The sequence below is a fragment of the Leiobunum rupestre genome, chromosome 11, assembly GCF_980474605.1.
Source record: "Leiobunum rupestre chromosome 11, qqLeiRupe1.1.hap1, whole genome shotgun sequence".
In the NCBI taxonomy this organism is placed as follows: Eukaryota; Metazoa; Arthropoda; class Arachnida; order Opiliones; family Sclerosomatidae; genus Leiobunum; species Leiobunum rupestre.
Window position 1 is genome coordinate 44,959,859 of NC_143394.1, and position 72,089 is coordinate 45,031,947.

Below are 72,089 nucleotides of genomic sequence, written 5' to 3' on the forward strand. Positions count from 1 at the left end.
TGGTTGTTCCTTAGTCAAATACCTATAAAACGATATATTTTAAATTATTGTACATTGCTCCTATCAAACGCTACGGAGACGTTTAGGTTAGAGGGGGTAAAAATTCAAATTTCGACCCCCCTTGAAAACTCCACTGGTTTAAAATAAAATAGAAACCTCTGAAAAATAATACTAGGACACATAGAATATATTTCCGTGGGTGGAGTTTCTACTTTTTGAATTAAATGTGACCACACGAAGATATTATTTTAGAGCTACGAAAAAAATATAGCTTATTGGGACACCATATTTCACCTCTGGATGTAATTGGTCAAGGATTTCACGTGATCACCATCCCCACACATTTTGGGGGTAAGTGTGATCAGTAACAGAGTTAAATTAAATAATTAATATTTAAATAACTATTTACTCGATATTAATTTTTTTGCGTAGTTGTGTAGGATAAAGTGCCCATATTAATGGTGCCAATTCTTAAGAGTATGCTATTTTGTGTTTAGGAATAATTTCAAGTAAACTCCCAAAAAAAATATTTTGATCACACATACCTCCATTGACCCTATCTCAAAATATTTCAGATAAAAAAATAAAAATATTTCAATAGGGGTAAAACAACAATTACTTTCTAATTATATCTGGAGCCATTTTAAATATGTTTTAGTATAAATAAAGGTTAATGTATTCCGAGGGGCAGATCACTTTTTTACCAGGTGTCCTAATAATCATGATTAAAAATTTAATCATGGAAATTAAATTTAAAAAAAGTTTGATTGCCGATACCCAAAATACCTTATTTTTTAAAAAAAAATTTTTGGTCTCAAAAGACTGTACTTGATGTGGGCTTTTATTGTATTAAAATTTGTTCTTGTGTATTTTGGTTTTAAAGAAGTGACATCTACCCACTTTTTAAGCGTTAAAAACGAGTCTCTAAAAATTATTTTTCTATAATAATGGTCGTGAGTGAGTCCCTTTAAAAATATTACCTTGTGTTTTTCATTTGTAATAATTTTATAATCTCAAAAATATGATTATTTTGTTCGCAATATTTTTGTTTTATTATTTCTAGCTAATATTAGTTAACTTTTGGTCAATTGTTCCCTCAAAATTGACAGGAGGTAATATTCCCATGAAATTTGATTTTGAACTTTTTTTTATTAGCGAAAGGCCCTTACCACATTTAGTGCTTCGTACGATCCCCATCAGCTTTTAAAGATCATTCACGAATTAAGTAGGCCTACAAGTTTTTCCGTACTTTTAGTATTTTTATGGTTTCATAATGATTTTTATTGAAAGTTTGAAATATATCTTAATTATCAGACACTGTTTTTTAAGTTAAATGAAAAATAAGCGACATCTTTTATATAACTATCTAAACAACTACTAAAGAGAATCTTTATTTTCGCGCTTTATTTTTCGAATCTCTAAAATAAATTCCACATTTTACTACGTGCCGGAAGCGACTTTCTTGCGCACCGGAAGAGTTTCTTGCGCGCCGGAAGCGATTTTCGTGCGCGCCGGAAGGGAGTTTCTTGCACGCCGGAAGCGAGTTTTGACGCGCGGCTTCTGGAATTGGCGCGTTGTTTTTTTTTCAGCGCGTCGAAATATTTTGATGACCGCGATTTTTTTGCGCGTCGAAACGAAATATAACGCGTTAAATTTTGCTTTTGTCGCGTTATGAAATGCAAAATGTAAGATTTTGCACTCGCCAAAAATATTATTAACGGGTGAAAATTTAGCGCGTTAAAATCTTGCGCACCTGCCAAAATTTTAATTTCAAAAATTGGGCGTGTCCTAAATAAGCCAATAGCGTGCTCGTTTACAAATATCAACCAATGGGAAAGTGCAAATGACATTGAAGAAATTAACCCGCAAGAAACCAATTTTGCGCGCTAAAAGTTTTGGCGTGCTGAAATGTTTTCTACTATCGCTAAACTCCGCCTTTACGTTCAATTCAAACCTAATTGGTTGAATTTAAAATTGATATGTAAAGTTAAAATTCATTGGCTTACAGGCCTTGCGCGTTAAAAAGACTCGGTATTTTTAAATAACCCTCCGAAATATTTTGACACGCATCGAAATAATTTTGCACGCAAAAATTTTACGCATTTGATTGGTTAAAAACTTGTTTTCTGTGCCCGGATTGGAGAACGCGATTTTGCGCGCCGAATTTTCCAACGCACATAATTTGGGAAAATTGTGACACATTTGGCGTTCCATACGCGGTGTCGTTACGAAATTGGCAACGCCTCTGTCGAAATTTCATCTTCGTAAACGCAATGACATTAAATGTAATTCTTATATGATGACTCTTTATCGAATTCGGACTCGATGGAAACCTTATTGTCAGACTAAACGGTGGGTACGGAATGGACTGGTTCATCCATCGACACTGACGTCGATGATTTCGGCTCCGTAACCGACAACGAAGACGAGAGCGACTCGTCCAATAACACTCTGGCTTGCGGGGATGGCGAAGACCCGTTTTTCCGTTCATCTTCGGGGGTACAAGGACTACAAGCGAACTGGAGGTGGCTGGAGACGGTTCAAGCGAACGAGGAAGAAACTGAATCCATTTAAATAAAGGGTTTCGTCGAAAACGACTTTGCTATTCGCTTAAAGACGCTCAAAATTTTGTTACCAAATAAACCCAAAATTAAATATTAGTCAGAAAGTACACGGTTATCCGATTGAGTTATTCAAGTAAAGTTTTGTTAGTAAAGAGGTTAAGAGTGTAGGGGGGGGGGGGGGTTACTTGCCGACGTTCCTTAGCGCGAACAGGTTGCACATTCTACACGTTTTCTGACGGTTTTCCGGTGCTGGCTTCATCTGTTTACTAATAGGGACTTTGCATGACGTCACGCTGTAACGTACCTTTGGTTATGGCCGCCATGCTGGTATGCTTTTTTTTCAATTAGTAAAAGCGTGGATGACGTATTATCCGTATTATCTACGTTACGCTGCTAAGTTCCTATTGTCAAAATACTATTTCTATGAATACTTCTAGTTTTGAATCGTAACAATTCTAAGACGGCTAATTTAAATTTGATTCAACAGTTGATCGTGAAAAGGATAGCTTTTTACTTGGTTGCATTGTTGATCTACGGTTGGACAGAAGTGGCAAATACATTTATATAGTTTCGTTGTAATCTTCTCGCGGAGAATCTGACCAAAGATAATTTAAACTCTTATCCTCGATTCGAAATCACTCTCTAATAAGTTAATAATCACGTGATTCCGAAAAGCCAATCAAAGCGGGAAGTTCCCAATTTGCCATACCTTTTAGGCTAGGTTTTGATACTTACTCAAGTTGTTTTGATTTATACGCTAACAAGATCTAGAGCGAGCGAATGCACCTAGACAGGAGCCGGCACTTGCTTTAAAAAGATATTTTTCTAAAGCCGCCACCTTTAACAGGGTTGCCATATACATTTTCTATGTCAAATGAATAATTTTGATAAAATAGCGTCTCCAATTCCGTTCACAAGCTTCAAAAATCTCGTCCTATTCCAAAACAGGTTGCTTGGTGTCAATGGGAACAAATGGCCACTTCTAGTTTATTTTAATTCGTTTTTAATTAAAATTTATATTTCAAGCACTCTAAATAACAATATCCTAACATTTTTTGGATGCAGAGTTATTTTTTATTTCTAAATAAACAATTCAGTGGAAGTTGTAAAGGAATTAATTCCGGCAGTATAGTTCATCAAATATATCCGAATCTGGAAATTTAGTAAGTGTAATATTTCACTCTGCTAGATTCCCACAAACTAATGAAAATAATTAAAATTTCGACGACTTTTATTCAGAATAGGCGCTTCAATAAAACCGCTTTAAGGATTTCGCCAAGTAATATAAGAGAAATAGGCCTGGCCATAGATAAGCAAGATTATAGAGCGATTTTATAGATAAGCAGAATTATAGATAAGGTCCTTTATCCATAATACCATTTTTTATAGATACCAAAATTATGGAGCGATTTTTATAGAGCCACTGTACTTAACCTCGCCTTTTTTTTGCCTCCGGCGTTTTTACAGAGCCTCGTTCACCACCCGTCCTTTTATGGATACTTACAATGGGTCCCCCTCTTTTTTTCCGACAATAGCAAGCCAAGAATGCCACTCGCTCTTTTTTTTGTAGGAATAAGTCGACGCGCCAGAGCCTCGTTCACCACCCGTCCTTTTATGGATACTTACAATGACCGTTAAAGCCGCTGACTTCTACGCGCCAGGGGTCCCCCTTTTTTTCCGACAATAGCAAGCCAAGAATGTTGCTCTTTTTTGTAGGAATAAGTCGACGCGCATTCAATTGCCTAATATTAGTTGAATAACAAGACATATATTTTTTTCATTTTTTTATTTTTAATTTTGATAATACACCAGGCTAGGTAACTGAGTAAAACACAAGAAGAACAAGTTATACGCTTGAAGAGCAGATGTCAGGTTACGCCTCTCAATTAGATTAGTATAATCGCTTATAATATTGAAGGGACTCGAATAACAACCAAATTTACGCATTACGTCCTGAAATATATCAGAATCTCCTTGGCCGAAATGGATCTCTTCAAAATCTTCGCTGTCAGGGTAGCCGGCAACGCGTTGAACGTGAAGTTTGAGAACTTCGAACATCGCTTCAATACAGGGCCTCTCCTTCTCAATTTCAGTCAAATGTTTGTCGACGGCGTGGATACATAAATTTAAAGCTAGGATACCCGCTTCCCCAAGTTGGAATTCCTCTTTTTTCCCGAAACTTTTATAAGCCAAAAGAGTAACGTTTCCTTTACTAGCTAAAAGTTCAAAAGTACGACCCCCAATTTTGGCAAGCTCGAGACTAAATTTATTTTTCTCAACTTCTCTAGTATGCGATTCAATGAGATACCAATTTTGATACATCTTATTAAAAGCTACAGGCGGGAGGCATATCGAGGATTGGAAAGTAACGTCGTTGAAAAAGAATATTTCCAGGTCCTCACCTTTTAAACCAATTGATAGACACGAATTTTTTCCTAAACGCCAGCGAAAATTGATTTTCCGCTGAAAGTTAGCATCTTGTTTCCTGCTACCCAAATCGTAAGACATCTTAACGCTTCGAAACCCGAATACGAAATGACGCAAACCCGGGAGCTCCCCCCGGTATTAATATCTCTCGGATGACTCATGCACCCCGGGGAAAAAAATATATCGCGCCCGGGCAAGATTTTTTATTAAGTAAATTCCGAAATATACTGCTGAAATTTCAAAAAAAAGAAGTTAGTATAAGTACTAAAGGGGTTTCTAACTATACTAGGGGGCTTCTTTTTTACCCTTCCATCACCGATTGTATCAAAATAATTATAGGTGGAATAAGAACGAGTATTTGATTTTTTAAAAAATTTACCTGGAAAAAAGAAATAGGTTTTAATAAAATTTCCGGAGCACCGATTAAAAAGTAAGACATACTCAAGACATTAATCGGCCCCATCGACCAGCGCCGCGGCTAGAATGGCCTGGACGGCGTCCACGACCACGTCTGGTAACCCCGCGGTAGGCTAAAGAAATATTATTTTCATTATTATTAATATTAATATTTTAGATTAGTTAAATTTCTTCTTACGCAACGACGACGTCGTAATATCCCCCGCCCACCGGGGAGTTGACAGCCGCTAACGATAAAAATATATTTAAAAAAATAACCGAAATTTTATAGGATAATAACTTACGGGTCGGGTATGACGGGGCGGCCACGCCCGTACCCCGGGACGGGACGGCCACGCCCGTACCCCGGAATTCGCGGGGGTGGTACCGCGTCCAGGACCACATCGGGTAACGCGGCGGTAGGCTAAAGAAATATTATTAATATTATTATTTTAGATTAGTTAAATTTCTTCTTACGCAACGAGGATGTTGTAAGATTCCCCGCCCGTACCCCGGAATTTGCGGGGGTGGTCTTGGACTAATGAAAATCATATTTTTTAAGAAATGTAGAAAAATTAGACCAAATGCGACTCACGCTTCTCCGATGGGGGCATTAAATTGGCCACGCGCCAGCCAACTTTGCATAATCTCGAGGCGTCCTCGACCTCCAGCGGGGCTATGATATTTCATATTTTTTAAAGAATTGTAAAAGAAATTTGACCAATTTCAACTTACACTACTGGCGGAATGTGGGGAGGGGGGGGTGACATTTCCCGCGGAATGCGCTCGGTCTTCTTCGGGACTAACGAAAATCATTTTTTAAGAAATGTAAAATAAAAAATAGGCCAAATTTTAGCTTACATTGACTCTAGCTCCTCGTCTTGAGATGACATTTTTGGAAATGAAGCCAGAGAATTCTAGCACTCGCGGTCAAAAAAGATGACAATGAGCAAGTCGAGAGAAGGGGGGTGCCCGCAGGGGTTGAATCACCCACACCTGCAAGTAGAAACTGCCGCGGGCCAAACGGCGAGGGGACAATACCCGACTTTTTTTCCATAGAAAGGAGTAAAACGGTGAAAATTATGGCACGCCATCCAGGACAAAATTCGCAGAAAATATAGGGCTACCTTTTAGAAATATAGGCCTACCCTCAGAAATATAGGCCTACCCTCAGAAATATAGCGCTACCTTTTAGAAATATAGGGCTACCTTTTAGAAATATAGGGCTACCTTTTAGAAATATAGGCCTACCTTTAGAAATATACGGCCACCTTTTAGAAATATAGGTCTACCTTCTTTTAAAATATAGACCTACCTTCAGAAATATAGGGCTACCTTGTTTAAAAATATAGGGCTACCTTGTATAAAAATATAGGCCTACCTTGTTAAAAAATATAGGGCTACTTTGTTTAAAAATATAGGCCTACTTTGTTTAAAAATATAGGCCTACCTTCGTTAAAAATATAGGCCTAACTTGAATAAAAATATAGGCCTACTTTGTTTAAAAATATAGGCCTAACTTGTATAAAAATATAGGACTACCTTCGTTAAAAATATAGGCCTACCTTCGTTAAAAATATAGGACTACCTTCGTTAAAAATATAGGACTACCTTCGTTAAAAATATAGGGCTACCTTCTTTAAAAATATGGAGTTGTCTTTTCGGTCGCTCAAAGCGGCACATCGCAAAATCTCAGAATATAATAAACTATAGTAGGATTCTACTATAGTGTCACTATTTAAGGATAAATTGTTGCAGAAGTATATAATATTACCAAAAGTCTTCATCTCCGAGGCTGCACTCGAAAAAAACGGAGGTGTACAATATTACCAGGAAACTTCCTGTAAAATTACAGGTATTTTTTTCCTGTAAACGTAGCAAGGCTGCAATTAAAAATCTGTTCTAGACACGAGAAATATGAAGTACAAATAACAGTGAATTTACAATTGTTCCAACATTAAATTTCCCGTTGCGTTTACGGTAATTTTTACAATAGTACCTTATTATCCTGTTGTGAAAATTACTGTTGTTCCAACATGTCATTCATTTCCTATTGTTTTTACTGTAATTTAACAATAGGCTATTGCTATAGGCCTACCCAAACTTAATTCTAAATATCAGTTACTACATAATAGTGGTACATAAGTGATCTAAACAAATGTTACTTGAAAAGCAATTTTAAATTTAAATAGATAAAACTATTTTATTGATGAATAATTTATATGAAAAACGTGATACAGCAAGAGTTAAATCAGGTTAAGTGAACAAAACATATTACTACATCAACAAAAACACCAACAAGATTCTTTTTACAGGTAATATAAAATTATACTAAAAAATCCTCTTAAAATTTATACCGTTATTAAAGTTCATAATTTCAAATTTATTAATAAAATTAAAAAATTCTGCCAACGTTCGTCAACACTTGTATTTCTGTGAAATTAAAAAATTTAATTATAAACGTGACTTTTCTGCTCTTTAATACTTCATTTAATTTAGCAGTTGATGTTATTTGAAATTATCAGCTTCAGCTATCTTGTCTGTTTGCCATTGATGGAGATACTCGAGATGAAACTTACTCAAATCCAGCTGTTTCTTGTTCCTCAATCTTGATTTTAATAAATTCAGACAAAATATTTTTCAATATGAAACTCTTCAGCAGCTAAACTGCTTTGAGCTAAACAATATAATAATTTTAATAAATGCTAGTTCTTCGTACGAAATCACAATTATTGAACCAAAAACATATATGTGCACCTTAAGCAGAGTCATAAAGGTTTTATGCAGGTTCTTACAACAGTAGTGATCAAAATACAATTGCCATTTGTTTTAGCAAAAACGTTTCAATGGATAATTAAATTTCAAACTAAAAGTTTTGAAAAAAAATTGAAATTTTAAACCCACTACCTTACTCAATGGGTGACCACAGACTAATTAATATAAATTTCGAAGGTATTTAAATGAAACGTCTCATACATTTCACCCAGAATCACATTTATTGAATCCAAAAATGTTTACAATTCTTCAGACTTGGGCAAGGTTGTTTTAAGTGGTGTTTAAAAAAAATGAACTTCAACTTTTAAAATAAGTGAAATATGGGTATACACCCTATATAACTTATTTAAAAGATGGGTACCATGTAGCCCCCTTGAAATTGGATAGGGGCGCCAAACTGGTTTGAAAAGGGTGCCAAATGGTTTTAGAAGGGGTGCAAACAGCCTGTCGATGAGGGGGGCGAAAAAATGAGCATTCAAGCTGTACTCCCTTAATCCAAAACGTTCCTACGCGCCTGGTCGTTAATTTTTATACAAAAAGACAGAATATATTATAAAGAATGAGAAAAAAATAATATTCTTTAAGAATATTTTTGCAAGTTTCATTTATTTAAAGATAAGTTTGCAAAATGGCGTCTTTTAGCAAATGATACATTTTACACAGTTGTTTGTGGGTACTACAACCAAAAAATTATGTGATCACAAAAAAATAAGAAATTTATAATTTATGAAGTGCTTCTTGTCTTCTTGAAATGGGTTTCAGATATTATGAAACAATGGGGAAAACATTTTTGAAAATTATGTATTTTTCTAAAATGGTTTTACAATGTTAGAATTAAATTAGTCTATTTTTAAACGCGAATAATTTTCATTTATTTTTTTTATTTAATATATTTTTTACAGGGCAAATGTATAAAGTAATTTTGAAAAGGGGTATTACTAAAATTAATTTGTTCATAAAAAAAATTAGAAAATTATTATTTATGAAGTACTATTTGTCTTCTTGAAATTAAGTATTCTAAAATATTTTTAAGGCGACTTATATAGTTAAAAAAAATTCAAGTTAAATTTTAACACGGAAAATTTATAATGTAATATTAGAAAAAGGAGTATTGGACAATATTGAAACAATAGCAGCAATATGGAAATGTTTTAAATGAATTTAAACAATTGAAATTTTTTTGTATCACTTATACAAAAAACTATTACCCAAAAACTACATAGTTAAATAAAGCTCATTTAAGCATATCCAAAACCATATGCATTTAAAATTCCAAAATCCATATTCTGGGAAAATTCTTTATAATTTTCATGGAGATGGGTAGGTAAGAATAATTTTAACGCACACGTATTGGCTTTTGGGTAGAGCACGTATTCTGAATTTCCTTCTTCCATATGCAAGAAACCAATTGAAGGTTCCACATCAAATCCCAAAGGAGGAATATTTTCAGATCCTGTGGCAAAAATCATTAGTTGTTGTACACTAACTGCGGTCTCACCAAGTTCACAGTCCAAAACATAGTCGGAAAAGAAACCCATAATTTCCAGTTCTATTTTGTATTTATTGCCTTGAGAATATTCTACTTTTTTTTTGAATAATTTCAAAAAGGAGTCGGAATCTATTTTTCTTTCCTGGTAGCAAAATTCTGATTCGAAGACTTTTGGATAAGCTTGCATTTCACGAAAAACACCAAGTTTCTGAAGACCACCAATGAATTGTATTATACCTTCGCTAACACGGTTTAAAACCCAAAAACGAATGATGTGGTTAACAAACTGTTGTCTTTCTTCCAAGTTCGGAACCAATTTTGATATTCCAGCTGCAATTGCAATGGTTGATATTTCTTCACTCAGACTTTGTAAATTTTCTTGACTTGTGCAGTCTAGAATTTCTTGTAGTGTGGTTTTCAAATCTACGTCATGTACCTCATCCAAAGTAACTTCAATCTTTCTTAAGTCTAAGGTTACAAGGCTTTCAAATGTCACTTTTGAAAGACATCTGGGACCACTACCACCATGAACTAATGACATAGCGAAAGCTTGTCCAGCATTGAAATACCAATTATCAGTCAGTGCTTTAGCATTGAGTGTTAGACTTCGTGCTTCATCGGGTCCAGAAAATAGATGGCTTTTGATAACTTCGTTTATCAACAGTCTTAAAAACTCTCGTAGTGGGCCTCCTTCATCAATAGCACCTTCAGGTATGTCAAATGCGTCCATGAAAATCACGTCTATTTTGTTTTCAGGTTTAAAATTTTTTCTATTAAAGGCACGAAGAGTAGACTTCAATACTGTATCACGATTGATATTGAACTTTGAGGTTATTTCAACTTTAATTTGTTTGGTTAGTCTTTCCAAAATTTCAGATAGTGTTACAGTTTTAGAGCAATCATTCTCGACTTGAGCAAGATTTTCTTCACATTTTGTGATATCACATGATTTTTCATCATCTGAAATTGTCAGGTAGTTTTCATATTTCGATCCAAAAGTCTCACTTTCCGACAAGCATGTTTCGTAAAATGATAGACTGTCACTATTACCTAAATAGTCTGTACTGGCAGCACTGGCATAAGAATGATTAATGATTCCTGACTCCGCTGGTTTACTAACTGCACGAGCTTCACACTTTTCTTTATCAGAAAACATTTTGGAATCATAATAGAAATCAAAAACATCGTTGGTTGAATTAGGCACTTTAACTTCCAAATTTGTTGATTCTGGCCGTGTTTTCAGGCTTTCTTTGATGTCAGGCAGTTCAAAGTCGCCAGATTCGTCTTCTGATGACGAAACTAAGTTGCAGAGTTTTAAATCTGATTTATATTTGACATACAAAATCTTTTGTTTCCATATATAACTTATGTAATTTGCATCAAGGGATTCTCCTTTGCAGATTTTTATTTTATCCAGTTGTTTATCAGTAGCCATCACTAGATCAAAACTAGGGCTGTGCGAGTACTCGAAAATCGCGAGTACTCGGTTTCGAGTCCGAGTCGGGTACTCGGACTCGGGATTCGAAAATCATATTTCCAGTACTCGATCGGGTACCCGAGTCCTTCGCCAAGGCTCAAAAATTACTCGAGTGGACTCGAGAATATTAATAAATACCCGGCGAGTCCTCTATTTCCCGTCGAGTCTTTTTCTATGAAGGCGAGCCTCATTTCTAGTAGCTTGCTTTGCTTCCAAATATTACGCAAACGGCGTGGCAATAGTTTTCTTCCATACAGCCAACTTCGATGCGCAATCAAAGTTACGCACGATCGTAGTTGGCCGTGGTTTCCCTTAATATTCTTGACTCATTGTTTGGTTGTCAAATCCCACCCGATTAGTTTTACTTTTACTTTCAAAGTTTTTAGTATTTTCTAGAGTAGAGTTGAGGCGGGGTGGCCATTGGTTAATTTTAGATTTAAGTTACTTTAAAGTTTTAACTTTAGTCATTAGTTTTTTCGGTTATTTAATAAAAATAATTTCCAAAAAATGAGTAAAATTAAAAAACAAAAGCCATTTCAAGAGGAAATTTTACCACCAGAAGGAGAAGGACATAAACAATAATCATTTAAAAAATATTTTTTTCTGATTTCAAATGGTTAGTATAAATTTTAGGGCTCGAATTGGACTCGCTCAGAAAATTTGGACTCGCATTGGACTCGAAAGAATTAAAATCAACTTCTTATGGACTCGAAGGCTCGAACGAGTATTGAAAAATTGGACTCGAAGACTCGCAAGTCCAATTTTACAAGACTCGGGACTCGACTCGAAACCCAAAAAACAGGACTCGCACACCCTAAATCAAAACTATTCGAAAATAATAGTTTAAATGAATGATATAGTATAAAATTTAATTAGTTATGTTACTTACTTCCCATTTTCAAGTTTTGGGAATTGTTCTTTAATTGCTTCTTGAACTTCAATTTCTGTCCAAGATTTATTGAATTTCATTGCATCGATCACGAACCCTTTTTTGCGCAATCGAAGCTTTTCCTGTTTCTCTGGGATTTTGGTTATGTACTCAGGAAGTAGGACGACTTGTTTAAAAAAAAAACTGGGTTTACTGTCCTTACCATTAAGTTTCCGTTTCCTTAAAATATATTAAATTTATATTTAGATTAAGAAATATTAAAAATTTGAGTTATAAATACGAACCTATTATTTGGCTTAAGCTTCATGTTATCAGATTTACGGAACAGAGATTTCATTTCCGACTCCCGGGTAGATTCCCTATGTGGTCGATTACTTATGATGTCTCTTGGTCCTCGTGGATGTAATTGCGGATTAGGACTTGAAACTGATGATTGACTATCATTAGTCATTTTTGTGCTCACTAGAACGGCTCGAAACGCATTGAGAACATCCGTTTCATTAAAAGGTTTAAGATAATTTTTTTCACGAGAATCCATGTTCAGGCACGACTGTTTTCGCTCAAAAAATGATCGGTGAAAATTGCCGGCTTATTAGACGAAAAATCCAGAACTAACTCGAAAATCGTTTCTGCGCATGACAACAGTAGCTATAGCGAAAGTGAAAGTGGTACCTCTGAACTTTGCACTCTACTACTACCGCGTGAGAAAGTGAAATTTTGTGTGTCTCACGAAGACTGATTTTAATATTTCGACAATAGTTCTTTTTGGGCGAGTCTTTAGGCAGTCAGTTTCGGGGGGTGGGGGAGAAATTCGTGATTTTTCCAACTCAGCTTATGTGTTTCCAAAAGAAAATAAATAGGATGAATTGCAAGTGGATCTCGGGATTCGTTAGGCCTATTTAATTCCGGTGGGTTGGATTCAAAGTATTTCCAAAAAATTTAATTACAAGTATTTTAACATAAACACCGGGAAAACGTCGATTCATAAACATTTCTTCAAACGTTTTTTTTTAAGATCCGCCGATAGAATGAGCAAGCACTAGAAAACATGTCAGAATTATCATGAGCATGTTCACTTTAATTAGAATTTTCCCTTATATACGTATCGGCAGAAGTAAATGAACCGAAGTTATCAGACTGCTATACTCGCCATGTTGGAAGCGTTTTCCTTATGAAGTTACATTTTACCTCGAATTTTAAATTTTGCGCGAAAAACCGTTTTTATTTTTAAGAAACAATTTTTTACACATAGAAATAGCTATACCAACAATTCCCAGGTGCAATTTATCACGTCAAAAGACGGGGATGGAAATTAGCTTTTATTTGACTCGATTTTCTCATCATATTCATAAGGAAAACGCCTTCCGATTCTGAACGCTATTGCAATAACTTCGGATCATTTACTTCTGGTATCGGGCAATGCTGCTGGCATAACTTGATAAATCCATATCGAATGACCCATAGGTATTTAATTATTTAATTTGGTCGTATACCCTACTGGAAATTGAAACTGTACTTATTACTCCTGACGTCAATGTTTCGAGAGAAATAGTTAGTGGTGTAAATAGGGCAGGGCGATGCAATCAATGCAGAAAATAATTACAAGTTTTAGGGGCTGATTTTTCAAACTTGCATTTTGGTCCCCAAAAATTATATTGTACTAAGCAAATTTTCGTATCTCTCATTGGGTCCAATTTTCCTCATTACGCCACTCGAAATTATATATACAGTTTCCGTTAATCTATACTTTCAGGTTTGATCTGCGGGAAGGGCTAAGCGCTATCGGGTAAATCTTCGACGGAATGGGACGAATGATCTACCTTACGATTTATATTTTGTTTGTAGTCCCCGGGCTCAGGAAGCCAAAATTTGTATTGGGATAAAACTGACTCAGATGTATTTATATTATGTTTTATTATTAATGAATGTATGTTCTTCTTTCATTTATTTTGTTATTTTTTTATTATATCAAATGCATTTTTGACCGCGAAGGGGCTCTTTGATTGAACGGGGCCCTGGGTAGCCTGTAGCCCCAAAAGATCATGCCTAAATCCACCCCCTCCCCGGGGGGTTCAAATCGAAAGAGAGTTACGAAGTACAAACATGTAATAACATGAAAAAAAATGTTAGAAATAAAACATAATACAAAAATATTACAGTGGATAGAAACATAGGATTGACTAAGAAAATTATTGAATGCATTAATAATATAAACTGTTATGTTACTTATGATAACAGAGGTAAATTATAATGATTTAGGAACTTGTGGAAGTTTTGGTATGATAATTTTGAGCCCCTGGTACGATAAACACTTCTTCCACGGTTGGCAACGCTGCTCTCGGGGCTCGGGCCTAATTCGGAAAAAAAAATGTACGGGGATCGTCTCACTTTCACCTTTTATCTCTGTCTGGCAGATGAAGTTACTTGTTTCGTAGGACTGTGGTTACGACGGTCGGGGTACGACGATAAAAAGCAATTTTGCACAATATAGTTTTATAGAAAATTATCATTTAAAAATGATGAATTTGCCAGGACATACATTATTTTTCATTTTGTTATTATTTACTTTGAACGTTTTATATTTTCCTTGTAAAAGTGACGATGTAGAAGATTACCTTCGCGAATTATACCGTGATTTTGAGCAAAGTTCGAGAAATAGGTATTCTGGAGACATAAATACAATCGAAAGAAACCAAAGACGACTTCAAGGTCATTGTCAAGTATTAGAGGCAGTTGTAACTTCACTTCAAATTAATTACGAGTCATCAAACGACAATGAAATAGGACGTCTTTATAACATAATTTTAAATTTGTACACCACCATATCGTCCCTTTCCAATGAACTGGAAGATGTCCTGTTAAGAGAAGAAGATACTAATGATCCATATATTTGCCCTATTTTGAATACTGGAGGAATAGGAAGGCCAAGATATGATATTTCCTCTGAGCAAATTAGATTTTGTAGAGGAGGACTAGGTTTGTCTTGGACACAAACGGCATCGTTTTTGCGTGTATCAGTACGTACATTATCACGGCACAGGCAATACTTTAATTTTACTGAAAATGATATCCCAATATCGGATGAAGTTTTGGATACTTTCATTTTAAATATTTTGGGTAGACATCCTAACATAGGTGAAACCTGCGTCATTGGTGGAATTAGAAGTTCGGGGATTCGTGTACAAAGATGGAGAATCAGACAAAGGTTAAATATTCTGGATCCAGTTGGAAGAGCCTTAAGGAGACGTAATTCTATAAGAAGGAGGATATATAGAGTTCGTGGAGCAAATGCATTATGGTACGATATAATTGTGATTGTTCTTAATATACAGGATGTCTCAAAACGGATGGTACAAACGAGTTTCATCTGTTCCTGACGTCATTTGGAGAAAAAAGTTCATTGAATTTCTTCTTTTTGAAACACCCTGTATATGTAAATTTCCATTGCTACCACCATATGTAACATAATCACTCATAAGTTAATAATTTATCTTCGATAAGTATGGCACTTCTATTATTTTACATACAAATTTTCTAATGAGATGGACAAAATTAGATGGACTAGCCACTAGTGCCTAAACCCATTCATAAATACTATATTCTATATGTTTACTTTTTATTGGTTGTGCTAAGTTCACGCGTTTTTATTGGATACTACATATGTATCCTCGCACTTTTTCGTCTCATTTTGCTGTCGCGCACGGTTAGAAAAAATGGTTTCCTTGGGATTTATTATGGTTTGCTTTGGGTTTAAAAATGTTTTTGGCTAGAAATTTAAACCTTTAAGGTTGGTTTTGGCAGATTTCCTGGTTTTAAAAGGGTTTAAATGTTTAAAGGAAACCCCTTAGGTCACTTGAAAATCCTTAGGTTTCCAATTAAAGAACCAATAGAAAAAACGTAATAATTTATAACTTTTTAAAACTCATTTCATTAAACTATCTCACGCCATCTACTTAAAATTTTTTATATAAATTGTATTTTAAATTAAATCAATTAATTTTAATTTAATCTATAAATAATAAAAATCTTACTGAATAAGTTGACTTTTAAAATCTTATTAACGTAATGTTTTTATAGAATAAATTGACGTTAATAAGTTCATACAAACTTAGAGGAAGCCGGACTTTCCCCATCGCTAAATGATATTAAGATGTATACCGTAAACATTCGGTGGAAACCCTGCCATTTGGATGCTAAGACGTTTAAGGTTAACCAGTGGCGTAGCCAGAAATTCGTCAAGGGGGGGGGGGTCGAATTATGTGAATGTTAAGAGGGGGTCGAGAAGGGGGTGGAAATTTAGTACAGTCAAAGGTAGGCCCAAGGGGGTGGGGTTGGATCCGGAAACCCCCATTGTCTACGCCACTGAGGTTAGCCTTTACGCCCGGTCCTTCCCCTCCCCCCGGAGAGGTAAAAATTAAACCTAGTGGTGATTGATGAATTCCAATACGCCAGTGGCGTCGGCTGGGTTGCCAAACACTAGGAAGATTTTAAAGGGTTTGAAAAAGTTTTAAATATAAACCCTGCATCTACAGGGTTTTGTTTTAATACCTACGAAGTTTTTATGGGTTTCTATTGGTTTATATTTATCTTTAAGCTAGTGGGTTTCAAAATTTCCGTTATAGGGTTTTTGGGGGTTTTGGAATTTTTTTAAATCCCTTGGGGGTTTATAATCAAATCATTTTTTTTTCTAACCGTGCGCGCTTTGTCTCACTGAATTGTTTCTTATTAGGTGGGTTTTTTTCGCCTGTTCTGGGTTTTTTGAGCAGGTTAAAAAGTGTAGCCATATGACGTCATTTTACTTCGATTCTGTCTTGACGAAAAAAAAACGAGTTGGAGAAAGAAGGGAGTAGTCAAAGGTTAAAGGTTATTTACAAAAAGCTTGCCTCGTGTGAAGAGGTCTAAACGAGTCATGTTTTCGTTTAAGCAGACGACAAAGCTTGATTACTCCCTCTACACCTCCTTTCGAGGAGGAGTAAAAAGTGTAACCTTAGAGCTCTGGAACAAGCGAACAAAATTCGGGACAGGGTAAATCTTACCCCGAGAACAGGCGAATAAAACGTCTTAGGGTAAAAAGTTTACACTTTTTGTCCTCGGACAAGCGAAAAAAAACCACCTACTGTGGTCACTTGGGGCACTATTTCTTGTGCCTATGACGTCACAGTGTCGTCTGCTTGATAAGAAGCTCATTAGAAACAGTTAGAAAAACCCTATGTGGCACGCGCTTTGAAATGAAAAGGTCGAGCGGTTTGATTCTCGCTCGTGAAATAACTACGAGCAGTGCGCGAAATTATATTTCATTTCAAAGCGCGTGCGCTCAGCCTTCGAGAAGTGCTATGGAAAATACAATTTCTAATTGACGGATTTAGAAATTACGTTTTAGCGCGCGACACTACAGGTACATGTCTTGGGCACACAGCCTTTTTTGCGTGCTTTTTTGACCATAACATGTAGAGGTATTTTCCCGCGCAAAATGAATTTTAAAAGCCGTCAATTGGATTGATTCTCATCTCCATGTCAAAACCGCCGTCGTCTGCTAAACCCAGTTTTGCGCAAAGTTTTAAATTAATTAAAATTTGAGTTTAATCGGGAAAAATCTTATACTTATTTTTCACGTAGAAATCGATAGAAAGCAAGTTATTTACCGATGTCAGTATAGTGATCTCATATTGTTGTAATTTGGCAGGCACATGGATAGCAACCACAAAATGATTTCGTGGAATTTCGTGGTACACGGTTGCATAGACGGTTATACTAGGTGTATAGTCTACCTTCATTGCTTGAACAACAACCGAGCCGACAGCGTTTTGCTTCTGTTTCAAAACGGCGTTGAGGAATATGGTGTCCCATCGAGAGTTCGTGGTGACATGGGCACAGAAAATGTAGAAGTAGCAAGGTTTATGCTGGACAACAGAGGACTCGACCGTGGGAGCTTTATAACAGGATTGTCGGTTCACAACCAAAGGATCGAGAGGTTATGGAGGGAGGTAAATAGGCTAGTCTCGTCCTATTTCCGCGGAATATTTTTCTTTTTGGAAGAAAGTAATATGTTGGATAGAGACAACGAAATGCACATGTTCTGTTTGCATTTTATATTCCTTCCAAGAATAACGGCATCTCTCGAATCTTTAAGACAATCGTGGAATCATCATTCGCTTCGAACTGAACATTCGAGTACCCCCTTACAATTATGGACTATCTCAAGAATGTCCAGAATACATGAAGACGCGGAAAATGACGAATATGAAAATAATCCTATTTTGTACGGAGTGGAAGAAGTCGAAAATTTTCCAATAGAAACTGACAATAATATAGTTATACCGGAGTGCATTTTTCATCCTGTAAATGAGGTGTACCAAGAACTGTTAAATTTAATAACACCAACTATGGATGACGGAAATCATGGTATTGAACATTATTGTAGAGCTGTAAATTTTTTCCTGAACCGAGGTTTTGGTAATGAACAACTTTAAATGAGAAGACAGCGTAAAAAGATTTAATACCATTGTAGCTAACGCCACATTCAACACTTTGGTCAAGTTACCTTCCTAAATCTCACCCATTACACCTATCGATCATTACGTTTTTTACTAAATATAGTAATTCCATGCTATATTCAGTCTTTAATTTAAATAAAATAAACTTATTTCAAAACCGTCTTTAAACAAATAAACTAGAACTCTCAAACTTATGGCGAAAGTCAGATGATTCAAATCCTATCTTTCAGCAGTGCTTTGCGTCTTTGGACGAAGCTTTTCATTTAAATTTTGTTTCGGTAAAAGTCTACGTCCGCCAAATTAAATCACTACATACCAAAAAAGTGTTTAAATTCATTTAAAACATTTCCATATTACTGCTATTGTTTCAATATTGTCCAATACTCCTTTTTCTAATATTACATTATAAATTTTCCGTGTTAAAATTTAACTTGAATTTTTTTTAACTATATAAGTCGCCTTAAAAATATTTTAGAATGCTTAATTTCAAGAAGACAAGTAGTACTTCATAAATAATAATTTTCTAATTTTTTTATGAACAAAATTAATTTTAGTAATACCCCTTTTCAAAATTACTTTATACATTTGCCCTGTAAAAAATATATTAAATAAAAAAAAATAAATGAAAATTATTCGCGTTTAAAAATAGACTAATTTAATTCTAACATTGTAAAACCATTTTAGAAAAATACATAATTTTCAAAAATGTTTTCCCCATTGTTTCATAATATCTGAAACCCATTTCAAGAAGACAAGAAGCACTTCATAAATTATAAATTTCTTATTTTTTTGTGATCACATAATTTTTTGGTTGTAGTACCCACAAACAACTGTGTAAAATGTATCATTTGCTAAAAGACGCCATTTTGCAAACTTATCTTTAAATAAATGAAACTTGCAAAAATATTCTTAAAGAATATTATTTTTTTCTCATTCTTTATAATATATTCTGTCTTTTTGTATAAAAATTAACGACCAGGCGCGTAGGAACGTTTTGGATTAAGGGAGTACAGCTTGAATGCTCATTTTTTCGCCCCCTCATCGACAGGCTGTTTGCACCCCTTCTAAAACCATTTGGCACCCTTTTCAAACCAGTTTGGCGCCCCTATCCAATTTCAAGGGGGCTACATGGTACCCATCTTTTAAATAAGTTATATAGGGTGTATACCCATATTTCACTTATTTTAAAAGTTGAAGTTCATTTTTTTTAAACACCACTTAAAACAACCTTGCCCAAGTCTGAAGAATTGGAAACATTTTTGGATTCAATAAATGTGATTCTGGGTGAAATGTAAGAGACGTTTCATTTAAATACCTTCGAAATTTATATTAATTAGTCTGTGGTCACCCATTGAGTAAGGTAGTGGGTTTAAAATTTCAATTTTTTTTCAAAACTTTTAGTTTGAAATTTAATTATCCATTGAAACGTTTTTGCTAAAACAAATGGCAATTGTATTTTGATCACTACTGTTGTAAGAACCTGCATAAAACCTTTATGACTCTGCTTAAGGTGCACATATATGTTTTTGGTTCAATAATTGTGATTTCGTACGAAGAACTAGCATTTATTAAAATTATTATATTGTTTAGCTCAAAGCAGTTTAGCTGCTGAAGAGTTTCATATTGAAAAATATTTTGTCTGAATTTATTAAAATCAAGATTGAGGAACAAGAAACAGCTGGATTTGAGTAAGTTTCATCTCGAGTATCTCCATCAATGGCAAACAGACAAGATAGCTGAAGCTGATAATTTCAAATAACATCAACTGCTAAATTAAATGAAGTATTAAAGAGCAGAAAAGTCACGTTTATAATTAAATTTTTTAATTTCACAGAAATACAAGTGTTGACGAACGTTGAATCCTACTATAGTTTATTATATTCTGAGATTTTGCGATGTGCCGCTTTGAGCGACCGAAAAGACAACTCCATATTTTTAAAGAAGGTAGCCCTATATTTTTAACGAAGGTAGTCCTATATTTTTAACGAAGGTAGTCCTATATTTTTAACGAAGGTAGGCCTATATTTTTAACGAAGGTAGGCCTATATTTTTATACAAGTTAGGCCTATATTTTTAAACAAAGTAGGCCTATATTTTTATTCAAGTTAGGCCTATATTTTTAACGAAGGTAGGCCTATATTTTTAAACAAAGTAGGCCTATATTTTTAAACAAAGTAGCCCTATATTTTTTAACAAGGTAGGCCTATATTTTTATACAAGGTAGCCCTATATTTTTAAACAAGGTAGCCCTATATTTCTGAAGGTAGGTCTATATTTTAAAAGAAGGTAGACCTATATTTCTAAAAGGTGGCCGTATATTTCTAAAGGTAGGCCTATATTTCTAAAAGGTAGCCCTATATTTCTAAAAGGTAGCGCTATATTTCTGAGGGTAGGCCTATATTTCTGAGGGTAGGCCTATATTTCTAAAAGGTAGCCCTATATTTTCTGCGAATTTTGTCCTGGATGGCGTGCCATACGCCTCCCTGGATTTAAAAAAACTTTATTATATATTTTCTTGTATATTTTTATATTTTTCCCGAATAAAAAATGTTTTTTCGAAAAGTGTCTTTTAAATAATTCCCAGTAAGCTTATTTTTTGTCATCTATTTTCACCGTTTTACTCCTTTCTATGGAAAAGAAGTCGGGTATTGTCCCCTCGCCGTTTGGCCCGCGGCAGTTTCTACTTGCAGGTGCGGGTGATTCAACCCCTGCGGGCACCCCCCTTCTCTCGACTTGCTCATTGTCATCTTTTTTGACCGCGAGTGCTAGAATTCTCTGGCTTCATTTCCAAAAATGTCATCTCAAGACGAGGAGCTAGAGTCAATGTAAGCTAAAATTTGGCCTATTTTTTATTTTACATTTCTTAAAAAATGATTTTCGTTAGTCCCGAAGAAGACCGAGCGCATTCCGCGGGAAATGTCACCCCCCCTCCCCCCATTCCGCCAGTAGTGTAAGTTGAAATTAGTCAATTTTTTTTACAATTCTTTTAAAAATATGAAATATCATAGCCCCGCTGGAGGTCGAAGAGGAATGGGTATAATGCGGTACTGGCTGGCGCGTAGCCTAACTAATGCCCCCATCGGAGAAGCGTTAGTCGCATTTGGTCTAATTTTTTTACATTTCTTAAAAAATATGATTTTCATTAGTCATACCCGATCCGTAAGTTATTATCCTATAAAATTTCGGTTATTTTTTTAAATATATTTTTATCGTTAGCGGCTGTCAACTCCCCGCTGGGCGGGGGATATTCCGCAATCGTCGTTGCGTAAGAAGAAATTTAACTAATCTAAAATAATAATATTAATAATAATGAAAATAATATTTCTTTAGCCTACCGCGGGGTTACCAGACGTGGTCGTGGACGCGGTCCAGGCCGTATTAGCCGCGGCGCTGGTCGATGGGGCCGATTAATGTCTTGAGTATGTCTTACTTTTTAATCGGTGCTCCGGAAATTTTATTAAAACCTATTTCTTTTTTCCAGGTAAAATTTAAAAAAAAACAAATACTCGTTCTTATTCCACCTATAATTTTTTTTGATACAATCAGTGATGGAAGGGTAAAAAAGAAGCCCCCTAGTATAGTTAGAAACCCCTTTAGTACTTATACTAACTTCTTTTTTTTGAAATTTCAGCAGTATATTTCGGAATTTACTTAATAAAAAATCTTGCCCAGACGCGATAATTTTTTTCCCCGGGGTGTATGAGTCATCCGAGGGATATTAATACCGGGGGAGCTCTCGGGTTTGCGTCATTTCGTATTCGGGTTTCGAAGCGTTAAGATGTCTTACGATTTGGGTAGCAGGAAACAAGATGCTAACTTTCAGCGGAAAATCAATTTTCGCTGGCGTTTAGGAAAAAATTCGTGTCTATCAATTGGTTTAAAAGGTGAGGACCTGGAAATATTCTTTTTCAACGACGTTACTTTCCAATCCTCGATATGCCTCCCGCCTGTAGCTTTTAATAAGATGTATCAAAATTGGTATCTCATTGAATCACATACTAGAGAAGTTGAGAAAAATAAATTTAGTCTCGAGCTTGCCAAAATTGGGGGTCGTACTTTTGAACTTTTAGCTAGTAAAGGGAACGTTACTCTTTTGGCGTATAAAAGTTTCGGGAAAAAAGAGGAATTCCAACTTGGCGAAGTGGGTATCCTAGCTTTAAATTTATGTATCCACGCCGTCGTCAAACATTTGACTGAAATTGAGAAGGAGAGGCCCTGTATTGAAGCGATGTTCGAAGTTCTCAAACTTCACGTTCAACGCGTTGCCGGCTACCCTGACAGTGAAGATTTTGAAGAGATCCATTTCGGTCAAGGAGATTCTGATATATTTCCAGACGTAATGCGTAAATTTGGTTGTTATTCGAGTCCATTTACCATTATAAGTGACTATACTAATCTAATTGAGAGGCGTAACCTGACATCTGCTCTTCAAGCGTATAACTTGTTCTTCTTGTGTTTTACTCAGTTACCTAGTCTGGTGTATTATCAAAATTAAAAATAAAAAAATGAAAAAATATATGTCTTGTTATTCAACTAATATTAGGCAATTGAACGGGGGTCGTGAAAGAGACTTATTCCTACGAAAAAAGAGCGAGCAACATTCTTGGCTTGCTATTGTCGGAAAAAAAGGGGGACCCCTGGGGCGTAGAAGTCAGCGGCTTGAACGGTCATTGTAAGTATCCATAAAAGGACGGGTGGTGAATGAGGCTCTGAAAAAACGCTGGAGGCAAGGAAAAAAGGCGAGGTTAAGTATCTATAAAAATCGCTCCATAATTTTGGATCTATAAATTCGGTGGCTCTATAAAAATCGCTCCATAATTTTGCTTATCTATAAAAAATGCGAGACCTTATCTATAATTCTGGTTATCTATAAAATCGCTCTATAATCTTGCTTATCCTTGGCCAGGCCTATTTCTCTAATATATCCGAGAGCCAGGACCGGTAAGTTAGAAAAATATAGGAAATTTTTAAGTGCCGTTGAGGAGAGATTGCCGTTTCATTAAATGAGTGATCTTCGTGAATATTCGTTAAACGCGTGACCATGCGCGTTTTGTAGGGCTGCGCGAGTAGTGGTTTTAGGCAATCGAGTCGGGTACCGAATATTTGAAATTTTTTCGTCGCGTATAGTATTTTTGGCCAATCCAAAAATCGAGTACTTGATTATGCCAGAAAATTCCTTATTCGAGTAGTCGAGTAGTTAAGAATAATGTTCTGGTACTCGGTCGAGATTTTTTCGCGTAACTTTCTTCGCGCAGCCGCACTACGGAACGATTGTCGAATGTGGAATGTTCTTTCTATCAAGGCCATGGAAAAGGGTTCTTAAATAGTTTTTACCGTTCAATCATTGTTTCGTTCCCTCCCTTTTCTCCCTCTTTCTTTTACAAACCTATTCTAATATCACAGAGCATCTCGTTGAAATTATGGCGGCAGAAACACAGAATAGTTAAATTCTAGTCGAATACCCGAACATGATGGGAAAAATAATAACAGGACGAATTCAGCAAGGCGGCTTGTGCGAATATTCGAGTACCCGAGTTTGTAAATTTTCGATACTCTCTCATCGACGAGTATTGCATTTTTCTAGCGTGGTGCCGTTGGGCAGAAATCGCCAATTCGCGGGAACCTAGAAATACCTTTTGCATTTGGGGGACGAAAAATCCCCCTTTGATTAAAAGCAACGGCGCTGCTTTGGCATGGTTAGATAGAGGGAATAAATTCCAATCAAACGACGTATCAATGAAATTTTGATTGAGTGCCGTTCATGAGCAATCAGTTTTCGCGGAGTCCCTTACGGAGCTAGCGCGGTGGTGTATTCACCAACACCAATAACGTCAAGAGTGAAAATGACAGCCTCAACCCCTCTAAAACTAGAGAGGCGAGGCTCAAAAGGCGGCGAAATAACAACAAACGTTTAAGGGGGAACTAAACTTTATTGAGAAAACAAACACGGTACAAAGGCAAATAGTTAATAATTTGAGAAACATTTAACAAAGGACGTAAAGCGATAAAAAGGACTGTTATAAATGGAGGAAAGGTTCAGGGAAATACAATACAATATAATATTTTTTACTGTTTTGTGTTTAGAAAAAGCAATTTTGATATTCCTTCCTAAAGTGGTATTCTGAGATAATAATGTTTATCAAAATGCACTCTATATAAAAATACATTAGAATTAAAACAAATATTAATAATAAACTACTAAATATTAAGTCAACTAAATGTACAAGTTAAACATTTATAACAGTTAATTATATTATCTTGAAGAAAATCAATTTTGATATTCGTAGTGTTCATTGAATGCACTCTATTAATTAACACATGAATGAAAGCCTATATTAATACCAAGTAAAAAGAGAAAAATAACAAGACAAGAATATATATTTATGGTTAAGTTTCAATACAGTTCGATTAATTTTAAGAAAAACCATTTTGATATACGTTCCAAAGGGTTTAAAAGGTTTTTAAATTTTCAACTTGTGTAACAATCTACAATTTTGTGACCATTTCATTTCGAGGTCTGACGTATTTCTGAATTTGCTCAGCCCTCTTTGTTTGGCGTCTGTTGGCTGTACTTCTTCGCGTGAACGATGTATGCTCATCTTTAGGATAGTCCATTTATGTTCTTGACCGAAAATAAAACGAGATAAGCTAATGGTACGAGGCATTTAAAACAGAAACTTTGGTTATTACGTCCTCTGCATTTGGTCGTCCTGTATAATAAACGAAACGGTCAAAACTATTGATAAAGATCTCGCGTGGCACTTAAGATAATAGTAGTGGTTATTACGTCCTCTGCGTTTGGTCGTCCTCGGGCCTGTGCAACCAGATTATTTCAAAGTCGCTTCTGTCCACGGTGCCAGGGATCGATGTGCTGTTGAGGCGCTGGTGAGCTTCGCTCTCATCTTGAATCTTGTTTCCTTTCTCTCCCTTGCGAAAGATTCCTGTAAATCTGGATAGACTGAACTTAGACTTACCTTGTCTTGATCTTCTCTGTTTTTCCCTTCGGCTGTCCTCTTTTATCGATTGGTTCATTGATGTCCTGCATAATAAACGAATCGGTTAAAACTATTGAGAAAGATTTCGCGTGGCACGATTGCTGTTTTTGCGTTCTGAATAATAAATGAAATGTGTTGAACAATCTTCCACCATGAAGAAAATGTAGTAGTAACTCGGATTAATAAGTTTAATTACTGCAGTTAAATCAAAGAACTATCATTAAGTAAACCAAAATGTCAGTAGAAGCTATATTTCGTTCGTGGCTCTTCGAACGATTTGATCTGTTCTATGTTAGGCCTAGTAGGAGGGAATTTAAATTCTAAGGACGTTTTGTAGAACTTACGTGTTAACGAAAACTGAAGATCCTTTATCCGACATTGTCCAGTCGGTGTTCATTTTCTTAATTATTCAGTAAAGTGTGGTCCAAGCACAATTAAAATAGCCAGGACACAAAACAATGTCTTCCAATAAAGTCGATTCTGGTTTTAACGTTTATTTTTTTTACTTTTACAAGTCTAGGAGCGCGTGATTAAGTCGCGAGGAATATTATAATAATAAAGCTATGTCTTGTGACGTAAGAGAAATTCAGATGACGCGTGTTAAAAGCGCGTGCACACGCGCTAAGATTATTTACGTCATGTCTAAATTTTGTTCGAATTTTTTATAAAAATATATTCTTTGGTTTATCTATTCAGATGAAGTTATCTTTTTAACGAAATCGAAAGTATTATTAATGGCGACTTTCACAAATACCAATTGTTTCCCATTTCTAACTACTTCATAATTACCCTTTGAAAAATGCAGTAACGATAATGTTCAATCTTAAATATGTCCTTTTAATAATACTAATTAGTAATCAGTAAAATGACATTACATCTAATAAACAACAAAATTGATCGATTACAAAATTACGTTTTTGCACGTGACAGTACCTTTACATTGTGAGGTATAGCAGGCATATTTACCTGCTTTTATACCCTAACAAGACGGCGTAATTTCACGCGCTAAATGAATTTTAAGATCCATTAATTATACGAATGAAATTTAATTTATACGCGAGATATTTATGTAAAATGTAACGTTTTTATAAAAACTAATTTTTTAAAGATGAAAAATGTTACGTATTCCGTTCCAGAGACATGAAATCAAGAAATGGGACGAGGCGTCGCTAAAACAGCGTAAAACCGGAGCCATAAGCTGCAGTGCCAGGTTCATCCTGGCGTATATCGGTTTTTGTCTATTTTACGAAATAAATGGTTTTCGCGGGCATCCCGTTTTTCAACAACAGTGCCAGGGTTTTTTTGCAAGCTGGAAACTGAGCTTCGGCTCAGGCTAACGGAGAGGGTCCGGGCAAAGTGGCCACCTCGGCGAATTGGGTAGCCTGCCGTGGGGCGGCGGACCTCCGTATGAGGGCTCGGTGGTCTTGTTGACCCATTGCTGCGCCTTTTGCTGGGTTGAGCGGCTGGCGTTGAAGGTGCGACCGTCAATAGTAGAGTTTTCTCGCTACCTTGGCTGTTTTTGTCACCTGTCCGAGCTTGGGGATGCTGGCGTAAGGCGTAACGATGAAGACCTCTAGTTATAAGGATTTAATTTCCAGGTACACCGGGCTATCTAGAGCAATACTCTCAAAACGACTGCTCATTTGGCCGACTGCTCATTTGGCCGACTGCTCATTTGGCCGACTACTCATTTGGCCGACTACTCATTTGGCTGACTGCTAATTTGGCGGTTGAACGATACTAGGTGCGTTTGGTTAGGTACTGTCCTCTAGGTCGCGTTTTAGAAGGCCCAGCGGTGTTATAAAGAACGGGGCTAGGGGGGGGGGGGTGATGGTCCGGCACCCAGCGCTCGAGTGAAATGAGTGCGTGGCGCCGTCAGGCACCAATACTTAGAATACATTGCCCGTTCTAAAAGTCAACCTAACACTAAAGTCTTAGTATAGGACAGGCTACAGTATAACAGTCGGTCAAATAAGCCGTTCATCTCATACACAACAAACTCAACACCCACAGCCGTCATAACACAAACTCAACATTCACACCCTACATATAAACATTACAATAACGAAATATCCAACCAAACTTTGTTAAAACAGTCGCGACGGTGAACGTTAACGAAAAAAAAAAACCATTAAAACCAAACCCAACCGCAAATTAAACCGTTAAAGGGGCTGGAAAGTGGGGTTTTGAAAAACGTCATCCGTGACGTCGACTCGTAATCCGTGACGTCATTAACGAAATTTTGCGCGTAGAACTTTTTTTTCCAAGTTCGCGAAGACGTAAATAGGCACCGCTGTGTTGGGATTTTTGTATAACGAAATCCAGCATGCGGTCTTGGACTCTTAGGGTACGTTCAGTAAAGCTCAGCGGAAGAAAACTCGATATCTTACCGATTTTTAACCACCACGTTCTGTCGTCATATTGACGTCAAAACTTATTGAACGTTTTTTCGTTCAGTCATCGGTGTTTTTCAAAATGGCGGTAAATTATTTATCTGGACCAGAAAATCGGAAAAAGAGAAAACTTTTGTATCTGATAATAAATGAAATTGCCAGCGATGAAATTGTTGACGAAGCTGCTTTAGACTTTAGTGCTTTTCCTTCTTTTTCAAAGAAAATGAAACAAAGCGCGCTAATTGCAAAAATGTTATTAAATAACACTAAGCCTCGGTCCACTCCCTTGAGAATTGCAGATTATGTGGAAAGAACAGTGCCTTATTACACAGACCAGGATTTTAAATCTCACTTTAGAATGAGCAGGACTGCTCTTGAAGTACGTTTAATATTTTTTCACTATATTTTGTTCACCTCTGTAAAGGCTATGCTGAGTAAAAGTCAGCGTTCAGTTGGCATAAGCTTGCTCAATGCCTTTAGGGAATATTGTAGCCTCTACGAACATGAAAAAATTGCGTAAACAAATACTAATTTTAACTTATTTCCATTAGAAATTAATCAATATCTACGGAGTGGCTATAACAACTGAAAAAATGTATGTCACTGTCGCTATAGATAAAAGGATATTAGTTTCATTGTGGCTCTTGGCAACACCCGAATCTTTCAGAAGTATTGGAGATCGTTTCGATCTCTCAAAGGGAAATGCGCATTATGTATTTATTGAATTTGTCAGAATTATATCAAAAATGAGACAAAAATACATTACGTGGCCTACAGACGAAACGATGGATACATCAATGGTATTTTGTGAATCAAAGTACAATTTTCCGGGAACCGTTGGTGCCGTAGACGGTTGCCATATTGATATTAAGGAGCCAATTGAAGAGAAACACTCTTACTACAATCGTAAGAAGAGAACTTCGATATTATTACAAGGTAATTGAATCTCCGCTTGCACCGTTGTTAAAAATTAAATAGCGTGTGTTCATATAGGTATTTGTAACGAAACTCTGATGTTCATCGATTGCTGCGCCGGATGGCCCGGATCTGTTCATGATGCCAGAATGTGGCGTTCCAGTTCCATCTACAAGTGTCTAAAAAATGGGTCAAGGAGTGTTGGCAATGGCCATTTGCAGGGTGACAGTGCCTACCCACTTGATTTATTCATTATGACTCCTTTTAAAGATAATGGCCATTTAACTGAAAAAGAAAAAAATTACAATACATGTCAAAGTTCCGCTCGTCAAATGATAGAACGTTGTTTTGCTCTTTTGAAAGGTAGATTCCGAAGATTAAAATATTTGGACATGTCATTAATAGCTCCAGTTTCTGAAGTCATCATGAGTGCTTGTGTATTACACAATTTTATTTTAATTAATGATGGTGACTGTGACATAGAAGATTTTATAGGAGACATTAATCTTGCCCCACCAACAGCTGATATTGCCGAAGAAGCGGAGAATGCAGCACCTGAAATTGTTAAAAATAAACGAAGGGCTATTTCTGATGCATTAAGGGTACGAAGGCACAGAGATACACTGTAAGTTTGTAAAATACTACTAGTAATAAAAAAAGTTTATACCAAAATCAGTTTTTTTTAATCAACAAATCACATGTTCATAAACGAATTAACCATTTTTGTTAGAACATCATTTCTCGTATCAAGCCTTTTTAAGATTTCAGCTTGAAACTCTCTGTTTTGATTTAAAGTCTTATTTTGGAACTCTTTATTTTGTTCTAAAGCATTTTTCTCATTTTCATCATTTTTCTTGGTCCATTCAACAAACCAATTAGGAACTTCTTCATTCCTTTTCGTTTTTCTTTTCTTTCTTTCTTGAATGGGAATGGTTTTTTCAACCACTTCAATTATATCTATCCTTTCGGATGATGTAGAAGGAGAACTAAGTAATGGTGATGAGATTGACGATGATGATCCTGAATGAGATATTGATGGTGATCTGACACTTGACGACTCTAAAATTAAGGTGTCCAAATTAATAACCATGAAGTTTAGTGACCAGGGTCGGTTGGAGGACCAAGCAAAAATGAGTTCCGATTATATTCCATTTTCGATCAGACTAAGATTACAACACTGAAAAAAATCACTTAGTCTCTCGTGACCATACAACTCTGAGGAATCCGGGAGAGATCAGCAATGGAAGATGTGAATCAGTCTCAAAATTGCTCTTTCTCTCAATCGAAGACCGTTTAAATATTTGGAGCAATTCAATGGAAAACAGTATAAAAAACTAAGGCTGGGCGAATAACGAAATAATTCGATATATTATGCAACGAATATTCGATAAGGTAATATTGCATTAAGCCTAACTATTCGGTATTAGATTCTAAAACTACTATTCATCTCGATAGGCTAAGAGTGCTATTCGCCCAGCCTTAAAAAAGTTATTTAAATGCATTTATAAAAAGTTGTAATTACTTGAAGATGATTCGCCAATTGAATTTAACAAGTTAACTGGTGAAATAGCATGGTCTGTATTGAAAATTTCATCCATTTCATCAAAATACATCCATGTTTGTTTTCCTCTTCCAGTTTTACTGGCCTTGTCTTTCACTTTCTTGTAGCTATAAGGAACAGTATATTATTAGACCCCATTTTTGCTATGAAATGCTAAACAACAACTCGGATAATAATGCTCAGCGATGATATTGAAATCGCCTTCAACGTTTCTGAGTTGTTCAACGCAAAATGTGTAAATGCTCACAGAATCTTAGTTTTAACTTACGTTCCTTTTAAGTTTCTAAATTTTGTATCACAATCATCTGGTGACCAAACATAACCTTTTTCTCTCATTGCTGAGGCAATTTTTTGCCACACTTTCTTTTTTTTTCTTGAATTTTCTAATTCATCTTTGTGGGTGCCAAATAAACTTATTAAAAGTAAAGTAGATTTGTGGTCCCATCTTATAGATGAAACTGTAATTGGAAAAACATTACTTAATAATTTTTAAAACTAAAGTTACATTAAAATAATTTTACCATCCGAATCTTTATCGATTTCACTTCCTTCATCTGAATTCAAAATATTTGTTTTATTCTTTACAAAAGAACTTGTACAACTTTCATTTCCAATTGAAACGTTGCTATCTTTCCCAATTGAAACGTAACTTTCTTTTCCAAATAGAACTTCGCTTTCTGTATCAAATGGAACTTCGCTTTCTGTATCAAATGGAACTTCGCTTTCTTTATCAAATGGAACTTCGCTTTCTTTATCAAATGGAACTTCGCTTTCTTTATCAAATGGAACTTCGCTCTCCATTTCCATTGTGCCTTTTCTTAGCGGCTTAATCCCAATTGTTTTTGCCTGCTCAAGGCAAAAATTTGCAAAGGCCGCATCTGTATCATAAATCATTCGATTAATAGACAATTAATATTGGTTTAAAAAAAGCACATTGCTTGATGCACACAATGAAAATGTAAACAATTGGTACCAAGGCTTAGTGTTTCACAAGTGAATACATCTTCATGGGAATAAATTAAAAATAAACTCATAACTGAAAGTTTAAACAATATCATACCATTTAAAATTCTTTGATGGTCAGCTGGTCTAACTGCAATTAAATAGCTTTCTCCATTATTGTTATCTACAAGTAGCACTTCGACCATTTCGTTCGCCGCCATTTCTCCTTTACGCTCCAGCTACGCGTATTACGTTACGCTATCAAAAAAACCGACCAGATCTTTCGGTGACTTCGCTGACTCACCGATTACTATCGTGACGTCAATACGAGAATCTAAAATTGTCGTTCAGTAAAACACCGCTGACATCGGTTACTCAGCGGACTCAGCGCTGAGCGTTATTGAACGTAGCCTTAGTCAGTGTTAGCTGAACTCGTAGGATATTTTAAAATTTTATTAATTTTTATTGAGATTTAGTATAAAATTAAGATGGATAATATCGAAAACTTATGCTGTGAATGTAAGGGTAGTGTTCTTTCTGGTTCAGGAAAAGGAAATAAAAAAAAACGAGTTGTAGTTGTAGAGAAAATGGACAAACATGTGGATCTTTGCGTAGTCGTGGTAAACGTAGATACAAATGCACTAATGGAAAACCACCTAAATGTAAAGAGGTTGTAATTCAATCTAAGAAAAATAAAGTGTCGAAAACCAAAAGTAACCAAAACCTTGAGGTATGTCTCTTTTATATTTATAAAAGATAATAAATAAAAAAGTTGTAATGGTTTAATTTCGTTTCAGGCGCTAATGAAACTGTCCCATAAACAGTTGGCGTTGGCATGGATTAAACACTAAATCCATGGCGTTGGTTTTAGAGGATATTCTTCAGAAGAATCCCAAAATTATACTTGAAAAACACATGCCAGAGCAGGAAACCCCAGATTCTCAAGGACAAGATCCTGTTGAAGAACCCGAAAGCACGAGGGATCACCCTTGTCCCGATCCTGAACCACAACCAGGTAATGCACCAGACTGGTGTCTTTGCAAGAAATGTGGTGAGATGCCTACACCGACAGAGTTTGTTGTTCCAATGCTAGGTTCGTACATTGACAATTGTATTGACATTTTATTTGCTTCCCTAATTGTTATTTGAAAAATTCAAATTTATTTATACAAATTTTAGGGATACTGGCTGTATTACTGAACATATTGATTTACGACGACTAATTTTGGATAGAGAAGTTTTGAGACTTCAGATGAACATTCGTAGGGATGCTATAAACGTTAAGAGCTCTTGTGACCAACAGATTCTACCGGCACCCTGGCTATAAACAATATATTACTTGGCAAATTGGCCCAATGGGTAGGCGCAATCGAAGGATAATTCCTTCTTGTGCTGTTCTAAATATAAGACAGATCTACCCAAACCCACCTGGAAGAGCATACAAGGGATTCATTGCTATTGTTCTACCAAACCACAACGTAGCGCAGCCACATTGAAGGTTTTTTTTCAATACTTTTTTGTGCTTGGAAATTTAATAAAATTTTATTGAAAAATCAATTAATCATTCATTCATTTCCAATATTTAGCTCACTACAAAGAACCTGATTCGGCACAAATCTTGCTTTCTTTTCTCTCAAAAGAATAAGTTCATCTTTTGGTGGGCATGTTGTTTTGCGTGGTTTTGATTTTGGAAAAATATTATTAATATTTCTAACCACTTCCTTCGATAGAGTCAACTCCAATAGTTCTTGAAACGCATTCATACATTTGTCTATTTTAACAGGTACAGCAGAATACTTGGAAGATAACTTCAAACACCTTTTTTTATACCTGTAAAAATATGATTTAATTTCAGATTTAACAATAATTATTTAACGAGGTTTACCTTAATACACCACTTTTGGTTGTTGCTTGGGGCCTATGTACGTTAGTGTTGAAATCTATTACCGCCAAAAGATTTCTTGCAACATAACCCTTGAAGCTAAAAAAAGGGAAAACAATCAAATAGGCTACCTTTATTTTTTTAAAAACAAAATTAACATTACTTGAAAGGTAGTTTTTTCAATGCATAACTTAAAATAAGAGAATGAAAGGACTCCAGAGATCCAGTATGCCTAAATAAAATTAATATTACATGAAATTTAAATTAAGCAACAGTACACTCAGTTATTTTATAAAATAACAAACCTAAAATTTTCATAGAAATGAAAATCTCTAAGGAAGTTTTTATCCAAAATTAGAGACTGTAATTTTTCATACGCCACACTCTCATAATCTAAGTAGTTCTTATCCCTTTCTTCCTCTGTTAGCTCTTCGTGGTAACATGCACCCATAATCCAGTCATGCTCGTTAGTTACATGATGCAACAACGTACACCAGATTTCCTAAAAAAAACCATTAAGAATTATTTCATTAAATAATTAGTATACCATTATAATTACCTTCATTTGATCACTATCTTGTTGACATTTTTGTGCCGACCACCAAAAATGATTAATCACTGAATCAATCCATTTGCAAAGAGCAGCACATCCTCGTTCTTTGCTAACCTAGAAATGATTATTGATTAATTAGTTAATAATTATTATCGGATACCAATTATTTAAGAATACCTTAATCAATCTTTTCCTCAGATTCTTTGCAGCGTGCCAGATATCATGGGAATGTTTGATTTCTGGAAACTCTTTCCCTAATACAAATAAGAAAAATTAATAATTGAATGAAAATTATCAAACCGTGGCGTAGCCAGAAATTTGTCAAGGGAGGGGGGAGAGAAGGAGGTGAAAATATAGTACAGTCAAAGTTAGGGCCAAGGGGGGTTTTGACACTAAACCCCCTCTCCCCTTGTCTACGCCACTGTTACCAAAAGATAAGCTAAAATTTCCAAAATAAAAATTTACTCATTATAGATTTAACTTGCACATGCGCATCAGTCACAACTTCAGAAATTGTACAATGTTCTTGTAGTTTAGCCATTATCTTCCGAAAGCAAAGAGGTTCCATATTTACACTTTTATTGTCAGTCTCGCTTTTTTCACAAAACTCGATAGCGATAATTTTATTTGTCGACACATCAATGGCAGTGTAAGTGCAAAATTTTGCGCAGTACCCGGGGCTAGATCCGAGAACTGGTTATTAAAATTAATTTTCAAGACAAACTAAGATAAATACCATACCTGTCATTTCTAGCGTCCAAAGCAATTATTATGGGTTCCTTGCATTGAGATAGTAAAGCAATTTGCATGGAATCCCAGAATTGAACGATAGCTGGATAGCAATATTTATCATGCAGCTTGTACGTGGTTGAATGGCTAATTCCTTTTAGATCCATTAATGAGAAAAATGTTTCCAACTTCATTTTAAAAAAAATTTTAATGATGTTATTATTTATTCATTACGTGAATTTGTATTAGGTGTACCTTAGTAAAAGAACTTCCTGAATATAGAATACATGATGACAACTTTAGTGTAAAATCGTTATCAACCGTACTCCAAACACCTTGGTGTGATTCAATACTTCTACATTTCCATGAAACGTAGAATGCTGCCCCTTTATAGTAACGGCTATAATACAATTTTGAACCGCAGTTTTCAGTTGGGCAAATACTGCCATAACATTGCTGCACTAAAGAATAAATTCTTTCCATTTGGACCATACAATAAGATTTAATTTTGGTATCTCCTCCCTTATCAGACTCCGGAAGAGAAAAATCCAGAAATTCATTCTCCGTTGTACGAGGATTTTTCCCTGGGCTTCCATAACATACACTAAATGAAAAGAAAAAACATTTAGTATAATTATAAAGCCCCTTTGTTAATATTTCTCTATGAATATTTACATCAAGCTACCATCGAGTTGAAATGAAGAACCAAAGGGTGTATTAGGCTCTTGAGGTGTATCAGAAGAATTCAGAGACATATTACCATCCATATATGTGACCAGTGCTTTCGTACTCTCATTTGTTATATATTCTCTGTAATTAATAATATAATTTAATATAAATTTTATAATATTTCAATTTTCAAAAATTCATACGTACATTTCTCCCTCTGGTGAAAGCAATTTACTATTGCAAGAAAGCTCCGTTGATTCAGAAATGTTTAGTAGTTCCCGAGGCCTGTATAATGCTTTAATTAACTTGGCCCGACAACTATTTATTTTTGGCGTACTCGTCTGAATCTTGGTTATTTTAGGTAGTGGTGAACTTGGATTTTCTTCAATGTTACAATCAAAATGTTCGTCAAATGATAAATTACTAATACCATTATCGAGCGTATCAAGGGCACAATACTTATTGGTTCCCTACCTTTAGTCTGGGATTCTATAATAGTTTCTTCACAATCTAAGTTACACTGCGTACTCACTTCATTTGTATCTATCGAGAATTGAGGGTATTTATCCAGTTTGGGAGGTTCATTTTCAAGAAAGCATTGTTTACAGTGTAAGTCATGAGTGAACAACAAATGTTTGACGAAAAATTCATTTGAGCGATAAGGTCTTTTGATAGAAGTGTGTTCGTAATTTTTTAAATTAATATTTGCGAGCTTCATGGAATTTTGTAAAAAAACGCTGGATGAATCGAAGCCAATTTCTAAGGGCCTTGGTTTCAAGGAAGCATTTTTATAAACCTTGGTACTCAACCACAGTTCTTTTGCCTTTTCCCACTTATCAAATTCACCAACAAGATATATTTTCGTATCATCACGTTTCCGTTTTTTATTTGAATTAAACTCGTTCATTTTAATTAAATAATACTAAAATACTAGAACCAAAACCACGTGCACGAAGACCCCAATATCTTAACTCTCTTACAAGTTCGTTCGCGTATGAATACCTCCCACTAATCTCTCTCTCGGTTCCGCTTCTCACTATTTTCAAAACCCAGCGTTGCCAGAAGCCTTAAACAGAATTATCGTACGAACTTTGTAAAAAATATCGTACATAATTAAAAATTATCGTACACTAGGTATATCGTGTAACTCGCAACCGAGACGGTTATAGGCGTCGCTGAAGGTTTCATATAACTTCTTGGGTGTGTAGCGTCTGCTAGAGTGGAAAATTCATATATCGGATAGTCAATGCTTTTCTTTATTATATTGTAATAATAAAGTAAGTAATTTCAACGGATAAAAATATATTTTCATATATTTCCGCGAAAGTTTAAAACTTTGATTGTCAGTAACGTCTGCTTATACGCTACCTCTTACTGTAGCTAAAAGAGGGCGTATGCGTAGTAAAATCTTGCAGGCCAGGGTGAGAAATAAGGATTTTTTTTTTAAAACTGGACCTGTGGCCAGTTACCCTAGGTAGTTTAATTAAAAAACTGTCCACTGGCCACTTACCACTTCTAACCCTCAAAATCAGGCTTTCATAATTTATGGTCAAATTTCCTATTCTTGACAATATGTGCTATAGACCCGAACCGAACAAGCCTACTGAGAGAGAGACTGTTTATATTTCTTTTTTCTAACTGCTAAATTCGCTTCTTCTATAATGTAGAGTAGACAGACTCCCCTAGTCACCCACCCATACACACAATTGACACAAGGCCAAGCACATAGCATAGAAGCAAAGACCAAACAATTTTAGGGATTAATTTAGAACTTTTTTAATGAACTAAAATCTTGAAGGGAAATTTTTTTGAATTAATTAAATTGTCACCAGGGCCATTAACACCCCAAGCATTTAATTTTTTAAATGGCCAGGTATTTTTTAAACTGTCCCAGGTAATTTTTAAACTGGTGATTGGCCTGTGATAGTGCCTTATTTCTCACACTGGTGCAGGCACCCACCAGTGTTTGAAAAATTCATCCAGAAAATCAGGTAGCAGACGACGTGTCGAAGCTTTCCTTATGTCCGTAATTCGCGGGAAACTGACGAAATTCAAACGCCGGTGGAGCCCTTTAAGCTTGGCCTATTCGAAAGGTTATTTTTTTCGTCTATGGTTGTCAGTGATAATATTAGTCTAAAATAGAACTAGACTGTTAGCAATTTTATTGTACACATTTAGATAACAAAACGACATATAATGAAAACTTGTAAACACTTAGAACATACTAATATCACTTAAGTCCAAGTCGCAACGTTCGTCAAAATCATCGTCACCGTGTTGCACTGTAATATCGGATTTACCTGGATATAATACGGCGGACGTCATGCGGTTTATCATTTGAGTGGTAGGTTTAAATGCAAAACAGCAATCTTTGGACTGTGTTTTGACACACTGAGCTGATAGGAGGGCTCCTTTTACGGTCTTTGTCGAGAGTTTGTTCCTTATTTTGGTTTTTGTTAAGTTATTTTTACTAAAAAGCCTCTCAGTGTCAGCATTGGAATGTGGGAGAGTTAGGACGGACAGCGCAAATTGTGGCAAAATATTATATATGCGATCGCCATGAGCAGTGACAGTTTGGGAAAGCTTGTGCCAAAATACATCAATTTCCTCTTCATTGGTGATATCTTGAGGTAGTTGGTCAAATGGAAGACGTCGCCATTCGTCATCAAGTTGCTGCAGTTTTTTGGGCTCTGACGGCTTTGCTCTAGGACACAAGTCACATAAAAACAAAACAGATGAAGTATCATTTCGGTATCTCGCCGACAAATCATTCTTAGGATTTAAAACTGGCAATGCCACCAATAATTTATTTCCTAAGGGAAAACGTGCTTTAATTCCTATGCATAGTTTATAAAGATACTCGCGGCACTTTTCTCGGAAGTAAATAATAAGATCAGGTCTTGCCAACACTTCAGGATTTTTAAGGCCTTCAATGACGCCGACTCCCAAGTATATGTTTTCTAGGCGTATGAATTTGCTACTTTCATCTGGTCGGATTTCGGATAGGTTAGTCTTTCCAACATATTCCTGATACATAAACGCGGAGAGAAGCTCTCGGTATGCTGTTTCCATTTTATCGTGTAATGCTGTGACAACAACTGATGTCGACTGAAATAATGCATTCATATAGGTTACTTTCGGAAGTACCCAAGCTAGGAAGGCGTAGTACAATTTCATAAATGGGTCTTGGAGGGCATTAAATATTTGTTCAGCAGCAAGCGTTCGCTCATTCATCCATATATCTGTGAAATAGAGCCGGAGGGCTTGCCATTGCTCCAGAACACGTTCAATTGCGGGCAGAAAGGAAAGCCATCGAGTGATAGCCAAGCCAAGCATCTGGTGCTCGTTCACGTTGACAAACTCTTGAAATTGTTGTAGCTGAGCCTTCCTCTTGGCACTTTGTCTGAAGTATAAGAAGACGTTTCTGGCTAAATCTTCACATCCTCGTGGCAAAACTTTGCACGCCTCACTCGAAGCTCGATGCAAAGAATGACACACGCATTTCATTAATATTATGCCTGGGCATTCTTGGCGCAGACGACTGATAATGGAGTTGTAGTCTCCAACATTGTTACTTGCAGAGTCACAACCGAAGCCCAGCACGTTTTCCATTGGTATGCCTTTAACTTTAAACGAGTTCATCATCAACTTGTAAAGACGTGCACCGGTGGCACCTTCTTCTGCAGCAGCTGCATCCCCCTTTGAGAATACATCATGAAGGTCAAACAGTCTACTGACTATTCTCCCTGCTGTGTAATCGTAATATCGAACCATAATGCACGACGTCTTGCTTGACATATCAGTTGACTCATCGGTCAAAATAGAGAACTTTACCTTTTTCAACATTTCACAAATTTCGTCTTCATGAGCTGCACCTATAACATTTGTTACAATTTTAGTGCATTTTGTTCTTTTCATATGCATTCCTTTGCATATATCAGAATCAGGAAAACATGATTTTAGTGTTGGTAGAAGGTGATCCATTATGTTAAACGCAAGATTGTGTGTTGGAAAAAATGCGGATAACTTCAGCTCCGCTTCTGCGATTTGTTTATTTAACTGTGAAGAACCAGAACCAGTAGCGCCTTTTTCAAGAAATGTTTTCATCGTCGAAAAACTGGTCACTTCAAGACCCTTCTCAATTTTTTGGTGCCTCTTTGACTTATGGTGTAATTTTATAGTGGTTATATTTGCAGAAAAGGCCAAATCGCACCAAGAGCATTTAGATTTTACATTACTTGTAGGATGAGGCTTAAGCCACGATGATACGTGAGGTCCAAAATCTCCTGTGTTTTGCTCCCATTCGATTCTATATTTTTGACTACGATGCTTTGAACTACCCGTTTTCTTCTTGGGGGGCGTTTCATATCCCGTGACTTCAATGTCACTAGACATCATTGATTAAAATTCTTTGAATCTAAAATATTAATTGTTATACAGTATGTAAATAACCAAGAATAACATTGAAATATACACTTTGGGGTGCCTAGGTAAGATCAAAGCCTCCAGTGTCGGCCTTATATACGATTGCTTTGCGTACAATTAAGTGTCCCAATTAATTTTATAGTGTAAACTGGGCTTTAAATTAACCTATAATATTTGGTCGACGTTCAACATTTTTAAAAGGAAAGGCACCACCAGGAGTTTCGATTGGTGCTCAAAGTGCTCAAAGAGGCTGGCCACGTTGACGTCACTCCGTAGGTTTGCCCATGCAGGACCATCATGACTGTATTCTTTTTCATTGAGAAAAAGTAATCGCTACTTTCTCTGACGACCTCATGCCAAGTAAAAATTACGAAAAATATTTCTTAGAGGTTCCCTCTCGAAAATTAGATTTAATAGAACTGGAGTTTCGATTCCCTCTAGACCAGGTTTGTATGAAAGTTTCAAACTCGCGACCAGTGAAATTATACGAAAAAAAATTGTAAATAAGTAGGTGCTAAATTTTTGGTGTGACATTTGGGGTGAAATTTTTATATTTTTAATTCGCCCAACTAATCGGATCGTGTAAAAACGGTACAATTGTACATAGCTCAAAATGTCTATAGAAACAGATAAAGGGAAGTTACACGCTTTTAGACATTTCAAATGTATAATTAATTTCACGGTTAAAAACATTACACCAAAAATTCTATATGACTGTGACTTTGAAGGGGCGGTTTGGAAAGCTATTTTTTACAAGTTATATTGAGTAAAAACAAGTACAACATAAATTTAAAAAACTTTGTATAAAATGTTTTATTGTTGATGTGATAAAATACACTGTATTTTATCACACAAAAATAAAACTTTCTACCTCTCAAGGTAGCTTTGCACGTGGCCTCGTTAACACTAAAGCCAGCACTAAAAGCCTCATAAGTCCTAACGTTCTAGGCGTCGCCTCATCGAAATTTGCATTGCTAGTGTATTGTTGAAATAACTAATAATATACCGTTTATCTTATTGGTATAATTATCTAAATAAATGTTTTACATCTTAAACGGCTTCTATGAAGTTTTATACGATTAATGTAAAATTGGTGCTTACCGTTGCTGAAATAAAATAGTCCGGGTAAAGATCCAAGCACGGAAGTGGGGAAATTTGGCGGGGCGATGTGTAAGCCAAAACATTACCCATAAGCCTTTGGTAGCCGGTAGGCGCATGTAAGTGGCGCCACGTTTCGGAAATATCCGTACATTACCGTTTCATAGGGGTCAGCGAAAGCGCTAGATATTCTGAGAGTTCTTCGGCAGTCGGCTTCTAGATGGGGGAAAGAGCCCAGGAAAGAGTTCACGATAGAGGTATGGAATTTTCCCCTCCAGGCTCCATCCTTCACTGCGCGCGTAGAAAATAACGGCAACGGCAGAAGAAACACGATTAACTGCGCAAGCCTTTTCTAGTCCTATTTTTATCATATGTGGTGTTGTAACAGAGTAAAAATAATTTGGGAAATATAGACAAAATTATCGTACTTTCGCGTACGATAATACATTTTACATCGTACATCGTACCTGAAACGAAATTCGCGTACGTGTACGATAATTATCGTACGTCTGGCATCGCTGTCAAAACCTCTCCATCAGAGCCAAATTCATCAAGCGGGGAAAAAAGGAAATAAAGCAGGGTCCGAATTTTTTTGGAGATACTACGTCACTAGACGATTTCAAAACCCCACTTTCCAGCAGACTTGTAAATAGTGTATATTTTTATGAGAGTCCACTGGACCCGGACCCCTCCGTCGATCCATTTTTTCGCCCCCCCCTCGTTTAAATTTATATGTTCTCTAATTTCTCTTTATTTCTCCATTTTATATTAGAAAATAAATGTCACCTAACCAGGCTAAGCCTATAAAATTTTTATTGTAATTATAAACGAGACAGTCAGAAATCGAACGGCAGCATTATATCATTATATATTCTCAACATCAAAGTTTACATATTTGTATATATATTCGTGATCGGTTAAATTAAAATGCTCGTAAATATTTTCACAATTAATTTAACTATTAAAGTCTTCATTTCAAACCCATCGGACTTAATTTTTTTCTACCTTTATTAATTTTAATAAAACTAAATTTTGGTATTCAATGGCACTTCCCACACCTGTTTAAGTTAAAAGAGGTTTTTCCGTGGTAGGCCCCAGTTTTCCAAATTTTTCATTGGTCATTGTAAATTTCTATAGGCCTCACAGATATGGGTCAGGGCCCCAGGGGAGCTCTAGCTCCGTGGGCAATCCGACTAATATTCGGAGAGCTGAAATAGTGGCGGTCAGTGATACCTCAAAGAGAAAAATAATTCTACTTTTTATTTAATTCTCGGAATTTTTCCTCTTTTTACCCAACGATTTAATTTCAGGGAGTCCCGTGGACTCTTTACCCCCATCTAAAGACATTTTTTTAGGAGTCCCATGATTTTTTTCAGGGGTTTTTGACGCGTGGACTGCCGCTATTTACAAGTCTGCTTTCCAGCCCCTTTCGCTCACCGCCACACGGTGGTTTTGCCAACCCTTCGAGAAACTGCGTACGCAATGATTAATTAACCTCTGCACGGAAAATGCGAACACGTTCGCAGGACAGACACACAGACAGACAGACAGACACGGTGATTGTATAACCCCTCCTAGAGAGGTAAAAATTATATTTGGAAATATAGCAATGTTAGCATATGTAACATAACTACTCATAAGTATGCCACTGTACCTTTATTCCATTCAAAAATCTTCACCACGAACCAGTAAAAAGGTGGACTACGTTAGATTTTAACCTTTATATTCATCCTAGTAATTTTGGGAGTCATACTATTGGCTACTAACATATTTATTTAAGCCAATGGAAAGCCTCTAAATTGAGAAGGCTTTTTTTGCGTCGTAATTTTAGCAGAGATGGGCGAAACTCTGAGGGAAAATGGAAAGAGTGAATGAGACGTCCCTCTTTCACTCTCCCTCTCGCTTCTAACACTCACTCTGCAGAGTAGATTTCTCCCCTCTTTCGACACTCGGAAGAATGTAGTTTCCCCCTCTTTGGCCACTCTTCTCGATTCCCTCCCGCGAAAGAGGGACACTCTCGAAACTCTCAAGATTCCCCTCGCATTGTTATTCCAGCGCGCTTAAGAAGGCGGGAAATTCGAATTTCAATAGTTTTTTTAACTCTTTAATGGGCGGGAAATTCGAATTTCTATTTATTTTTCCGCCTTTAAGAAAGACGTTAATTCAATTATTGTGTTAATATGTAATCGAACAGATCATTATTATAATTATTTATAATTTTTTATTTATTTCACTTAATTGTATACAAATCAGTTTAATAATTGATATTAAAGCAAATTAATCAATGCTGAACTAACATTTCATAAATAAAAAATAGTGTTTTCGGATTCAGTCGCCGTTATGATTATGATTATAGTAAAATAAATTAATACCAACAAAGTTTTACTATAAAACGTGTATATTAAGATTAAAATGTTTTGTGAAAACTGTTCCAGTTTTAGTTTCAGACATTCAGTAGAACTGCTATTTGCTTTTAGGATTAAAATCTCTTAAATTTTTAAAATAGGGTTTCATTAGCATTGTTCTTAAGCTAAAGGAACTGGGTGATTATAAGACCCCTTTTCGATAATGTATTCATTAAAAAATACAAAATTTTCCTTCCTAAGTGAAGCGGCGCCTAATGGGCTGCAGTCCTTTCAGCAATAAGACAGCTCTTTTCTTATCCCCGTCGTCGAAAAAGGGTCCTAACATCTTTATCGCTTCCCCCTCGTAAGCCCCAATTGTACGCGTCGGCGAGCGGACTGGGGTTATTTCAAGTGCCTTGTACCTCCTGCCGTTTTTGACAGTGCTATTTCAATGCTGGATTTAATCCTTCGTCGTGGCGAGGGAGGGAGAGCGAGCTGACCGGTCGCTATCAATAGAGGGGTTACCAATGGGGAAGTCAAAAATAATAACCAATACAAAACCGATTAAAAAGAGTCCATGACGACTCGAAATTGATACATTAATTTCTTTAAAAAAAATTGACACCTTAATTAACGTAGTAACATATGATCTGCGCTAAAAAGTTTAATTATGTAATTTCCCCAAATCCACCAAATCCACCAAATCTTTGGTCCGTTAAATATATATATATGAAGTTTTTTGTTGTTTTATCAAAAGTAACATAAAACATAAGAAAGTAAAATACTAGCAACTCTGTAACCCGTAAGTTTGATACTCTTTGTGATTTGAATTTTTAGTCGATTAGGCCGTCGCGCGAGTCTAAAAATGTGTGTTTTTTTTTGTATATTGGAGCGCGCTTCTTAATATTTCAGTGAAGAGATCGCGTGATTTGATGCGCGCTGTCTGAAAAAACTACACGCTCCTAACTTAAACAGTACAATGAATCATTTCATGTTGTTTTTAAAAAGTTTAATTATGTAATTTCCCCAAATCCACCAAATCTTTGGTCCGTTGAAAACTTCCAATTATCGAGTTAAAGGTATAAAAAGACTATTAATGCAAATTCTTGAAAGAATAATTACAAGTTAATACTTGTTTTTAAATTAAAATGACTATTAGTTTCAAACAATGTGTAAACCTGTGGTTATAATTAAGGGGGGCATAAAACGAGAATGAAGGCGCAGAAATACATAATATTGCTTGTTTAAATCCGCATTGCTTAATCAGGATGAGAAAGTACATAGGAAAACGGGGTAAGTTATATTTTTGTATACTATTCCATGTGTCTGGCTCTTGAATTCCTACTTTAAAGTGGCTTGACGAAAACGCAACGGTTAAAATACGTGGTTCTGTTTATGGAATTCTCCGCTCACCGAATACGCGTTTTCCACCACATGTTCAAACCACGTGGTTTTGTTGACATTCTTTTTTCGTCACGAGTGAGATGACGTTTAGGTTAGGAAACTGAGGATTACGGGACATTTGCTTGAGTAGCTCGTTTAAATAATCGAGCTAGTCGGCGCTTTCATATTTAACGCAAGCCAATAATAATAATAATAATTTAATTTAAGTTATTCCAAAAATAAATAGTCACTGAATACGTGTTTGGTTGTGTAATATATTTCGTAGTAGGATCGTCCTGTTATAAGGGTTTTGTATACAGTTCGGTGGCCCGTCGCGTTCCCCTTATTGAATAATAATAATAAACATGAAATGTAGAAACATTTATTTGATTTTATTTCGAACTATATACACAATTTTATTTTTATTATTTTGAAACACCTAAAATTGGTTTCTACATTCCACCGCCGTTAAGTCCATCTTGCATCGCTTTTCCGGGGGCCTTTAAAGAGTAAGTGTTATAGATTAAAACAAAATCTTTTCAAGCGCTTCACTTTCGATTTCATCATACTTTTGTCGTCCTCATGGTTCAGCCGTCTCATTTTTAGAGGTCGTCGCCTTCTCGAAACGAGGGGACCAACACTGATTGCCGGAGGGCTGGGACTATCCAAGCCACCGAGCTCCCAATACTTTTCCGGGGTTTTGGGGGGAAGTGCGTGGCTAGCCCGCTTGGAAACGTTGTCTAACGCTGCACGCCTCTCGTTGACGGGCAAATCTTCGTAATACTGCGGGGAAAAAATATTTCGGTTAATACGGTCATTAGTTAATTTTGTATATGTTATCTGAAACAGTGTAAAATTACAAATAGAAAATAAGTTATACTTTCTCGCAGTTCTCGCAAGATTGCCCCTTGAGGGCTGCCTTCTCCTTTTTGGTCCTAGGAGCGCGTTCCTTATATTTGAACGGCGGAGTCGGGGACCGTTTCTCATCTTTCGGAGGGCAACTTTATTGCAAACAAGTTCATTAATATCTAGTGGCGGGTTATTTACTACCAGAAAACATACCGATCGAAATCAGAAACGTTTGACCTGAGTAAAGGCCGTTTCATATTTGGGGGTCCCCCAAATCCACAAAGAGCTACTGACGAGCCGACTCCCCAATACTTAATTGGAGAGTGGGTGGACTCGCCGAGTTTCTTGGCGGTCGCTGGGGTGACGACATTCTGTTCCGGCGCGTCTTTTTCTTCAGCGGGATCATTCAAAAGCGGTATCTCCTCTCCATCTACCGGAATTAGTATTAAATTAAACGTTTATCATTTCTTGACGGATAAAGATATTACTACTTTTAGCTTGTTTCAGTGCTTCAATTTCATCTTCAAGAAGCTTAATATTTGAAAGAAGCTCCTTCTCTCGTTCCTCCGAAGCTAAAATATGTTCCAGAAAATATAGCTTTTAAAACTACTTCCTAAAATTTATAAATTTGCTAATAATTACCTTTAATTTTGAAACGATGGTATTCCATAAATAAAGAAAATAGCTCTATCATTCTATTTTAGGAAATTAGAAGCGTTTAGATTCTACCACGTTCCCTTGATAAACTAAAATTTTTAAATATTTACCCGTCTTCCCAGCGATAAAAATTGTGTCTTTCTCAAAACACATGAAAGTAGAAAGTGGCAAACGACAACGAGTATAACCGTTTATATAGGCGAGGGGGCATAAATGACCTTGGTACCTTTTATAGTTAGATGAAGGGCGAGTAAAACCCGGGCAAGTGTTCTCCAGACTTTCAGGCACCTAAATCATTTCGACCAAAGAAAGACAAGTTCGTCGATTGACCAATAAATATTTGGTGTCAAAGAGAGAGGGGGAAAGAACCTCAAACCCTTTTAGGTTGAGATTGGCTGATGGAGTCCAGACATGGAGGCACCTAATTGCGCATCTTAACAAAAAGTAGCGGGGAATTTTAAGTGAAAGCTGTATATTTTGGGATTTGGAAGGAGACTGGAGGCTACTCCCGTTCTCTCCGAATCGTTTCATTATGGAAGGTATGATCCTCGTGACGTATTTTCGTCCCCGCGACAGATTGTCGGTTGTTGGGTTTTGGAAACATTCCATGAAGTTGGTCAAGTGAGGGGGTTAGCCGGGTACAACACCTTTTACACATCAGCTCACACTAGCGTCCTAATATTTGGCGGATTCAGTAAATTGGGGGGATTAAAATCCAAGAACGTTGGTACTATACTGTCCGCCAAAGATATGAAACGCTAGTAAAAACCAGGCCTACAGATTGAAACACGTTTTTTATATTTATCATAAAAGAATCGCGATAAAATCTAATTAACTGGTGTTCGACTTGAGTACCACAAGCCTAACAAATTAATGAAAAATTATTTTCAAAAAGTAGCTACCTTTCTGATCGGGGAAATAATGTGGAAAATATTTGTTACATGTTCTGAAACAATTCGGTACAAACAAGTCGCATCTTTAGAAATTTGATTTCTCCGTAATCCTAGTTGATCCAAATAAGGCTAGTTCTACAGGTGAAAGCTACTCCTGAGATATTAAAATTATTTTAAAAACGTCACGTTAAATTTTTTAAAATTGAAAAATATTTTGTAATTCTTCTATTTGTAAATAATTTGTTTTAAACTTTATTTATATAACCATGGACAATAATAACTTTTACATTTGTAATCGTTACTTAAATTAATATTAAAGTTAATCAAGTTTTTAAATAAAAATTGAGAATATCGAGTATTTCGAATGATAATTATTTCTTAGGGTTTTTGTTTGACTTAAATAATTCTTATACATTTTTTTAGGGTTTTGAGGTTTAAACCAATACATGGTGACGAATTTTTGAAACTGACGCATTATCAGTAATCATTTCGAAATTTAAAACAAAATCACGGTGTAATATTTGGGTTTTTACACACAATCCTAAGGACTTGTGTATATTAGTTTCACGTGCAGTGTAGCCGATGCCGATGCCGCCGTGTCGCTCATATCTCTTCAAGATTTAGTCCCATTTCACCCAAAATCATTTCTCGCAAACTACTTTTCACCCAATCCCATTTGACCCAAGTCCATTTCACCCAAATCTATTTATCCCAAAAAGATATAAAAACGACATCATACGATTCTTCGAACTTCTAACCCATTTCATGTTAACCGAAACACCAACTGCGATAAACCTACTAATTTAAAATCTTAATATATGAAACTTAAAAGAACTTGTTTTTTTAAAAAGATTAAACATGCAATACAAATGTATTCAAATTTAATTTAATTTTTAATCTATTTTAACTTGTTTTTTAAGATTAAACATACAATACAAATGTATTCAAATTTAATTTAATGCCATAAATAAATAACTTTATGAATTTTGGGTGAAGTGGCTCTGGGTCAAACGGTACCACTCTTATCTTTTGGGTAAAGTGGGAATTGGGAGAAGTGGGTGTGGGTCAAATGGGAACATACCCTCTTCAACAGTTAGGTCTAAAAAAGTCTCGTTCGAATGTACATACCTCAGCATCGATAGCCTTTAATAAATTTTTGAAATCGGAGCCGTAGAAGTTGGGCAAATGCCCAATTTACTATTTTTGGTGGTTTCGCTTTGTGTGGTAGATTTTTTTATTTAAAATGAAGTCCGATAACGTTAAAAAAATATATTTGGTTAGGTTAGGATTCGGCGGATCTACAAACTCGGTTATATCAGTAAATATTAAATTTAAGTATAGTTTTCGGGGTTATTTACGGGACCCCAATGTTCGTGGTTTTATATTTCCGCCTGAAAGTCGACATAATGTTCTTTAATTTAAGTCCGATTTTCATGAAAGTTATATTTTTGAATAGCTGTGGTTTCCATAGCACATAGAATTGCAATTACGTTGCTTAATTTTATTTCGAAGTAAGGTTTTTTGGGCAGCGTATACGGACCCCCTAAACTTCCAACATTGGAAATACGCGTGGTTATAGAGACTATACGCGAATTTATCTCTGGTATTTTTCAAGGCCGTTCTAATATGGCCTAAAGTAACAAATAAGTGCGACACTTATCGGAGCAGTACGTGATGCTTGCAACGTATGACCTGAAGTAACTAAGAAGTGTGACACTTATCGGAGAAATACGCGATGCTTACAACGTATGACCTGAAGTAACAAATAAGTGTGACACTTATCGGAAAAATACGCTATGCTTATAACGTATGACCTGAAGTAACAAATAAGTGTGACACTTATCGGAGCAGTACGCGATGCTTGCAACGTATGCCCAATTTTCGCGGATTTTTATTTTCGCCTGAAAGTCGACATATCGTTCCTTAATTTAAGTCCGATTTTCATGTAATTTTTATTTTTGAATAGCTGAGGTTTCCATATAACCTAGTTTGCGCAGAAGTAAAAATAAGTGTGACACTCAACGTGTGAGCAGAAGTAACCAGTGAGAGTGACACTCAATGTGTGACCATAAGTAACAAATAAAGGTGTTACTCAACGTCTGGCCAGAATTAACAAATAATGACCAGAGAAGTTTGCTGAATAGCTCAAACAAACTTAACACATCAGGAGGATTGTGTGTATTCTAACCGTCGTACGTCTGTTTAATTTCTGATCTACGTTGGGTAGAAGCGCAAAGCAAACATGTTTTTGTAAAATGTGATATTATTTACCCCCAAAAATCAAGACAATATAGTTCGGAAATTAATAAACGAGGGTATTAATCTCCTTTTTTCTTTGTTTGTAATCGCATCGTGCATTCCATATACGAAGAAGCCTCTTTGCGCTCCTAGAGAAAAAGGAACATCAAACTAACCTATAGTAGAAATTTGACAAACGAAGAGAGTTGTACTTATGTTAATAACGTAACTTTCGACATTCGCGGACTCAGGTTGACGCCATGTAAAAAAACTGACAATGGGCCAGCTTTTTGTGTGTAATCACTATATAGGTGAGGCGAGGAGTAGAAAAATTATTTTGAACAAAGTCTTCGTGTCTGTATGAGTACCTTTTTGCGCAACTAGATGCGGCTTAGCTCTTTCATATATTAGCATTTAATAAGCTTATTTAAACAAAATATGATTACCAACATTTCGCGGTGGAAAATATTGACATATCAATTTAAGGTAATCGTATTTCAATTAAATACCAATACTATCGGGCTCACATTTATTTTATATTTTAGGGTATTTTGTATTTAGGTTTTAGATTTAATAATTGTTAGGATCTATCCAATTTAAAATGAATTTGATTGAGTTGTTAATACTAATTTTAATTACGGGGGACACAAAAAATGTGTAAGTTTGTATTTCTGTGTATTAAATTTTTGCAGGACCCAATGCACGGCAATATCAGGGCCTATATTTTCCTTCAATTCTGACACGGTCGTAAAAATCCTCCTCCATTTATTATCTTATATTTCCTATATTTTTATCATAGTCTGTGATGTAATACAATATAATAGTTATCAATATGATAACTATTATATTGTATTATAATATATAATATTATTATTGTTGTTATAAAAATTGAAAATTTATTTTGCCCTTTTACGCAGTTTGTATTTTTGGTTCGCCTTAGGATTTGATAAAAAAATAGCTAATAGCTTCAGAAATATTTCGATTTAAATTTTTCCCGTGTTCTTTCCGTTTAGAAAGTGCTTTCTGAAAGTTGAGACGCGTAGGCACCAAGATCATGGTATTTCCCATCGCTTCATTGTATCTTGTCGCCTTAGTGGCTTGACCATCTACGCCTTGGAATTGTCGACCTTCCGCGGGCGGGTCAAATATTGGGAGCTGGAGACAATCCGTCGGCTTCGATTTGCACCAATTTAAGCATCGAAACTTATTGGAAGGGGGTGGTGATGAAGGGCCCAGATCTTGGTATAAAAAGGCAACGTAAACAGGAATGGGCCACAGTTTCTTGTCGATTCTCGAGTCTTCAGAGATATTTTTACGCCGTTTTTCTTAGTCTTAACTAATTTTTTTGTCAGTTTCTCTTAGATTTTACTATACGTTTAGAGATTTTAGTCTTAGTTTTTCTAAGATATAGTCATTGCTTCGGAGACCAAGATGTAAATATTTCAATTTTATCCTTTAATTTCATTTATCTTCCTAAGGTTATTCCAAAGACAGCTTTTTTTATTCTATCAACAGCATAAATATTCCTTCTCTGTTTTATTTTTATTTTTAATGGTAAAAATATATATATATATAAGAATCTATTTCGCTATTTTTTCTGTATGTCGACAAAACGCGTGCTACAATTTTAATTTGCGTATATTTTTAAATGTTTTATAGGTCTTTGAGTAATAGTGAGTTATGTGGGGATTTAGCGTCTTCGACGCCAGTCTCCTCCAGGAAGAGGGGCCAGAAGCGACCCGCGGCAGCCTTGTTCGAAGGGCGTCGGAAAATGGTGCAAGACCAAGAAATGGTCGTCACATTCTCGAATGGGTCCTACGGGGGGAAAAAAGTCAATGACTATTTTTCATACGTGGGGAATTATTCGGGGGCCGATGGGGTGACGCCGTCCAGCTCCGTCGTGGCTTGCTGTAACGTATGCAGCCGCGAAATTGTAGGAAAGGTCTCTTGCTCCTGGAATCTAGAACGCCACCTTGTAAGTTTATATTGTTGTCGCTCATAAATTTCCTTTGTTTTTAATATTTTCATTGAGATCCATACTTCCACTTTTATTAGGAACTAGTACACCAGATATCTTTGGAAACGAAGTCACCCGACCACTGCTACCGTATTGACCTGTTGGGGGAAGCGTCTAATTCTTCGGCGAAGAAATCCAAATTAGATCCGGCCGCGAAGAAAGCTAAGCAGGAGGCTTTCAAGCGCCTACTCGTTTACATGGTGGCTGTGGATGGCTTGCCGTTTACCGCGGTTGATGGGAAGGGCTTTAGAAAGGTTTTAGAGTTTGCCAACCCAGACTTGCACGTCTTTAGCCGGAGGTGCGTAGTCGCGGAGTTGGTGAAAATTGTTGATAAAGAAATTAAGCCGAAAATTAAGGTATCTATAAATACCTTTTTAATATATTATAATTTAATAATCTTTGACTATTTTTTCAATTGTGGCATTTGTAATATTTTTATTTGTTTCAGACCATTCTAAGCAAGGTGGCGCCCGGAAACTTGCATTTAACGTTGGATATCTGGTCCAGCCGACGCCAGCAATCGGTAATTGGAGTACGTGTTCAATTTATTGACGAGGACTTCAATTTTCGAAACCTATTGCTGGCGTTTGCCCATTTTCCAGGAGCGCACACCGGCGCTGCGATTTTGGCCAAACTCAAGGCTATTTTAGCCGAATTTGATCTATCACCGTTTTCCGTAAGAGATTCTATTACTATTCTATTACTGTGGCGAGAATTTAATTATAATTTTCTGTTTTGTAGATATCCTGCGTTTGCGCGGACAACGCGTCCAACATCACAAAAGCGGTGAATTTGTTGGACGTCGTTTCGGAGCCCTGGGAGTTTGGTTCGCCTCCAAGTCCATCGACGTCCTCCACTAGCTCGAACTCCATCAATTATAGTGATTTGGAATCATCACTTTCCGAAGACGAAGGCAGTATCGTTCTGGACGACGGCAAGTTTGATTTCCAACTCGCTAACCAAAGGAAATTTTTCTCATGTATATATGTTTTACCTCGTTTATAGGATGGGATACGCTTAATCAAATGTTAATTCCTTCAACTTTGCCCGCGTCTCCAACGTCATCCCCGGAGCCCGAGAACCTCCCAATTTTCGGGATGTTTCATGACACGTGGATCCGGGTCCGCTGCATTTGCCACTCGTTGCAGCTGGTGGTTAATAATTCCCTCAAAACCATAGTAAGAGCGGAAGTGATGGTCAAGCGCGTCAACGACTGGGTGACGTTCTTCCATCGCTCCTCCAAATGGAGCGAAGCGTTTCGGAGGAGGTCACCCGGGGGCCTGGACGTCAAGGCCATCGTCGTTACTCGGTGGAATTCCATCTTTATGGCTATGGAGCGACTCGTTCAAGTAAGCGACATTTTGAAACCAAGGTCGTGACAGGGTTTCACTAATACTATGTCTTTTTTTTTTCCTTTTTTACCCTGTTACTGTAGGATGGAATGCTTGCGGCTCTGAAGAGTACCTTCATCGAGGCCGAAGCGTTTCTCGAAAACCTGCCAAGCGAAGATCATCTCTTCCAGATGAAGGAGATACTGAGGTTGCTAAGGCCCATAAAAATCGCCACAGACAACTTCCAGAAGCGAGAGCCCGTTGCTCATCTGGTAATTGGAACGCTTCTGGATGTTTTTGATCAGATCTCGGCGGCGAATGCTCCTTACTTTTTTGATTTTCGGGAGGAGCTGCTGTGCAGATTAAAAACGCGCTTCTTTGAGGATTGGTAGACCCGCAATATGTAGTTGCGGCGTTGTTAGACCCTCGAGGGAAAACTGCATTATTTCCCGGTAAGATAAAGCAAATCATATTTTTATCCCACTCCCAGAAGCTAAATGAATGATAAAATTATACAGCATCGAATGCCATGGACGATGGTTCAAACATTTTCCGGTCACTTGGAGAGAACGACGCGATTCGTCATTTGTCGGAGTTTGCCGCTCGCATAATGCCCGAGGAACAGCATTATTTTTTCAGACAGCGCGCATCAAATCACGCGATCTCTTCACTGAAATATTAAGAAGCGCGCTCCAATATACAAAAAAAAACACACATTTTTAGACTCGCGCGACGGCCTAATCGACTAAAAATTCAAATCACAAAGAGTATCAAAGAGATTAGATGACGTCAAATATGACATCAAATATTACGTCAAATATTACGTAGGGTACGGATGAAACAATATCTGTGAAACAAACCGTTAGTGAAGAAATAGAGCTAGTGGCATACTTAGGAGTAATGATGTTACATATGATGTTAGCAATGAAATGTTTGCGCAATTACTGGATTATATTGGTTACAAATTCTTTGAGTAATATTTAAGATAACAAACACGTTTTTATAATTTTTAACACAGTATAATTGTGGCAAAATGGCGGCATTTCCACATCGTACGTGATACGCTACGTCCCCAGGAATGTCCAAATACTCAAAAGTTTATATCACAAAGGAGAACCAAGTATCGCGTCAAAACGCGTACAGCGTCATTGAATACCATAATTATTGGTATCTAGGGGCAACAAACACAAGGAGAACGCAGCTAGCCTTTAAACACGCTAACGAAGAGTTGTGTACGAATTTCACTGGACGAGCGTCACGAGCCTTTACGCTGAACGTTTTACGGGCGGGGGGGAAAACAATTTCCGAATATTCCCCTTCCGACGGCAGCAGGCGCTAAAGCGTCTAGCCAATGAAAAACTTACAAAAGAAAATCCACGACTTTTGACGGGTTGCGTTCTCCTTGTGTGGGGTGTTGTGTTTGTTGCTCCTAGTTGGTATTATGTTATAGATGATTGTACTTTACAAAGCTTCAGTGAATGTCATATGAATGGATATATCTGGGGCGTAGGAACCGGGAGGGGCAGGGGGGCAATGCCCCTCCCGAGAATTTGGCTGGGAGGGGCAACTAATGTTATTGCCCCCTCCCACTTTTTGGTCAGTTGAAATCTTCAAAAGGCTCAAATTCTCATTTTAAAAGCATATACAGTTTATAGAATCTCAACTGTGTTTAAATTTCAGTATTTTCCCGCCAATTTACATAGTACTAAAAAGTACACATGCATTCGGATTAAAAATTAAAAACCATTCTCCAGACCCCTTTTCGTTTCTCTTTGCCCCTCCAACTTCTTGAACGTTCCTACGCCCCTGGGATATATTTACTTACGCTCAATGAGTAGCCAACGGAGATCAGAATAGAACTGCAGACACCACAGGGAGTTCCAAAACGAAAAAAATGGGGACTGATTGGCGGTGATTGAAACCCGCTGAGTCTAATGAAAAAATAATTATATTCACTCGGAACTAACGCCCTCATTAATGCTGTCGCGGCACAAGACGATTACTATTATTACTACTACTACATTTCGGTCATAGCAATAGGCCCACCCGTTACACAGGGAGTCTTTTATATCTTGAAGTATAACACCGGTACCTCTATCGTTTAAATAGTGAAAATTACCATTTTATAGATCAACAATTGAGATACAGGGTGTTCACTAAAAAATTATAAATAACTGAAAAACGTGTGTTTTTTCCCAATTTCTAAGGATCCGTTTACGTGCAGGGGGACATTCACTAGTATAATATTGAATGACCGTAAACCGTGTCTTCAAGGTCATTCAAAAACTATCTCGAGAACCGTTGGGTTTATGTATTTGTTTTCAATTAGAAAGTTGTTGCTCGCCATATTATTAGTTCAAATAACTTTGACTTGACCAATCAGAAGAAGATAAATTGAAGGTTAATGGTTTAGTGTTTGATAATAAAATAATCTGATTAGTTTTAATGGGACTAAATCAAATAAATTCTGAATAGTTTACAACGGTTCAATTATACCACCGTCGGTTACGGTACACGCTTGAGCTCGTTTAAAGACGGAGTTCATAGTGTTGTTCAACATTTCAATTGAAATCTCACTAATCAGATTATTTTATTATCAAACACTGAATTCATTAACCTTCAATTTCTTGGCTTCTGATTGGTCAAATTTGGTCAAATCAATGTTTTTGAACTAATAATATGGCGAGCAACAACTAAATCCGTAATACCAACGGTTCTCGAGGTAGTTTTAATATTTTGGCCATTTACATTTAAATTATTTGTTAGTTTCATTTCATTTAGTACAATTCTATATAGTTAATAAATGTTAAACCTAGGAAAACTAGAGGGGTGAGGCTAAAAAGACGGCGAAATAACAACAAACGTTTAAGGGGGAACTAAACTTTATTGAGAAAACAAACACGGTACAAAGGCAAATAGTTAATAATTTGAGAAACATTTAACAAAGGACGTAAAGCGATAAAAAGGACTGTTATAAAAGAAGGAAAGGTTCAGGGAAATACAATATAATATTTTTTACTGTTTTGTGTTTAGAAAAAGCAATTTTGATATTCCTTCCTAAAGTGGTATTCTGAGATAATAATGTTTATCAAAATGCACTCTATATAAAAATACATTAGAATTAAAACAAATATTAATACTAAACTACTAAATATTAAGTCAACTAAATGTACAAGTTAAACATTTATAACAGTTAATTATATTATCTTTTAGAAAATCAATTTTGATATTCGTAATGTTCATTGAATGCACTCTATTAATTAACACATATGAATGAAAGCTTATATTAATACCAATTAAAAAGAGAAAAATAACAAGACAAAAATATATATTTATGGTTAAGTTTCAATACAGTTCGATTAATTTTAAGAAAAACAATTTTGATATACGTTCCAAAGGGTTTAAAAGCTTTTAAAATTTTCAACTTGTGTAACATTCTACAAATTTGTGACCATTTCATTTCGAGGTCTGACGTATTTCTGAATTTGCTCAGCCCTCTTCGTTTGGCGTCTGTTGGCTGTACTTCTTCGCGTGAACGATGTATGCTCATCTTTAGGATAGTCCATTTATGTTCTTGACCGAAAATAAAACGAGATAAGCTAATGGTACGAGGCATTTAAAACAGAAGCTTTGGTTATTACGTCCTCTGCGTTTGGTCGTCAAAGGGCCTGTGCAACCAGAGTATTTCAAAGTCGCTTCTGTCCATAGTGTCAGGGATCGATGTGCTGTTGAGGCGCTGGTGAGCTTCGCTCTCCTCTTGAATCTTGTTTCCTTTCTCTCCCTTGCGAAAGATTCCTGTAAATCTGGATAGACTGAACTTAGACTTACCTTGTCTTGATCTTCTCTGTTTTTCCCTTCGGCTGTCCCCATTTATCGATTGGTTCATTGATGTCCTGTATAATAAACGAAACGGTCAAAACTATTGATAAAGATCTCGCGTGGCACTTAAGATAATAGTAGTGGTTATTACGTCCTCTGCGTTTGGTCGTCCTCGGGCCTGTGCAACCAGATTATTTCAAAGTCGCTTCTGTCCACAGAACCAGGGATCGATGTGCTGTTGAGGCGCTGGTGAGCTTCGCTCTCCTCTTGAATCTTGTTTCCTTTCTCTCCCTTGCGAAAGATTCCTGTAAATCTGGATAGACTGAACTTAGACTTACCTTGTCTTGATCTTCTCTGTTTTTCCCTTCGGCTGTCCCCATTTATCGATTGGTTCATTGATGTTCTGTATAATAAACGAAACGGTCAAAACTATTGATAAAGATCTCGCGTGGCACTTAAGATAATAGTAGTGGTTATTACGTCCTCTGCGTTTGGTCGTCCTCGGGCCTGTGCAACCAGATTATTTCAAAGTCGCTTCTGTCCACAGAACCAGGGATCGATGTGCTGTTGAGGCGCTGGTGAGCTTCGCTCTCCTCTTGAATCTTGTTTCCTTCCTCTCCCTTGCGAAAGATTCCTGTAAATCTGGATAGACTGAACTTAGACTTACCTTGTCTTGATCTTCTCTGTTTTTCCCTTCGGCTGTCCTCTTTTATCGATTGGTTCATTGATGTCCTGCATAATAAACGAATCGGTTAAAACTATTGAGAAAGATTTCGCGTGGCACGATTGCTGTTTTTGCGTTCTGAATAATAAATGAAATGTGTTGAACAATCTTCCACCATGAAGAAAATGTAGTAGTAACTCGGATTAATAAGTTTAATTACTGCAGTTAAATCAAAGAACTATCATTAAGTAAACCAAAATGTCAGTAGAAGCTATATTTCGTTCGTGGCTCTTCGAACGATTTGATCTGTTCTATGTTAGGCCTAGTAGGAGGGAATTTAAATTCTAAGGACGTTTTGTAGAACTTACGTGTTAACGAAAACTGAAGATCCTTTATCCGACATTGTCCAGTCGGTGTTCATTTTCTTAATTATTCAGTAAAGTGTGGTCCAAGCACAATTAAAATAGCCAGGACACAAAACAATGTCTTCCAATAAAGTCGATTCTGGTTTTAACGTTTATTTTTTTTACTTTTACAAGTCTAGGAGCGCGTGATTAAGTCGCGAGGAATATTATACTAATAAAGCTATGTCTTGTGACGTAAGAGAAATTCAGGTGACGCAATCTGTTTAGCGCGTGTTAAAGGCGCGTGCACACGCGCTAAGATTATTTACGTCATGTCTAAATTTTGTTCGAATTTTTTATAAAAATATATTCTTTTGGTTTATCTATTCGGATGAAGTTATCTTTTTAACGAAATCGAAAGTATTATTAATGGCGACTTTCACAAATACTAACTGTTTCCCATTTCTACTTACTTCATAATAACCTTTGAAAAATGCAGTAACGATAATGTTCAATCTTAAATATGTCCTTTTAATAATACTAATTAGTAATCAGTAAAATGACATTACATCTAATAAACAACAAAATTGATTGATTTCAAAATTACGTTTTTGCACGTGACAGTACCTTTACATTGTGAGGTACAGCAGGCATATTTACCTGCTTTTATACCCTAAAATGGCGGCGTAATTTCACGCGCTAAATGAATTTTAAGATCCATTAATTATACGAATGAAATTTAATTTATACGCGAGATATTTATGTAAAATGTAACGTTTTTATAAAAACTAATTTTTTAAAGATGAAAAATGTTACGTATTCCGTTCCAGAGACATGAAATCAAGAAATATGACGAGGCGTCGCTAAAACAGCGTAAAACCGGAGCCATAAGCTGCAGTGCCAGGTTCATCCTGGCGTATATCGGTTTTTGTCTATTTTACGAAATAAATGGTTTTCGCGGGCATCCCGTTTTTCAACAACAGTGCCAGGGTTTTTTTGCAAGCTGGAAACTGAGCTTCGGCTCAGGCTAACGGAGAGGGTCCGGGCAAAGTGGCCACCTCGGCGAATTGGGTAGCCTGCCGTGGGGCGGCGGACCTCCGTATGAGGGCTCGGTGGTCTTGTTGACCCATTGCTGCGCCTTTTGCTGGGTTGAGCGGCTTGCGTTGAAGGTGCGACCGTCAATAGTAGAGTTTTCTCGCTACCTTGGCTGTTTTTGTCACCTGTCCGAGCTTGGGGATGCTGGCGTAAGGCGTAACGATGAAGACCTCTAGTTATAAGGATTTAATTTCCAGGTACACCGGGCTATCTAGAGCAATACTCTCAAAACGACTGCTCATTTGGCCGACTGCTCATTTGGCCGACTGCTCATTTGGCCGACTGCTCATTTGGCCGACTACTCATTTGGCCGACTACTCATTTGGCTGACTGCTCATTTGGCTGACTGCTCATTTGGCCGACTGCTCATTTGGCCGACTGCTCATTTGGCCGACTGCTCATTTGGCCGACTACTCATTTGGCCGACTGCTCATTTGGCTGACTGCTCATTTGGCCGACTGCTCATTTAGCCGACTGCTCATTTAGCCGACTGCTCATTTGGCCGACTGCTCATTTGGCCGACTGCTCATTTGGCCGACTGCTCATTTGGCTGACTGCTCATTTGGCCGACTGCTCATTTGGCCGACTGCTCATTTGGCCGACTGCTCATTTGGCCGACTGCTCATTTGGCCGACTGCTCATTTGGCCGACTACTCATTTGGCTGACTGCTCATTTAGCCGACTGCTCATTTGGCTGACTGCTCATTTGGCCGACTGCTCATCTAGCCGACTGCTCATTTGGCCGACTGCTCATTTGACTGACTGCTCATTTGGCCGACTGCTCATTTGGCCGACTGCTCATTTGGCCGACTGCTCATTTGGCCGACTGCTCATTTGGCTGACTGCTCATTTAGCCGACTGCTCATTTGGCTGACTGCTCATTTGGCCGACTGCCCATCTAGCCGACTGCTCATTTGGCCGACTGCTCATTTAGCCGACTGCTCATTTGGCCGACTGCTCATTTAGCCGACTGCTCATTTGGCCGACTGCTCATTTAGCCGACTGCTCATTTGGCCGACTGCTCATTTGGCCGACTGCTCATTTGGCCGACTGCTCATTTGGCTGACTGCTCATTTGGCCGACTTCTCATCTAGCCGACTGCTCATTTGGCCGACTGCTCATTTGGCTGACTGCTCATTTGGCCGACTGCTCATCTAGCCGACTGCTCATTTGGCCGACTGCTCATTTGGCTGACTGCTCATTTAGCCGACTGCTCATTTGGCCGACTGCTCATTTAGCCGACTGCTCATTTAGCCGACTGCTCATTTAGCCGACTGCTCATTTAGCAGACTGCTCATTTAGCCGACTGCTCATTTAGCCGACTGCTCATTTGGCCGACTGCTCATTTGGCCGACTACTCATTTTACCGACTACTCATTTAGCCGACTGCTCATTTAGCCGACTGCTCATTTAGCCGACTGCTCATTTAGCCGACTGCTCATTTAGCAGACTGCTCATTTAGCCGACTGCTCATTTAGCCGACTACTCATTTAGCCGACTACTCATTTAGCCGACTACTCATTTGGCTGACTGCTCATTTGGCGGTTGAACGATACTAGGTGCGTTTGGTTAGGTACTGTCCTCTAGGTCGCGTTTTAGAAGGCCCAGCTTGGTTATAAAGAACGGGGCTAGGGGGGAGGGAAATACCAAAGGTGGTATTTCGTTAATCCACGCGATAAATTCTTGATTGATTTCTAAGGGTAGGCTATCATCCCATTTTTGGTCTTTAATTTTCCATAATTTTTGGAATATTATTTTTGCCCTAATCGTGAACGGCGCCAAAACCCCTATCGGATCGAATATTTTAGCGACCGAGCTAAGTACTATTCTTTTCGTTATTTGTATTTCGCCCATTGAATTCGCTAATCCTGACCAATCTAATGAGAGAGCGTCTTTGTCCGTGTCCCACTTTATTCCCAGAACCTTTACCCCATCTTCTGCATTTTGAGCTGCGGAATCCAGCGAACTATTTCCTCCACCCCATAGCGCCCTAAGTTCCGCCGAGTTCGTTCGCCATTTTCTAAACCTCATACTTTCCATTAATTTATTAATATGAACCGATATTTTGAAAGCTGACTCTACGTTTTGTGGCGCCACCTAATAGATCATCTACATAAAGGTTTTCATCGAGTAATTTGACTACCTCTGCGTCCGCGTTTTTAATTGATTTGATGTGGTGTTTAATAGTTGCAGCGAGAATGAATAGACTCGATTTAATCCCAAACGGAAGCCTAGCCACGCGCAAAACTTGAAACTCTTGATTGTTAAATTTCGAAGTAGAGCCCTGTTCCTCCTTTGCCCACAAAAACCGTACCGAATCCCTTTCGTCCTCCCAAAGTGCAATTTGCAGAAACGCCTTTTCAACGTCCGCGGTAAAGGCTACGTGACGGTTTCTAAATTTCAACAGTAGCGTAAGGAGCTCGGGGTTAAGATTTGGGCCCGGTGACAAACAGTCATTTAGAGAAGGGACCCCCGCGCGTGCGAAGACGCGTCGAAAACTACCCTCAGTTTTGTAGTACCTGTTTTTCTTTCTACTGGTTGATGGGGAAGATAGTATGTGCCTGGCTTTTCTTCCAATGGGTTTTCCACTACTTCTACTATCCCCGTTTTTAATTGCTCGTCAATGACATTTTTGTACTCATTGTACAATTTGGGTTCCCTCTCAAACCTTCTCATCAAATGCCTAAGCCTATTTTTGGCGACCCCTAAGTTGTTGGGTAAAGTTTCCTTTTCCACCTGCCACGGGAAGTTGACGTGATACCTGTCATCTTTCATTTTAATGTCCTAGCTGAATGCCGAGACGACCTCCGCGGCTTCCTCTGCGGGGCTTTTAATGTCTTCGCTATTGATCCCGATACTTTCCAATTCCCAGAATTTCTTCAGAGTGTTTGCTACCACCCGTTCCGTGACGCTTAACCCTACTCTCATTACACCTATTTGGCAACAGCTTACGGCCACCCCGCATGGTTTAACGGGACCCTGTATCGCCCATCCGAATTTGGTTTCGAGCGCCACCAAGGCGGGACCAAACCTCTCTATGTTTCCCGTGACAATCGCCCAGTATAATCTCCACCCACCAATACATCCATACTGGAACTGCCTACTAATTCACTACTTGGTTTGTCTGCCAGTTGCCACCCTTTCCCTTTGATATAATTTTCTACTTCGAAACATTTTTGGTCAGTTTCCGCTCTGCACAAATAAGTTACCTCTATGGCTACGATCTCGATAAATTGGGCGGGATTTTCCGTGTTTTGTAAAGTTAATTAGACTTTATTTCTGAATTCCTCCTTGAAGGTTTTGTTCCCAAAGTTATGAATTTGGACCGCTATTCTACCAATGATTGGCAGTTTTAATTTGCGAGAGATATCATCCCTGACAAAAGTCGCCTGCGCCCCCCCGTCTAACATGCACCTGACAGACATGCTTTTGGCTACTACCGTTGCTGTTTGTAGCAAAACCGTTTTTCCGCTCTCCGTGGCAGCTGTTGAAACTATTGTGTCTACGCTAACCATATCACCCTCACTCTTTTGTTCGACTATTGGCTCTTTCTTACGCGACTGGTTGTTCTCGCAAATGGCGTAATGATGCCTTTTTTTGCAGCTTTTACAGTTAGGAAATTTGGACCTACAGTCTCTAGCCGTATGGGATTTTCGTAAGCAGATAAAACAGCGCTGCTGTTCGATTACTATTTGTCTCTTTTGCTCTAGACTAAGTTTAACGCAGTCAATCGACTTATGACTTTCATCCTGGCAAAATACGCAATAAGCGCTACCGACCTGGGCTTGGGGGATATTCCTCGAGTTGTGTATCCCCACCGACAGTGCCGCCGCGGAAGATGTTGGCCTACTATCTTTAAACTTTTTATACCCAAAACTGTTTGAATTTCCCGAACTACCTCGTGCTTTGGAGGTTTGAGACCCAGCCCCTAAAATTTCGCAAGCTTCCCTACTTTGTAATTCATCTCTTAAAATTGTAAAAGTAAATCTACATTCCAATGGGCATGGGTTTTACGGATGCGGCTATATTGAAGACGAATGTCTTTGGGCAGGCGCTTTAAGAGCGCGGAACACAAACCCGTACCTTGAGAGGTGGTGTCGACTCCGAGTGACTTTAAACTCCTAATATTGACTTCACATTTATCATGAAATCTCCTTAACGCTTTTAAATCATTAGGGCTAAAGACAGGTTCCATTTCTAACAATCTATTCATACGCGTATGCATTACTAAGTCTTTATCTTTTAATCTTGTTTTTAAGATATTAACCGCTTCGTCATATGACCTATCTGACTCGAATAATAACCCTTCTAACGCTAATTTAGCCTCGCCTTCTAAATAAGATAACAGATAGTTGAATTTCTCTACCTTCCGTAATGGCCGCCTTGTACTGATTCCAAAAGCTGCTCCAACGAGTGATGTCTCCGTTGAACTTTCCGATGACTAGTTTCGGGAGCTTAGTTCTGTTCCGACGAGTCGGTTCCACGACGTTTCGCTTCGAATCCGCCGCTGTAGTTGATGCTTGAGAACCGTGATCTTATCCCTGTATTTTTTGTACGATTCCAGGGTGTCCTTTGCCAGTTCGGTTTCATCTCTGATGAGTGCCCAAATTCTGTTGTCGTATGAAATTAGGTCCTCCTCTTTCTGTAGTAGAACCACTAGTGTCATCTCGATGTCCTCTAACGATGGATCAGTGGTCATTAGCAGGTCATCCGTGTTGTTAATATGTCTTGATAATGCCCGCATGGTTTCCGTGCCGCCTTCAGCATAGCCAGCTCCGTAGAAGGGTTCATGGCTGATTTGTTGACTGGGGTTTCCTTTGGGTCCACCGCCGATGGTTTGATTCTTTGTAGCCCGTTGCCCTGGCCGTTTGAGTCCGTTGACGAGCTTTTGTTGCCGTCGCCACCAGTCATAGGTAAATTCCGATTGTCCGATATTCGACCGAAAGTTTTTCCGAAGGCTTATCCGTAATTGCCGCTTAATCCCGGGTTTCTTGCACCATACAGAATTTTGACTGTTTCTACCAGGGTTGGGAGAGCTATGCCTGCGTTCGTTACCGACTGAAAAATAACTAACAGGCCTCTTCGGGAAAACTGAATGCTCGGTGAATCTGAATTTTTGTTAAAGAAATCCAAAGTTTCTAAGTCTATAAAAACACTTTATTTACAATACCCTTTATAATGTGGGTCCGAAGAATGCTCGTTTTATTGTGAGCCCGATTCTGGTCCGTTCGATCTGAACGTTTTTTGGTTGTGAGGCGAGGTTTTTCCATTCACATCTATTTAAGCTTGATGCCCGAAGCGCCAATATCCGGCCAATATCCGGTGGGATTTTCCAAACGGACCATCCTCGGTTTCACAATGACACACACATATTTTACAATACAATGGAAAATATACAGCTTTTATATACATTTACACACAATATTCTCGTTAATTATTACAATTTTTAAACACTTTTACCTTATTGATTTTATTTAAATTTATACGCGATATACCTACATTAATTTGATTTTCTAATTTTAATTGAGTTTACACATGATTACAATAATTATTTAACATGCAGCAAAGCTAACGAAAACGAAAAGACATTTTCTGCAACTGAAAGTCGCTCTGTAGTAAACGCGATAGGAGCGAGTAAGGGAACGGTATTATTACAAACGGTGAGAGCCATAGCTAGTAATTCCGAAAAACAAGATGTCACGTTAGAAATTAGGGGCTGTTAGACCCAGGCGCGATGACCAGTTTTATAGAAGAAAGGGTAGCCCATAAATTAAATTTACCAGTAATTGGGGAGCAAGTAGTCGAGGTGTACCATTTCGGACGCCCAGACCCAGTTTCTGAAAAACATAGGGAGCTAAAATTAATTCACCAAAACACTAGAGACCGCCATAAAACAATTGAAATAATAGCAATCGAGGTGCCGTACCTTTGTAAATCTCTAACCTCAGTAAACAGCTCTGAGATTGATGATTTCGTCGAAACAAAGGGGTCGCATTTAGCTGACAAACATACGAAGGGTGAACCCGAAAACTCTGACATTCTATTTTTGCTAGGAGGGGATTATTATTACGAAATGTATCAAAACACTATTCAAAGGTTCGATAATAGCAAATTGGTAGCGATAAAAACACTTTTCGGGTGGGCCCTACAGAGACCAACTGACGCTGACAATAGTGAAATTAAAAATAATTGCACGATCATTAGTATGGGAGTTAGCGTAAGGGAAATATCGGACCGACTAAAAGCATTCTGGGACCTTGAAAGTATAGGCATATTGGATGGAGACCCAATTAAAAGCATCACGGAAAATGATGAAGAAATCATTAGAAATTTCGAAAGGGACATTAAATTCAATGAGGGGAGGTATCAAGTGTGTTTCCCTTGGAAAACTGACAAGAGCATTTTACCAAATAATCTAGGTATAGCCACCAAACGAATGGACTGGCTGGTGACCAAATTTCAAAGGGACCCTCAATTGTTTAAGTAGTATAAAGGGGTCATGGATGAACAAATGAAGCTAGGAATAATAGAAGTAGTTCCCCCGGGGGATGAAGGGGGTCCTGGGACTTACTACCTTCCACATCGTGCGGTAAAAAGAGAGCACGTGGAAACCACGAAAATTCGAGTGCTCTGCGACGGGACGTCCCACGCGAAGGGGGTCCACTCGCTCAATGAATGTTTGTCCGCAGGCCCTAATCTGAACCCGGACTTACTTCTTTTATTGATCAAATTTAGAAAAAATAATGTCGCCATAGTAGCAGACATCGAAAAGGCCTTCTCACAGGTTGGGTTCACAGAGTCAGAAACAGACCATGTCAGATTTTTATGGGTTAAAACTTAACGAGGAAAACGGAAAAATAAACCCCCACAATTTTACGGTGATGCGCGTAGCTCGCTTTCCTTTTGGAATAAATTCGTCCCCGTTTTTATTGGGGCAACTATCAAACACCACATACATAACATCGCAAACGCGAATACAAAGGTGGTTGAAATTTTAGACAACTCCGTTTATGTAGATGACCTTGGTACTGGGGAACAGAACGCCCAAAAGGCTTTCGAATTATCACTCGGGATACATGATTTAATATCCGGCGCAAACATGCGTTTCCGGAAATGGAAAACAAATTCCCCGAGCTAAGAACTATGTGGGAAAACTATGATAAGTCATCGGGATGAAAAGAAGTTTTTGAGGGTGTAAAGGGCCCTGACAAATTAAAATTTTGGGGGTAAAGTGGGATACAGGAACCGATTCTACCATTAGAAAGAATAAAAGAAGCGCCTCCTTTTCAAGTAACAGCCATCGACTTTGCTGGGACGCTATACATTAAACCGGGGGAAGACAGATTAAAATGTTACATTTGCTTATTTACCTGAGGGTGCTGCATTTAGAACTGGCGCAGTCTATGTCTACGGAGGATTTCCTTCTAGCATTCAGACGTATGGTAGGCAGAAGAGGCCTACCGCGTACAATTTTTAGTGACAATGCACTTACTTTTAAGCGCGGGGACCAAGACCTTCGCTCAATTTGGAAAAATTTAAAAACAAATCAATTGAAAGAATTTTTCGGACAAAGGGGAATATCTTGGCAATATATTGTAGAACGCGGAAGCTGGTGGGGTGGAACGTGGGAAATAATGGTCAAATCAACGAAAACTATTTTAAAAAGGGCGTTGGGCCAAACTACCCTAAACCTTTCTGAAATGGAAACAGTGTTAATTGAAACTGAAGCCGCAATAAATTCCCGCCCCATTAGTTATGTATATAGTGATGCCAAAGAACCTTACCCCATTACACCCGCCCATTTTTAACTGGAAATAGGCTTACGTGCGTGCCACCGCACAAAATAGCGGATTTTAGACTACCAGCTACTAGAGCCGAAATGGCAAAAAGACTAGCTTGCCGTCAATCATTGACCGACCAGTTATTTAAAAAATGGAAAACCGCATACTTGGTAAATTTAAGATCGGCACACCACAATTGCGCTCCAAACAAAGACTCCAAACTAAAATTAAATGACGTGGTATTGATCCACCAAGACAATTTAGGTATAATTACCGAATTAAAAGAAGGTCGAGACGGCAAGATTAGATCTTGTGAACTTAGAACGAGTAACGGGAACGTCATAAGACGTCCCGTACAACTTTTGTATAATTTAGAAATAAGTAATGACTAGAAAACTACAACCTTTTTTTTATTGTATAACTTAGAAATTGAATGGATTGTAATGTGATTAATATTGTAGCGATTAAGAAATATGTTGTAAAAATTTCGTTGTATCAAGTTGAAGTTGTTTGTATTGTAACTGTTTATAAATTTACATTGTGTAAAAAGAATCTTTAAGCTAATACTTGGAAGGTATTAGGGGGGAGTGTTGAATCTTTTTACGGACCACCCCACTCCTATTTTTGTACCAAAATCTAACAATGTAAAAGGGAGGAGAACACCAGATATTGGTATGACACCGCCAAAATTTTCCAGCGAGCTCTGGTATTTCCACTTATTGAAAGCCTATTGTAAATGCAGGTGGTCATCACCAATATCCTGCTCTCCTCCTTTCCTCGGTAGGAATGTAAACAGAAAACGTTAGATTCTATTTGGACAACGAATCCACCAGTCTCTCAAACTAAACTTTCAAACTTCAACTAAAAAATAAGAACTTTTAAAACCTTTAAACTGTGTGTGATTAATTTTTAATTATACTCAACTGCCCAGTTATTTTTCAGTCGGTAACTGAAGCAGTGTTAGCTCTCCCAAAACGAAATAAAACCTAAAATAGAGAGAACTCCAAAAATACCAGTGGGTTTTCTAAGTCCCTGGAAGGCTCCATTCTGTATAGGAGTCAAGAAGTTTCAGATAGAATAACTGAATACATTAAGGAATTGGAAGATAACCTCGTATGTCATACTACAGAAGCTGCGGGAAGTGTAAAGGGTCCACAGCCGATAGATATTTCCATAGATCATACCATAGAGTCAACTGAAAATATGCTAATATCTCGAGATGATTTGGAAAATAAAACTGATAAAAATAATACCGGGCATTGGCCAAGCAATGCTGTAGTATACGAAACTTAATGGATGTTTTTGAATACAAAGATGTAATTGCCAGTATTGACGAACTAAAGAGAGGCAAAGCAGCTGGTAGCGATGGAATACATGCGGAGTGTCTGAAGGCTTTGGGAACAAAGGCCAGGTTTATGCTGTGTGAAATATTGAACGAAATTAGAGTATCGGGTAATATCCCCGACTCATGGAAAGGAGCCCGGGTAACCTTGTTATTTAAAGGAAAATAAGAAGATGAGAGGGATATGTCAGCGTATAGACTTATAGCAGTTACATCTGTGGTATATAAGCTATACACTATGTTATTGAAATCAAAACTGTCTAATTGTTTTAAAGAAAATAAGATTCTGAATGAGGTCCAGAGTGGGTTTCGTCCTAAAAGACGCATAGGCGATCATCTGTTCATAAAAACGCCACTGATAGAAATTTCTGCCACTATGAACAAGAGGCTGGAGATGGCATTTCTATATACAAACAAAGCGTATGACAGGGTAGACAGAACTAAATTAGGGGACTGCATGCGACGGAGGGACATTCCAGAACCCTTGGTAAACTATATTTCGGCACTATATGAATCTTGTCTCTACACCTATAAAATTGATTCAATAATTAGTAATTACGCCTTTAGTGGAGAGTCCAGTGGGACTAAGGCAAGGATGTCCCTTATCTCCGGTTCTTTTTTTAATATTCCTCGACGATCTAGCAAGAGACCTCACTGATCTAGGAGTTGGGGTGAATTTGGATTCTAATATCTCTGGACCTGGAGTGCCTTTTTCTGTCTCATGTTTATTCTATACTGAACGCAATACGCAAAAGATGATAGATGTATGTACAGCTTATTCAAAAAAATCTGGGTTATGGCGGAGAGACATCACTACACTGACTCTCCAACCAGCTCCCATAGCATTAGTCACAAGTTTCAAATATTTAGGTGTTACATTTACCTCTTCCGGGTTGGAAATGGAATCATTAGTACTCCAACGGTGCAATAAGCTACGGTGGGCAGTAAGAAACCATTTTAATCGGTCATATAATACATATTCAGTTGGCCGCCTTTTGTGGAAATATATAGCCATCCCAGCATTAACCTATGGAAATGAGGTTCTATGTTTTTCGTCACAGGACCCTTGAGGTATTGGAAAGGACGCAATACGAGGTGGGCAAAACAGCCATAAATGCAAAGGTGGCCGTTCAGGAGGAGTTAGGATGGTCTCTAATGGTCCAAAGAGAAGCACGTAGCACATGTTATCTCGGACGGCTGAAATTTCTACCTACAACAAGCCTACCTAAAATGATCTTTGAATATATCAGGATGAATGGCTATAATACCGTTTGGACCAAGAGAATTGCTCATTTCGATAGAGAGTACGGCATTAAGACGGAGAGAGCTAAGCACTACGTGTAAAGACTGGGCAAAAACTGTTACCAGTAAGGCAAATACCCACGCTGAGGCCAAATGGATAGTCGAAGTCAAAAAGAAAAAGAGTCTCTGTTTTTATAGAAACAAAAATAAGCCAAAATATGAAGACTGCTCTTCCCAGCAATGACAAGCACTCTCATGACCGGTGCTAGACAGTCTGAGTTAGTGGGTTTTTCCCCTCAATGTCGCTTGTATGTAGCTAGTGTGGAAGATACACGACATGTATTCCTAGAATATCCGGGAACATATAAAGACGACTTCAGAGAATGGCGACTAAAGAACATATCTACGCCATAGCAGGACTTATTAGGGCTAAATCCAATGGTCGGTTGGGAACGTAGTGTGATAATACAAATTATCACCTTCTGAAAATCCAAAAAGAGAGAGTTTCGACTACAAAAGTAATCCCTCTTATTGTAAATGACCTTGTTATAAGGGCTATACGAACTTGTTATAATGAATAACTGTGATACTGCGATTACTTTGGTGATTCTGCGATGAATTCTGTGATATTGCGATGAATTCTGTGATATTGCGATTAACTCTGTGATATTGAGATTAACTCGATCGCACTTCAGTATTTCACTAGCTTTGTACACAATATCTCCTCGCCTACAGCTATAGAGACTTGGCACTCCGTATCTTTGGCCATGGCCGCCATTGTGGTCATATTTTTCTCCCCACGATAAAAACTATTGAAAAAAACTGTGACGTAGAACTGCCCAGTCACTATTGCATTGCATTTCATTTCATTATTATAATTAATTATTATATTGCATTGTATTTAATTTCATAATTATACTTAATTATTCTATTGCATTGTATTTAATTTCATAATTATACTTAATTATTCTATTGCATTGTATTTAATTTCATATTTATAATTAATGATTATATTGCATTGCATTTAATTTCATTATTATAATTAACTATCATATTGCATTGTATTTAATTTCATAATTATAATTAATTATTATATTGCATTGTATTGAATTTAATTATTATAATTATTTATTATATTGCATTGTATTTCATTTCATTATTATAATTAATTATTATATTGCATTGTATTTCATTTCATTATTATAATTAATTATTATATTGCATTGTATTCCATTTCATTATTATAATGAATTATAATATTGCATTGTATTGAATTTAATTATTATAATTAATTATTATATTGCATTGTATTTCATTTCATTATTATAATTAATTATTATATTGCATTGAATTGCATTTCATTATTATAATTAATTATTATATTGCATTGTATTGCATTGTATTGCATTTCATTATTATAATTAATTATTATATTGCATTGTATTTCATTTCATTATTATAATTAATTATTATATTGCATTGTATTGCATTTCATTATTATAATTAATTATTATATTGCATTGTACTTCATTTCATTATTATAATTAATTATTATATTGCATTGTAATTCCCTACTTTATAATTTAGCGGATATAAGGCCTAACTGCCTTTCCATCTCATTGCACTTAATCTCGTCGACTTTTATATTTTCTTACAAAATCTGTTATTTTAATGGTACTTTTTCATGTATTTTTCTCCCTCTATATTTATGTTGTTAATAAATAAATAAATAAATAAAAGGACAAACTTTAAGACTTATAGTTTTAGATTTATAAATAAAAGGTCAAACTTTAAGACTTATAGTTATAGATGCCATATTTATAATTTACTATCCAAGTTTGTTTTAGGAACTAATTTAATACAATAATTTATGAAAATATATAAAGTTAAACGTAATTTTTTCATTACATTCAATTTTAAGTCAAATTTAACAAAAACGCAACACCGGGGAGTGGTTTAATATTATCTAGCGGTTTTTATTCCGTCTTTCGTTCACAAGCCTTAATTAGTGGAATTCCGTTACACAAAATGAAAGATACAATCGAGATCACAATTCCGACAGACCAAATAATGAAAACTATCCTAAGCGTGAATAGATCTAATGGTCTGGGTGGAGGTAATGTAGAATCTACTTTCAAAAAAAAGTTTTTGAAATTTGTTTCTTTCTTGATTAACAATGGTTTCAATTGGCAGGTCTCGAATAACCTGACAGTCCTGAAAATAATAAAGTAAAATCTTTAGTATTTATTGAAAGCCATTTACTATTTTTCATATTTGATAAACATACTGGACGTCAATTTCAAATAAAATACGTTTTGGAACTCGTTTGCTGAAAGCCAGGTTTTGGGTTTTAAACTTGTACACTTCTTTTCCCATGTATATCTTTAAATGATTAAACTTCAGTTTATTTTTTCTGGCAATGTTGATAGCAAAAGTTTCAGTTTCGAAAATGACACCCCTTCCACTGAGAAACACGTCAGACTCGATAAACTTCATTTTGTCTGCTGAATTCATGGTATTGATTTCGTTTGCAATTTGTGCATAACGGTTCGGGTATTTTTCCTATTGAGAGTAAACATGTAAATATGGCTTTTTCCATTCGTGTTCTGAAGCGATATTTCGAATAAAAAGACTGGAATAAATGTATAATGTAACAAATCTTTATTTTTAATATTTTATCTAATCCCTAACATAATTGTTCAAAGAGATGATAAAAAAAATTATTATACGAATATCTCTGATTGCCCGTTCAGTTTCCAATAAACAAAAGAAGGTATTTACCTGAAGTAATCGATTATAAAATTTGTTCTTTAAAAAAGGTAATAGATTTCTGTTTGAAAATAAGTCATCGATGGAATTGACCTACGATGACTTCAGTGACAAGACATAACTTTTGATATTACCCGAATACGCTTTGATAAGAACGTTCGATGACAGTATCCAACTTATTAACAACAGTTGAGCAGATAAGGTGTTTGGAGTGAAAAATCTGTCTAAAAGATCAAAATGATTGGTATTATTGTTCCTTTATTGAAATTTTTGCATTGATATCCATTACGAAGATGGAAGATGAAATTTTAAAAGCATTATACTTAAATTAGTTCAGATCGAAAATCAACTTATGTTCCCTTATTTCAGTCAGTGACCCCGCAAGTATTATGGACCGAGGGAAGGATCCAAATTACTTTTAAGTGAAAAAAGCTAAATAAATCTAGGGTCGTTGGATACTTGATTCAATATTTTACAAGATTCTCGTGATTTGAGCATTCGAATAGCCCACACCTAATAATAAAATTTTGGTAGTACTATTTCCCCAATTTTGGTTTAAATGATTCCGTTTTCATATATAGCATATATTTCGATATTCATTAAAAAAATTAAGTGTAGTGTACGTTTTTCACTTTCCGTTACTAAAA

At 36.9% G+C, this 72,089-nt stretch overlaps 3 protein-coding genes and 1 long non-coding RNA gene across 6 annotated transcripts; 1 reads left to right on the plus strand and 3 right to left on the minus strand.

The window, feature by feature from the left end:
* Nucleotides 1-24,954: 24,954 nt before the first annotated feature.
* Nucleotides 24,955-57,401, minus strand: LOC149922984 (uncharacterized). Its single transcript, XM_090163487.1, has 7 exons — nucleotides 57,238-57,401; nucleotides 56,686-56,937; nucleotides 56,357-56,608; nucleotides 56,028-56,279; nucleotides 25,299-25,550; nucleotides 25,202-25,221; nucleotides 24,955-25,133 (listed from the first exon to the last, which is right to left on the minus strand). Exons 1-7 carry the CDS (start codon nucleotides 57,288-57,290, stop codon nucleotides 24,973-24,975), a joined length of 1,242 nt encoding a protein of 413 aa, XP_090019613.1. The 5' UTR covers nucleotides 57,291-57,401; the 3' UTR covers nucleotides 24,955-24,972.
* LOC149922985 (uncharacterized) lies at nucleotides 26,409-32,840 on the plus strand. Of its 2 annotated transcripts, XR_016477227.1 has the most exons (5): nucleotides 26,409-26,582; nucleotides 26,643-26,736; nucleotides 31,864-32,047; nucleotides 32,115-32,410; nucleotides 32,497-32,840. It is a non-coding gene; the product is annotated as an uncharacterized LOC149922985 (long non-coding RNA). The 2 variants fall into 2 exon arrangements; XR_016477226.1 differs by having other exon boundaries at nucleotides 26,409-26,736.
* Nucleotides 29,509-31,545, minus strand: LOC149922986 (uncharacterized). Its single transcript, XM_090163868.1, has 5 exons — nucleotides 31,436-31,545; nucleotides 30,897-31,253; nucleotides 30,644-30,833; nucleotides 30,337-30,482; nucleotides 29,509-29,873 (listed from the first exon to the last, which is right to left on the minus strand). Exons 1-5 carry the CDS (start codon nucleotides 31,536-31,538, stop codon nucleotides 29,509-29,511), a joined length of 1,161 nt encoding a protein of 386 aa, XP_090019994.1. The 5' UTR covers nucleotides 31,539-31,545.
* On the minus strand, nucleotides 32,502-36,235 carry LOC149922987 (uncharacterized). 2 transcript variants are annotated; one of them, XM_090163188.1, is made up of 13 exons: nucleotides 35,358-36,235; nucleotides 35,157-35,291; nucleotides 34,737-35,085; nucleotides 34,494-34,669; nucleotides 34,218-34,432; nucleotides 33,930-34,006; nucleotides 33,759-33,866; nucleotides 33,505-33,701; nucleotides 33,363-33,431; nucleotides 33,203-33,298; nucleotides 32,909-33,147; nucleotides 32,746-32,839; nucleotides 32,502-32,634 (listed from the first exon to the last, which is right to left on the minus strand). In XM_090163188.1, the coding sequence occupies exons 2-12, from the start codon at nucleotides 35,246-35,248 to the stop codon at nucleotides 32,781-32,783; spliced, it is 1,677 nt and encodes a 558-aa protein (XP_090019314.1). In that variant the 5' UTR covers nucleotides 35,249-35,291; nucleotides 35,358-36,235; the 3' UTR covers nucleotides 32,502-32,634; nucleotides 32,746-32,780. The 2 variants fall into 2 exon arrangements, with proteins under 2 accessions (XP_090019314.1, XP_090019313.1); XM_090163187.1 differs by having other exon boundaries at nucleotides 32,502-32,638.
* Nucleotides 57,402-72,089: the final 14,688 nt, after the last annotated feature.

Bases quoted from the DNA above. Each gene is read 5' to 3' on its own strand.
- LOC149922986 (XM_090163868.1), bottom strand. From the start codon at position 31,538: ATGGCGGCGAACGAAATGGTCGAAGTGCTACTTGTAGATAACAATAAT. The intron at 30,834-30,896 runs GTAAAATTATTT...TTCCAATTACAG, and splicing joins AATCGATAAAGATTCGGATG to TTTCATCTATAAGATGGGAC. The intron at 30,483-30,643 runs GTAAGTTAAAAC...TGTTCCTTATAG, and splicing joins TTTAGAAACTTAAAAGGAAC to CTACAAGAAAGTGAAAGACA.
- LOC149922987 (XM_090163188.1), bottom strand. From the start codon at position 35,248: ATGGATGGTAATATGTCTCTGAATTCTTCTGATACACCTCAAGAGCCT. The intron at 34,007-34,217 runs GTAAATTTTTAT...TATTTGTATTAG, and splicing joins GCAAGTTAAATCTATAATGA to GGAAAGAGTTTCCAGAAATC. The intron at 33,299-33,362 runs GTAATGTTAATT...CCCTTTTTTTAG, and splicing joins TTGAAAAAACTACCTTTCAA to CTTCAAGGGTTATGTTGCAA.
- LOC149922984 (XM_090163487.1), bottom strand. From the start codon at position 57,290: ATGAACACCGACTGGACAATGTCGGATAAAGGATCTTCAGTTTTCGTT. The intron at 56,609-56,685 runs GTAATAACCACT...TTTATTATACAG, and splicing joins GACGACCAAACGCAGAGGAC to AACATCAATGAACCAATCGA. The intron at 25,134-25,201 runs GTAATAACCAAA...TTTTCGGTCAAG, and splicing joins GACGACCAAATGCAGAGGAC to AACATAAATGGACTATCCTA.